Below are 64372 nucleotides of genomic sequence, written 5' to 3'. Positions count from 1 at the left end.
TTTGAAAATTACATTAAATTACATTTTTTTAAGTTTCAGAAGCACTAAGATGATGCTGGATTACATATTTTAAGCTTTTAATTTTCCTAATTTTTTTCCGTAATAAGTATGAATGATGACATATGATCAAATGAGCTATGGATGGATCCTTCCGTATTATTTTCCTATACTATACAGCAGTGATAATGGATGCCATGCTGCGTTTGAGGTGCAATGACTTGACGTGTCTACAAGACGACAACGTGCAGCATCACACTGACACATCTCATTGGTGGGCTGTCTTCTCAAAGAGAAAGAGAACCCCCCCCCCCCCCCCCACTCCCCCCAAGAGGACCGGGAGTTCAAGCTAAATCAACTCAATATTCACTTCCAATTGACTTCAAGTGTGGAGAAGAGAAAAGCAAGCGAAGTCGCCTTTCCTGATTCTGCAACAATCCTGATCATGAACAAATAAGAATAATAATGATTGTATTATCTATATTATTTCAACTTTAGTGACATTTACCATTCACATTCACAGTTGGTGTTTGTCCTATTGCTCCAAACGCAACACAGCGACAAAAACAGCCCTTAAATGAATCAAATAATTCCCAGAAATAGTGATATCAAATTTCAGGCATGGATATAAGGTTATATAAAATGTTGTAGAGATGATATGTGTAGGTCGGAGTGTTGGGGGGGGGGGGGGGGTAGTGTCATTGGAAAGAAAACAAATAGCAGTAAGGAAGGAAGCAGTAATTCACAGTGGGGGCGACTCCTTTGCCACCGCCGTTGACCCGCCACCTCTAATTAGAAGTCATCTTTCACTCCCAATACTTTATTGACATCTACATGCTCACACGCCACACACACCAAAGTGTCATCCTTTGCTATTTTAACACCCCGAATTAAACATGTAATGCACCTATCAATATGAGTCTCTTGTGCAAAAGAAAAATAGGATTTATTCTTGCTATTTTTCCTACCTCATCTCCGCACAGTCTCCTCCTCTTCTTCTTCATCTTGCTCCTTCCCATCCTTCCTTTGCAGGTTAGGAGACAGAGACAAAACATCCTGTCCACGATGGAGGACGTCATGAAGCAAAAAAGAAGCAGAACCTGCAGAGAGAAGTAAACTCGTAGAGAGGGAGAGAGCCATGCACAAACCCTTCCGAGAGATCTGCTGCTGCTGCTGCAGGGAAAAATTAGATTGCACTTGGGGGGCAAATTGTATTAAGGGGGAATAGTTATTGTCTCTTGACAGCTCCTGTCCATTTGGGTAATTAGTCGGAGAGATTGGACCAACAGTCCGAATGTGGTCCCGTCACCAATGATATCTTCTCATTCCATGATCGAACCTGACCCTGTTGGACTACACACGCCGCTAATAGGCTCATTGAGCTCAGATAACAACCACGGTCATGCATCTTGTCAAACACGGCACGGCACGGCACGGAAGCTATTAGTAGTGCTACTATACATCCATACACGTTCTATACCGCTTAACCTCACGAGGGTCGCCGGGGGGATGCTGGAGCCTATCCCAGCTGACTTCAGGCGAGAGGAGTGGTACACCCTGGACTGGTCGCCAGCCAATTATATTATTATTATTATTATTATTATTATTATTATTATTATTATTATTATTATTATTATTATTATTATTATTATTATTATTATTAGTCTTTACATTCTTTAACTACAGTGTGAGGTGATTTGTTGTCTGCTGATATAATAATACATGCAATAATAAAATATATAAGACAATATAATAATACAATAATACATTGCACACATAGAGGCAATATTTACATCTAGTAAACAGGAGTATATTTAGTGTATATATATATATATATATATATATATATATATATATATATATATATATATATATATATATATATATATATATATATATATATATATATGTTTTTTAAGTATACTGCTCGGACACATACAGTCAAAACACACTGGAGGCTCATTTTTATTATTATCATTATTATTATCATTATCTTTTTTTTTCTTTATATAAGGAATATATTTAAGTACATATAATGAAGTATAGCAGCCTAATAATTTTAGTATACATGCATGGAAATATTACATCAAATACAACTACTAATATTAACATTAACTTAAAGAAACATGTGCAAATACTATTACTACCCCTACTAATAATTATTTGTAAATACTACACAATTACTGCTATTACTGTACTGCTACTAATATGCATGTATGTAGTACTGACATGCAGGTTGCATGTTTACAGTGATGGACTCCATGACCTTGAAAGCAAGTACAGTCTATACATGAATTCCAAATATTAATAATCATTTATACTTGTGTTTAAAATTGTCAAGAAACTTTGCACTTTATCACACAAACAAACAACACAACAATATGATCAAATGCAGTGTGTTTTTGTTTTGAAAAAAAAAAACCATCTAAATGCAAATTATAATGAAAAAATATAATGTCACACCATAAAATGTTACATTGTCTCATACCCCCCCCCCATTTATCATATTTCATTACAGTCTACAATGAGTCAGTAAAAGAGCTGTATCCAAAAATGACAAAATGATACAAATAAGGCTCAGTTATGACATACAAAGGCAGAGAAGTAGCAATTTAACAATATGTTTATTATTAGGGTTCCAATTTAGAGTATTAGTGCATTGCATCATAGCGGTTCCTAATATTTTGTTCATCTTATCATTATATGGCTGTATATTATATTATATTATTATATATCATATGGCTGTAGGGTACCACTCTAGTGTTGGATATACCAAATGTACCCGTAAAGGTACCATGATGCAGTATTTCATGGGTGTGCCAGGTCATTGCAGTAAAGTGACCAGCAAGCAACATGTTGATGGGGGGGTATGGGGTTTGGGGGCAGGAATCGTGACGTGGCTAAAAAGAGGGAGGGGGAGGATGGCAGTTAAATGAGATGGATGTGACCCCAGCTGACTCTTGCTTTTAAAAGGCAGAATATTGAAACTGGGGGGGGGTTTGGTGGTAGTGGTGGTGGTGGGGTGTCCGGCTTATATTTGGATGTGATATATACCAATACAATATATTAACCTGCTTTTCTTCATAATTTATTCACCCTCCTCCTCCTTCTTCTCCACTCTGTCCAAAGCAGGAAGCTTTATAGTATTATTAAAGTCAGAAAGAGAGATGAGAGAAAAATGCATCAAGGTTCCCTGCTGCATCCTAATATCAATAGCAGAGAGGGGTAATAAACATGGAGGCAGGGCTCGCGGCGCTGAGGAGCCACTATAAAAGCTTACATCTTCTAATTTATGGAAGACAACAACAGGCCAGCAAGGTGAAGTTGCTACCCTTCAGCCTGAGCTCGGGGGAAATATTTTACAATGTAAAGAAAAGTTTAGCTCTCTAACTTTTTTCCCCATCATGGGTGGCTGTATTATTTTTATTATTATATATCATATGAGATGGAAACATATGGTCCATGGAAACATATGGTCCATCTCAATGTGCACAAATAAGTAGGTAGGATTAAATCTGCTTCTTCCTGTGTCTTTACAGACATACTAAATTGTAAATGTTATGAATGTAAATCCCAGCTATCATTACAATCCAAAGGGCCCATGACTGATAGGGTCTGTTTTTGGTGTGGCCCAAAGTGATAATTATTTTTCAACATCTGGCGGCAACTCTATCGCTCATTAAGAACGTTAATACATATGATCATTATTCAACAGGTCCTTGCTATGCTAAGGCTTGTGGAAATCAATGATGTAGTTTTTGCATATTCCAGCTAGAGCAACTAAGCGGTACATACAATACCTCACAACTTGGCAGAGGCAACTGGAGAGCACTCTACCAAGGCTGTAGAGTCCTAAATATGTCAATTTTATTCAAAATATCGTCAAGTGCAAAGCCATCCTGTAGGTCAACTGCTGGATCTAATAGGTCACCCCTACAGAGCCATAAGACAGTGTCATAATATATATTCATAATAATAAATAACAATATATCATGTCATTTTTCACAATGTAAAGTTGTGGAATTATTGTTTGTGACATCTATTCTCTTACAGGCAATTCATACTGTTTAACTTGTGCAGCATTTCTTGAAATGCTATTTTGACGGGCTTAAAAAGTAGCATTTCTTTTGCAAAGGCTTCCTGTGAACACACACTCTGTATACGCTGTTTTTTTTGTACTCCCTTTGGTGACTAAATGTCTCAGTGGGTGTTGGGATCAGACAATGGCTCTACATCAGGGGTCTCAAACTCAATTTACCTGGGGGCCACTGGAGCTAGGCTCTGGGCAAGGCTGGGCCGCATCAGGTTTTCCAAAAAAAACCAAAACGCATTTATTAAAAACAGAAAAATATACAAACTTTTTCAGTGCTTTGGTTCTGATTTTCTACAATAAAAATTATTTTTTCAGATTAAAATGAACAAAGCATTATTAGAGCCCTGTAGACATGACAAAACAAGACTATAGTCACATTTATACTTTTTGTATTTACAACATTTATTTACAACTGCAGGGTCTTGAGACACATGCTAACTCGCAAACTAGAGAGCTAGCGACCTAAACGGTAGCCTTCAAGTTATTTCCTTTAAACTTAAATAGCCAAAAACTTACCACTTCCACACGGATAGGGAGGATAACTATTAACAGTTATTTAACCTTTAACATGAACATTAACCAAACGTAATAATTTTTTCTGGGTACATGATATACCAAATGTACCCGTAAAGGTACCATGATGCAGTATTTCATGGGTGTGATATGGATATCATCCATATCAAACTTGCGCGGGCCGCACTAACATTAAACTTTCATATCAAGACGGGGGCCTCAAACTGGTGTCCTGCGGGCCACATTTGGCCTGCGGGCCGCGTGTTTGAGACCCCTGCTCTACATGTTGATGTGGAGTTATTTTCCCAAATGGCAAAGTTGTTTTGAGGTGTGAGTTAGTTTAGTTGCCTTTTATGTTGCTATCACTTTCAAATCAATATGGCATATTTCCTCGTTTGTGCTGAAGGGCTAGCCTTTGTCATTATTAATATTCCCACATGGGCATGGTGGCATTTGGCTTTGCAAGCATCTTTTTCCCTCACGTTACCTTGCATTGCTCCTCACACTGCTGCTGTGTGTATGCTGGCAGCTCCGCCTCCGCCCACTGAGACAAAGCCACTGTATGGCTGACAAGAGGTCTCCCTCTGCTTGTTGTGCTGAACCAATGTACGGAGCGATCCCTTTTACTACCTGTTGATGATGAGGAAAATGATAATGTGGAAAACAAACACACATGTACATGGTAATATACGGTGGCAGGCAAAATTTTCAAGTTCATTTTAAAGTTTATTTATTATAGATCTCGTTGCACACTACCTGACCCCAAAGCAAGTGAACTTTAACATTAAAAAGTCAAAATAACCTCAACAAAACTGAATGTTTTACTTGGCACATTTGCCGCCCTTCCACAAAGTTGTCAATAAAGACACTTTGATGTTCCATTTATTTAATCTACTATGCTGTGTTCAAATTCATGTTTAAATATGCAGCAACAGCAACCCTCAAATCTTTCTTATACTTACCTCTTACATGTGAGCAACAACAATTCCGTGGTTTGGATCCGTATGGTGTGTCCTCAGAATGAACCCCCCCCCCCTCAGACTTGGCAGCGCTTCCTGCAGCAAGAACAGCATAAGGCTGCCAGCTCCCTCATCGTTAGTAATCATTAGTTTGCAGCTCAACAAGGCTCGAGTGTCAATCCTGAGACTTGAACAGGTAATGTTTAAACAGATTAACTGATCTCTTGTGCTGGTGAAAAGTGCTTAAGGACAAGCCATGATAGCCTGAGAGAAAGAGCGAGCTCCTTCAATGTTCGTTCTTTAACTCTCATTTGTTAGTGACATAATACGGTCAAATACACAATAGGGATCTTCAGCCAAATGCAGGATCAGGACCTTTGCAATGTTCAGGAATGTACATCTCTGTTGCAGGTAGTGCTAATTATTTCCACCAGGCTGAAGCAGGCCACCAGACTGCACTGTGCGGGGTCAAGGTGAGCTGGAGCCTATCCCAGCGGACTAAATCTCAGACTAAGAAAGAGTCACCCGTCATTCTCCAACTTCAGATGTTGTATCGGATCCGTAACAGAAGCAGGACACGACCAGTCATAGCAAGGTTTTTCCACTTTTTTTCCGTGTAACTCAGATATCACACAGAATAGGAGGCACAAAGTCACAACAAAGTGGCATCCAGGTTAAGCTTGTGTGTCTTTGAGGGTCGGATTCGAAGTGTTTGATTCAACACGTGCATCTTTAAAGTGCTCCTATTAATCAGCCTCTTACTGCTGCTCAAGTCAAGTGGACCGTTCCACCAGCCAAAGTCGCCACGCTGCTCAAGCTGAAGAAGTGGATGAGGAGATGAGAGTGTTTGTGTTTCCACTTCAAGCATAAAGGCAATTCAATCCAATGTTCCAGGAAAACACAAAGCTCAAGATCACAAGGGTTCCCCCCTTCAGATGAGTCTGATGTAATCCCACCAACATCAAGACCGTCATCCATTTATCCCCTTGTGCACTCTTTCATCCACCTCGCCCTTTCCTGGCCGGCCCCAGAGGAGTCCACCTCCAAGTGTGTGTGTGAAGGGAAGAAGGCCCATGAAAGCCGATTGTGTTTTAATAAAGTTTATTATCTGCAGGGAGCTAATCCTCAAGGGTAATCTCTCCCCCTAAAGGAAAGCTGGATTACTCACTTGCTTTAATCCCAATGAAATTGTTAGGATTTAGACTGTGCTGCGCAGCAGATGGCAACAGGCTTTTTCCTTCAACCTTGTCATTATTCAACACCCCCATTTTACTCTCCTTATTTCCACATGGAACACCCCACACACCACAAGCCTGAAAAGTTGTGGAAACACTTTTTAATGTCACATTAGCCAATACAGATGAGCTGCTCTCTTTCTCTGTATATTCTAAAAAAATATAGTCTGACAACCACAACAGTATGTGTGGACCTCAATGATAAAAACAAAATCATTCAGCACTGTGGACAAGCTCACAGCCAAAACCAAATCTAGTCCTAACACCAAAACACATAAGTCACCCTGCACTCTTCTTGAAAGCTGCATCTGTCTTTACGACTCAGCAGTATGATGTAATCGTCTCACAGCACAGGAGCTGCGAGACGAGAAGCCTACCAGTAAACAACACTGTTTAGTGAGAAGAGCTACAAACAGTAAAAACAATCTTCAATTGAAGAACACAAGTTCCGATTGATTGTAATATTCAAGAACACCTCTACAGCCGATGAGCTCCAATACAATAGCTGTATAAAAAAAAACTTTTTGACCGGGGTTCAAAAATGCTGCAAAACTAAAAAAAAAAAAAAAATTAAAAAGTACTTCATAGAAATCACACTAGAGAGGTTCTAGTAATTCCATTCACTGAAATGTCCTTCCTTCATTACAAGGTCAAAGAGAAATAAAAACCTGATTCACCTTCATATATAAAATAAACATCCACCTGCTTCAGTGGGGTGAAAAGCTCTAGAACCAGGTACCAGAACTAGTCTGAGCAGCAGAACCAGACCAGCAGGTGACCAGTGGGAACTCCAGTAGGAAGCAGTTAAGTGGGCCAAGCTAATCCGGAGACATCCGCTTTAACGCTAACCAGAAGACACTTTGGATCAGGGCAGTGATACTTTGGCTCGCCTTAGCCTGACACGTGTCCGAAAGAAAAGATACATGGCCAGGAGGCACATGGAGGACAGGAAGTAGAGAATGACAAACAGGCTGATGTCCACTTTGGAGAAGCCAATGTTCAGCATGGACACCCAGCGGCCTCCTTGGCCCAGCCTGGCATCGTCGCTGCTAAATAGGCGCCCCGTCAGTTCTCGCTTTTGCATGTGCATGTGCTTATTGGGACCAAATTCTGGCTCCAGCGGTTGCAGGCCCACCATGCCGAGCCCAGCGTCCAGTTCCATTCCAAGCCCGAAGGCCGAGTCTTGTTCTTCCCTGTTCCTCTGCAAGGTGCGTTGTTTGACGCGGTTAGAGGTGGCCACCTGCATGGCTTTGGCCTTATAGTGCTCGTTGACAAACGAGTCCAGGTCCACGATGTCCTCCTGCACGTCCCGCATTTTCATCCCAACGATGCTCGGCTTCCTGCTGTTGTGACGCCGATCTGAAGCCAGCTTTGTTTCTTCTCCGGTCCAGGGTGTCGGCTCCAGGGTCTTACCTTCCGTCTCTGCTCCTCCATCCATACCTTCCTCCTCTTCATCCGACACCACCTCAGCTTCCTCTTCTTCTTCTTCTTCTTCTTCCTCCTCCTCCCCCTCCTCTTCTTCTTCCACAGCAGCATGTGCTAGATGAGGAAGAGTCTGAGCAGCAACAGCATCTCTAACTCTCCTTTCAGCATGCTTCTGAGCTTCAAGAATTTGCTGCGGGTTGACATGTTTTTCTTTCTGCTTGGCCAGAACTACATTTTCATCTTCCAGGTAGTCTGATGGGGGACAAAAGAAAAATATCACTGCTTTATCAGTGTTGGTCAAAGGTTTTCCATATGCTCTAACTACCAAAATATTAGATTTATAAATAAGGAATTCTACTTGATGTGGTCAGATCTGGAAGCAATGAACCGCTATAATATGTTGCCATCATCCATCCATTGAATGACATTTAACAATTAACATTTTCATGCATCAATAATGAAGAAATGGGAAGAACACACCCCCAAAAAAGTAGCTAATACTGCACCTGTGAGGATGCGCTCGGCTGAGAAGTACGTCTGGAGGAAGGGTAGCACCTGCTCATTGTTCCACTTGTGTTCTCCGTTGTCCTTGACGGCATGACAGGCTTCACACATGTCTGGTGACGGCCACTGGATCTTTGGGAAGTTGGGGTCCTCACTCAAAGAACCTGAATAAACAAAAAAAAACATTTCTTTTTTATTTTTGAGGTTTGATTAAAGCATGAGTCCATCTGTCACAAAGTCACACAAAGTTGTCGCATGCTCTCATATCATGCTAGGCATGTTGATTTGAGACTGGATACAATCTGGGCTGCAGCCATTTCATCTTGCCACAGCATCCATAAATCTCTTTGCCTATATGCATATGTGCATCTATGTCTTTTAAGAGTGTGTATGTAAATCACCTGTCAGTGTTTGTGTGTATGTAATCTACAGATTGATATTGTGTGTGTGTGTGTGTTAGGGAGTGGGGAAGCTGTCCACTTTGGTCACATCTATTATCTCACCACCCCTCCCGCTGGGACATCCCTGAAGCCCATTGATCATTGTTAGACACACACACACACCCATACACACACTAAGTGTTACGGACCACCTGTCCGGTCCCTTCATAGCCCTGTGAAAGCGAAGTCCAATCATCAAACTGAACATGACAGGGACAGAAAGAATCCCCAGAAGGGAGAGCTGCTCAATTAATGAATTAAAAATATTGTCTCAACATCCTTATATACTGTAGCTGGTAGCCTCATGCAAACAAACAAGGAAACCTTGCAGAAAGTTCAGCATGAAACAAATTGTAGCGCCCCTGAAAACATATTTAATAATATGCTGTATAGGCAGTGATGTGTGGTGAGGGTTGTTCTTAGTTCCATTTATTATTATTCTGTATAACCTGAAGAACATTTGTGGTCTACTTCTATTTGTATATGTAGCTGTTACTTTGTTGTAAAAGTCTGATCACCTTCTGGTGAGCTTGAAATATAGTATATTGTATACTATACATTTATTGGCATAAGCCAATCTCGTGTTTCTTTTTTGGAAGTCGGACGATTGTAATCAGTGGCCGGTGTATCTGCGCATCCCTAATAATAATAATAATGCATAAATATCAGCTTTCCACTTCAAATTAAGTATTGCTTTTCATTAATTCATTCATTCATTCAATTTCTACCGCTTTTCCTCACGAGGGTCGCGGGGGTGCTGGAGCCTATCCCAGCTGTCTTCAGGCGAGAGGCGGGGTACACCCTGGACTGGTCACCAGCCAATCACAGGGCACATATAGACAAACAACCATTCACACTCACATTCATACCTGTGGACAATTTGGAGTCACCAACTAACCTAGCATGTTTTTGGAATGTGGGAGGAAACCGGAGTACCCAGAGAAAACCCACATATGCACGGGGAGAACATGCAAACTCCACACAGAGATGGCCGAGGGTGGAATTGAACCCTGGTCTCCTAGCTGTGAGGTCTGCACACTAACCACTAGACCGCCGTGCCGCCCAGTATTGCTTTTCATTAAAAAAATCCTACTGAATTCTACATTTCCTGTGACAAACACCACATATCCATGTAAGGCAATAAGTGCACATATAAACTTGTGTGCACAAATGCCTACACACACACACACTAGTAATAAATTGCCTGTTGTCACCAACAAGCTATTGTGTGTGTGTGTGTGTGTGTGTCACTTTACAGCACAGTCAATTTACTCCCACCACTTCTCTCCCGGACCTCCTCCTCTCTGCTACTCAGCATGAATCTCAATCATATGCATGTGTGTATCGACTCTGCATACACTGCTTTACATAAAGGACACATTCATTTTATACTCTGTCCTGAATGTGCTGCAGCCTGTGAGGCTATAGAATAGGGAGGGGTGGGGTGGGGCTTTTATACATTTCAGCAGGTACGAGGAAGGGAGGGATGGATGGCGGGCTTGCACACACACATAACATGAGAAGGCTCCCCTCATTCTAATCAGATTGCCAGGTTTGTGTTCCAGGGTGACTTTAGCCTAGCAGCCATATTGAGATTGCCACCATGGCCCCCCGTCACTGGGTTGTCATCACTGCTCACTCATACATATTCATAAAGGTACAAATATGTAGTGTGCAGTCTGTCAAACTAGCTTCCTCAGCACTAACTCGTACACTGCACGCCATACAGCCGTCATGGTGAATACGGCTGATGTAAATTTTTTTTAAGAACAGCAATGAACAATCATGGGACTGTTTACTACAGCTATGAAGCATTTCTTAGGCTGGATCAGGTTGTGTTGCTATTTGGGCAAATGTGAACGCTATCATCGCAACCCTGGTGTGCACCAGCTGTGCAAGCAGACCGAGATCATTTGGGTAAAATATAATACCATATAAAATAACAATACTATGTAACTACATGCATTTCATCACACAATATGTCTAGAGTACCAAACTGCCAAGGGTGAACACACTCCAAGGTTCCTCCACTACAGAGAGCCTATGAATGCACATAAAAGCCAACAGCAAAGTTTGCACAAACATTGCATACAACTCTGAATTATAACACGTGACAAGAGAGTTCATGAAGTGATTCTAAGCTGGTGGGTCAGGACCCAAAATTGTGTATTTAATATATAGAGACTCGTATTTGTATGAAAACTGTATATCCATCTATTTTCTATGCCGCTTATCCTCATTAGGGTTACAGGGGTATGCTGGAGCCTATCCCAGCTGTCTTCGGGTGAGAGGCGGGGTACACCCTGGGCTGGTCGCCAGCCAATCACAGGGACAAACAACCATTCACACTCACATTCATACCTATGGACAATTTGGAGTCGCCAATCAACCTAGCATGTTTTTGGAATGTGGGAGGGAAAATCCAAGCAATGTTGGTCCCCATATAAGACTACGGAGAACCCATGTATTAACATAGAGACCATTAAAGTAGAACTGAATATAAATGCAACCCCCCTTTATTAACACACCTGAATATGGTCAGAAATAAAAGTACAGTATTAGTATAAGTAAGTATGTCAAAATGACATGTTGGTGTGAAAAAGTCATTAAAACAATAAAGCTAATGGTGGCTTCACTCAGTATGATGCAGTAGTTCTACACAAACATGACGACCATAATAATGAACATTGTTAAATTAATAGCTTTCTTATTGTCATGCTCATAGTGAGCAGTATTTAAGGAAGAACCTTCTCATATCACATTCGATTGTTGTGGTGTACCTAATGTTGAGACTGGTGATAATGCATAGAAAAATGTTCAAATGTGGAAGATAAATCAGCAATATAGTCTACAGAAATGTGTCTCACTCTCAGCCTGTTGACAATCAGCAACAGGACGGAGGCGCGGCGGCTTTTAATGCGGCCTGTGCAAGGCGGCGGCAGAGGGCCCTGGGGCCTCTTTGTTGCCAGCTAAATTAATTGTTCAGGCGCTTTACAAATAGCTGCTCTTTCATGCATGGCTGCTCCTGAAAGGAGGAGTGCGGCGGCCTGCAAAACAGTTCCACTTTGGGGCATTAAAAAAAAAAAAAGGATGAGAGAGCGATGGTGTGTACAATGTCAGTCATTGCCAAAAGGCAGACGCTCACATCATGATCCCTAGTGGAAACAACTTACCCTCTACCACCATGGCTGCCCCCTGACACACGCCACAACTGTGTGTGTGTGTTTATGGGACTGGAGGATGGGAGGATTGTGTTGTGGTGTTTGCCACCTGCTGTCGCACAATACCTTGGGAATTGTGTGTGTAGGAAAAGAGAGGGCTGCTTCGGATGGGAGTCGTCCTGCTGGGGCGCTGTGCTATCACTAGTCAAGCCGAGGTTATGAGTCCCAAGGGACAAGCAAGAGAGAGAGGGACAAGACAGAGGCAGAGAGAGAGAGAGAGAGAAGACGGATGGAGCGAGTGTAGGGTGGTCTGAGTGGGGGTCTGAATAGTGTTTAACTGTCTGGGGAGTAGACACACGCAGGAGGCGGGTGTCCCGTTGGCCCCCGCTGTTCAGGACACAATCTGTCCCTGTGATAGAGGAGGTGATGGTGTCCACAAACAAAAGATAGTGATTTAACAAAGTGGGCTGTTAATGACAGTGCTGGGCCTAATAAAATCATTGGAACAAAGATGGAGGAGGAGGGGCTCGCTCTTTTAGGAGTAATATACTTCCTTGATACTGTACAGCCAAAGAGTGGAATATCTATTAATATATATTTTACCTACTCCAGGTTGAAAAGAAAAAAATCATTTGGAAGCCAAAATGTCAAGCCCATGCAAAAGCAACAGGTGTCCATTTTAGGCAAGCAAAAGCTTGAAGAAAGTCACTTCTGGAAAAGACAACAGTCAAGGAAAGGGAGATCGTGTGAATAGTAACACTGAGTTAATTAAACATACAACAAAGCAGAAAAGTTACCAACAGGATGATTCTGAATGTTTGGTCTACCTTACAATTCCCTATGAAGACAAAGTGGAGGACTTTCAAGGTACAAAAGAAAGAGGCTCAACAAATAAACAAGGAGGGGAGACAAATGAGAAGATAGACGGCCATAGTGACGATGTATGAGAAAAAGGATGAGGAATGGTGTAGGGCGGTTGAGAGAAAACGAGGCAAATGACGCAGAGACAGATCATACTCTGGGAAGAGGGGGGGTGGGGGGTGTTCTAAGACATTGTGACAGCTGGTGTCTGATCGGAGGATCCCTCCTTGCACCTCCCAGCACCATCTCTAGACGCATTAACACGACCAACTGATCATGTGAAGTAGCGCTGATGGTCAATGCAGGGAGTGTTTAAACACTACATAACAGGAGTGTAAATCAATCTCTCAATGTTAATAAGAGTGGATGTGGAGTGGTGGTGTACATAGAGAAATGCCTCAACTACAAAGTAAAACAAACAAACAAACAAACATGTAATTTGCACTGGCTTGATTACAAGCAGGCAATCCGAACTAACATGATCGCTAGCAAGAAAACCAAACTCCAGAAATATTAACTCCATCAACAGAATGGCAGAAAAAGGGCTTCCATTGCAGCGAATGCAGAGGAGGAGGACGTGAAAGAAAGCGGGGAACCAGGTAGACTCAAGGAAGTGAAGGATGATACGTCATCACACCGAAGTGGTTAGAGTGAAGATAATGCGGAGCAGCAAATGGATAAAAAGGATCACACTATATTGCAAGTGATGTACAGAATTGATGATTTGGAACAGCACACTTGTGATAGTGACTGGGCTCCACATTACACACAGATCTTACAGTATACCAGGGCGGTTGTTAACAGAGGAAGTGGCTAAGATGATGTTGCTTCTACACAACAACAAGTGACCAACTTCCTGCTTTGATACATGCAGTCCAGTGTCTGGCTGAACAACACCACCACCCGCAAAACGTTCAAAAAATAAACAAGGTGACATTGCTGAGGCAGAGATTCAAGGTGAAATGAACAAATGTGTACATATATGGGCATCTGAAAAAATGCAACACTGTCGAGAAAACAAGTGACTTGAAGACACAGGATAAAATTCAAGGCACTTTGGCGTGCAAACTGTAAAATCTACATCAAATACTGACATCACATCATCTCGACTGAATGACAAAAGACGTCATCATCAACAGACAATAACGACACTACAGTAATAACATAGATTATGCCAAATTCACCAATACTGAAGATGCTATCCCTCCTTGGCTTTTTTTTTTAACCCAAAACATATATCAACATTACCACTGGCGATTTACAGAAAAAATGTCTATTTCTTCACAATTGAATGAACTAAATGAGATTTGTTACTGGGCCCAAAAGGGGGGCCTGGCGTTAACGGCGAACCTCACTAATGGCTAACATGTCAATCACGTGTACACACATACACGCACACATGCACATCACATCACCTTTTCCTGCTTGTGAGTCAAACGTTGGTCCATTTTTTTTTTGACAATGCAATGGTAGCTCTAGCCTTTGGAAGTACTATGTTCCTGCTGAGCCTGCATTAATGTGTATGTGGGCAGCCTATATGCCTATGCATGAGCTGTAAATGAGTGACAGCCATTAACACCATTCCTCCTTTAGGTTTTTTGTATTTCTTAAAAATGTATAGACCTCACAATCAAATTGCTATGATCCCATTCCTTCACAGATCACAATCAATAGAGGGCATGTTAGCTAGCGGTCTCAAGTGCCTGCAGCATAAGAGTAGTAGTAGTGTAAACAATGAATAACAGGAGGTTAAACGTGACTATAGGGGTGTTATATCATGCCTACAGAGCTCTAAAAATGTTAAAAACTGCATTTAGAAAGTCATGAACAGGTTTTCAGTGCTCTAAATACAAAGTATTCCATTTATTAACATAATTTACTGGGCCCTTCCTCCTTATTTGACTGATCAATCATAATAATCTTTCAAAACTGCCCGCTCTTACCTGCTATTCTGTTGTTGACACGATTATGTCTGGTCCAAAGCCAGAGGATGGCAGCAGAGTACGTGTTCACCTCTGTCAGGCTTTCCTTAGCCATGTTCTCAAAGTGTTCGGCACACGCCCTGCAGCCAAAGAAGTGACGGATGTAGCCTCTCATGGCGCTCAGCACCTCCAGGGGATCTGGAGCAGAATGACAAGATGACGTCACATACAACAAGAGACAAGCATTCACAAGAGGGTAACACCATTTATCACTTATTGCACTTAATAGCAACAACATTTCCAACGTAATTCAAACTCACCAGATAACAAAATGTAGTGCTTTGTTTGGGCCGAATGAGCTATTATTAAAAAAAAGCGGTATAAATGCTTTTCTGTTTACAATGTTATACAAATATATTATTTTCCTGCCAAATTCTTTGACCACAACTGTGACACATCATGGGATTGCTATCATATGATCAAAATCCTCTATTATTGGCTTAGGCAAGAGTAATTTTTCAGAATTCGCAAACAATTCAACACTCAGACTTTACGTCAGCTTCTGCTCTCTAAACTGTAAACTTGTGCAGCTTCATGGATTCCCACGCTTATGTGGGCCAGGAGTCACAGAGAGCTGGGTTAACCCCATATTGGGATGAATAATCTATACCGAGGGGATAACCCAATCTGGAGATTAAACAAAGTTAACCCTCTGTGTGAATGCTAGCAAGGTTGTTGTCTCAGGAGCTCCACAGCCCACAACCATATTTTCCTGTGGCAGTTTGCATTTGTTCTTGGCTTAGCGGCCCCATCCGGTGATAAACCGTATGGCCGCTCAGATTGTGTGTGGATGCATTAGGACAATGGCTCAGCGTTCACACCTGTAATACTACATTCAGCATGTGAGTTCATGCATGAACTTTATGTTGTGATCTGTGCAGTGCAGTGTGTGTGTCTGTGTACCCGTCCTCCGAGATCATGGCCTGTGGGGATCCAGATGGACGCCCCTCTTCGGCCGGTCCATCTGCAGGTCACATGATGGTCCATAAACCCTGGGATTAACCCCCGTGTGTGTGTGTGTGTGAGTGTATGTGTGTGCGTTGAAGAGAGGGATTAACATGCCTGCTAGAAGTGGAGCCTCCACTCATCTGCCTTGTTTTATTAACCACTCACATTCCACTAATCCCTTTTCACACAGTCACAATTAGGTTCATTGCATCTTACCAAAAATGTTTGAATGCTCTGAAGTCTAGTTGGAACCATATTTAAGAGATACCTACATTAAATCATGCCACTGTGAAAAGAGGCTAATTTATTTCACATTGTGTGAAAGTTGTGCACACCTGAGCGGTCCGACTTCATGGCCTGGACTGTAAGTAGATGGAACAAAGTCCACACGCCACAAGGATAACGTCGCAGGTGGGGTTGTGACCCTTGGCAACCCACCCACCTCACGCCCTCGGGCAATGCAGTGTCAGGAGCCTGGGAGGGAGGCAAACAACAAAGAATTGCGGCAACTTGACAGACACAAGGGAACGAGAATGAAAAAAAATCAGCATCTTCAAACCTGTTCAACTTAATGAAAGCTGGTCCGTGTAGTTTTCTTGATCAATGAGAAGTCAATCTCAGGTTAATGGCTCGGGCTCACACTAATGAACACGGGCAGTCCAGATATCTAACCGCCAGTCATGGCTGAATCCGACAACATATTTCTTCTGACACAAAGTCGTTTCTCTCGCCGCCCTGTATTGCCTATCGCTGCAGTGATTGACAGGGTTACTCACATGTCAATAGTAAAGATTTTGGGCACAGGCGAGTCCATTTCCTCGGAAGTGAAGTCAATTCATACCTTCACATCGATTCATTGATCCATTGATCGGGCCAGCAAAAAGCTAATGATCTAAGTAAGTGACTATTTCAATTTGTGAGGGGCTGCACACTGAAGGCATGCAGTCTTCATGCCAGATAATAAAGACATGCTTACTGTATATTGAGAAGTCTAATGCTATTTATGTACACCTGCAATAAAATACTCAATACGTTACGTTTCGATATAAACAGTATTGTTGGTCATGCTGTGTAATAAAAAAGGTGAATTCATCATTATTTGTAATGCTTTGAAAAGCTATTTTCATAACCATATTCAATTCACACATTCATGTTTGTGACAAAAGCTTAGTATTATAAGAAAAAAAAGGATCAGATCAGCAATACTACAAAAAAAAAAAAAAAAACGGCTCGGAAGCCAAAAAAATGTGGATCTGGACATCCCTAGTGCAGTGTATGAAAAATGAGTACATGTTGGCAGGTCTGTTTTTAAATACTTTGTAATGGTCATTAGTGCCACCTACAAGACTGTTTCACCTATGTTTCCCCCTTTTGACCTTACAGTTGCATTCAGTGTCATCACTCACCTGTGCTGAATTTTCCAGGATTTCCATGAACGCCTGATAGGAAACCTGGTTACCAGCCTGGTTATGTAGCCACAAATTAAGGGACTTTAACAGGTTCATCAGTATTGGGCGGCCAGGGAAGTACTGCAGAGGACAGCAAAAAATAGAGTAAGTGTTAAATTCAATTTAGGTTAACATGCAAGTTTGATCATTTTGGTTTTCCACAGCAAATAGTGACTCTAATGTTATCACTGTGGCGCTATGTTGCTAGCATTTGTGTCCCCCTGTCCCACTACTATCTGGTATCAGATATATGGGATCTATTTGTTGGACAATTACAGAGAAACGGTTTTGTTTAGTTTCTTTCTTCTTTCAGCTTTTTCCTGATTTCAGAGTCGCCACAGTGGATCTCTTGATTCGCATGCCGATTTCGCTTACTTTATATCCCGGATGCCCTAAATATTATGTCAATTAAAATAAAAGTCAATGAAAGTCGGTAATAGAGTGTTGCCATAGGAATGACAAATGTTCTCCTTATTGGGAGCTGTATAGCGTGCAATTAAAATTACTAGATGTTGTTCCTGTCAGACCATTCAGAAAGCTTGAATAAAACACCATCTCTTCATCTCCTGGCTTGGTCAATACCAAAGCACACAAATTGCACTAAATCAGCAGTGTAATAGCTTGATTAATAGTTGCCTACAAATCCTTGACAATGCTGTTCCCAACATTTGTGAGTGGCGCGTGAATTACGGTTTGAAAGTGTTTTTCCATCTCAGCACCTTCCGAACGAATTCCGCTAAAGTAAGACAAGAGCCAAGAACCTTAAGCCACTTCCTTGGTTAAGCTCCATTCCCTAAGCCACTAACACAACCATGGGGTAACCATGGTACTCAATGGGGGGTCTTTCACCTGAGGCTGTCATGAGCTCTCCTCCCACTACTCCTACCCACAACCCCAGTACAAACCCTGACAGAAGCATGTTTACATGTTTTTAAAACGGTTGCTACCTTGCTACCATGCGATATGTCGATCATTGCAGTAACTAGCAAAAGTGGGAATGTGGTGAGGAGGAGAAACAGAACAGTAACGACAGACTAAATGCAGACACACACTAGCCAATCTTCACACTTAAGATCCTGAGAAATATACGTAAGTGACAGCTAAATGTTCTTCCTGTTTACACAATCAACACAAATGGCTTATGTTGCTCAGCTTTAGAAATACAACACTGCCATGGCAACTTCAGCTTGATTTGGCAGGAATTCATTTAATATATTACAGGTATTTTTAAATCAAAGTTACTATCATGAGAGCTTGCCAACAAGCAAATAGATCCAGCTACGAGTCTCAGAGGAGACAGCGATAGCATCATCCAAAAACCTACTCCTTTTTATTTGCCCCCACCCACCATCTGTTCACCTAAGTGCACCTGCATATGCAGACAATCTTGCACTGGACCTTCTATTCATCACGCTTTAACAGGATCTGGAAGTCACACCACTTAACTATAACCCTCTTGCACTGGTTTGCCTCCTTCCTTTTTGACAGGTTCATATTTACTGCTGAAGAGAAATTTAGGATATTGGTTTGGATAGAACATACACATACAGTAAGTGAATAGTATCAGCAAAGTAATCCAACATCATAAGTTACTGTAGGTTCTATAAAGATACATGGATGATTCAAGGTGGAGTGTGTACAAAGGACACACAAAGGACACTCAATGCTGCTGGGAAAGTGACCTAATGGGTTTAGATGTGGATGGGAAAGTTTGAATAACAACGAGTCAGAAAAGCTTATTAAACAGTCATATGAATTTAAGCAGCAGAAGAAGAGGCAGGTGTTTGCCAGTAATGGGCTTAGCGCAGCATCACTGGAGCAACACTCATGTCGCTGTAGTTCTAGTGATTGCATCAGAGGGTCACTGTGTTTCACTGGGTCGGTCAATGAATGGTGAACCACGCATTTAACTCACTCAGCACCTTTGGGGTACAAAAGCAAAGCTATGTGTTTTTGCGGGAAACGGTTATTTAACTATTATTTATTATTCAACTGAATAAATACAATTGTAAGGCACATGAAATACGGCAATGATGAAATGTAGTATTTTACACTGGTCAACAGGTGTCAGTAATGTAGGATCAGACTTGATCGCCGTGACAACAGCCTTTATTGCAGCTGTTTTTCAATTTAAAAAAGGCCCAATAATCCCTAATAAACAATAATAATCATAATAAAAATAAAAGCACTCCTAAAGAAGAACCCCCGATGACAATCAGAGATACTTTATTGATCTCTAATTATTTTAATCACAAAATAAAATAAAACAACCAAATCGAGACATTGGACAATAGAAAAATAATAAATAGACAAATACATATGGAACAGATTAGAAATAAATGATAATAAGATATAATAATAATAATAGACACAATTTAATAAGTCCAGTCCTATTTGTATCTACTATATTGAATAATACGGGTATAAAGATGAGGTGAGGGGTTTTATTTAATGTATGGGGGTCTATAATAATGTTAAAAACGGTATTTAGAATATTATTTGAAGATAATAAAGTATTTTTTTATGAAAACAGGCAGGTCTGGAACCAATTAACTTCAATAAAAGAGGGATTATTGTACATAATTTTTGAATGTAATGTTAGAATGAATGCAAATTCGCAGCAATCTCTCTAAATGTTATGGCATGGCATATTAACTTTCATCCATAAGTACTTGGACAATGAGTTTTTATGATTTTGCCTTGATACTGTATATTTATTATACATTTATTCCAAGCCCCTAAAATGCAGGTACTAGAATAAAATTGTTGCACTTCCTTAATAGTATTTTTTTGTGTGAAATACTACATTATTGCTGAGAGTCTACATTTAAACAAAATAGTTCATGTTTTAATTATGTACAAAGGCAAAAGTCTTACAAATTGGACCTAACTGTACAACATCAAGTGATACAGCGACTGGATACTAATATGTTCATTAAATGATGTTTTAAATATAAAACAACTGGCTAAAATGTATTCATAGTGCACAATTGTTACACAAGGTAATTCAAAGTGCTTTACAGATATGGCTAAAATCTAAGTTGTCTTTTCGGGCAAGAGGCGGGTTACACCAACCAAGTATTTTGCTATTTTAACAATATACATATTTTAAAGTATTGCTCCAACCAGCCTCTTTTCATACATCTCTTTCAACATTAATATTAATCATAATTTCTTGCAATATTCCCTTGTCTACTCCCACTTTCCTTTAAAAACATGCTACACGGCCTTTTGTTGTTTTATAACAATATCTACTATATATGATTGGAATGTTGATTAATATGAAGAGTAGGTGAATTGTTTGTTCTCAAATCATTTCAGCTTCCTCTTCATGAATCTTTCAGGAAAAACGCGGGTTCCACTTTACTAATAGGCAATGTCATGTATGAACTTGATGTTTAGACCCAGACGCGATAAGCTTGAACCAACTGCATCCCTTTCCAAGTCCTATTTCATTTGTTTCCCCTCTGGGGATCTTTCAAGAAAAACAAGTTGGAAGAGTAATCCCTAAAAAAACCTCGCTTTAATGCTTTCATACATCCCAAGATCCACTTTGTTTAATCCTCATATACATGTAGAAAGGATTCATAAATCCGGCTTCAGCCTGACAAGACAGTAAATCTAGTAATAATATGAGCGTGTGCAAATAGGAGGGGAAAATAAAAAACCCCAACAAGCCAGTGTGAACATGATTGGAAGGAAATGGATTCAAAGGTTTAATGGTGAATAACAAACATTTCATGGAATTCTTGGACAAAGGGAGATTACTACAAGACAGCAACAAATCATTGACAAAGAGTCTTTACTAAAACGTAATAGTATGTCACGGTAAAATAACATGTAAATTATCAGGGCAAACACACACTTCCTGTTATTACATTGAATTGGCAAAAAATAGATCACTTCCTAAAGACAATATGCTCACTTCCTCTTATTATACGTTCAATAAGGACGGACATATTATACGTCCAATTAGCTTTTTGTCAGCACCTCCCTTTCACAATTGTTACTATGACAACCTGGTATCCTGCAAAGGATGGTTAGATTATGGTCGGCAAAATTACATGGTTACATGTAATAATGCTAAAGAGGGAAAAACAAATAGGAATGCAGAAGAACAAGGTCATAATGAAAGAAGAAATGTAAATTATAGATGCCTTGCAATAAATAAAGTGTTCAAAACAATGATGTATGTTATGTTATGTATGTATGTTATGCATTAAGCATGTTCCTTTACATCCAAATTGTGCTCAAATGGTTTAAAAATTATTTTCCTGCAGCAAATATATAAATAAATAAATACAATTTCTAAAAAACTATATGTCAGTAAAATATTGGTCACTTTATATTGATTTTGCAGCTGACAAATGTTAAAAACTTATTATTTTATTAGTGCGTGTGTGTGTGTGTGTATGCAAGGTTGATGTTCCCTTGTGGTACGAACAAAGTTGCCTGGATAAGAATGTGACTGAGCATCACATCACCAGTGTGTGAAGATGACCCCCGCCTCACCGCGATGAGGACGCCCATGAGTCACTTTTAATCTAATCACATGACTCACGCAGTGCGCTCAGGTGTCAGATTTTTTACATATTGTGTCAGCTCTACGTAGGACATTCCTTCACCAACAGATGTCACCTACATGTACATTTTGTAGCATTTTAAATAACATACTCACAACAGTACTCACTTCCTGTGTATCAGTCGAGGAAAAAGGAATGTATAATTGATGAATATAGTAACATTAATAGGTACGGTGTAATGTCTCTTATTACAGTATTTCTGCAGTAATAATGGATATAGTATATATTATTATTATTATAATAGGTTTTCTCAAGGGGGAATACCATAAAAGTGATATAATTTGCAGTAGTCAGAGTACATCTTTTATAGCAGTATAGATTTTAATATCCACTAAAAATAGCCCAAGGAAACGTGAGGGGTGTACTCATTTTTGTGGGATACTGTATGTACCTAAATTAATTAATTAGTCTGTGGTTATTGGTTCTTCAGTGGCACAGACACCGTGCCTGTCGTGCGCCTTTACAAGCTAACTGGATGAATGGATAGTCTTTGTAGTGAGAGCGTTCAGTCAAATGTCAACAAAGGCTGTCACAAGTGGCGGTCAGCGGCGGCCATGACAACCTCCTGAGCCGCACAAAGCCCCGATCACCAGCGGCTGGGCCACCACTCTACTCTATTTGGGGAGAGAGGCGGCAAGCTAAAAGTACCACTGGGACCTGCTGCTATTGACTAAACAAACGGGAGCTAATGGGAGGCCACAACGCATGGCCCACACACACACACAGGAGCTATACAAAGCCTCCCTAGAGAGTGAGATATAATCAGAGAGATTGCTGGCAGTGAGACAGCCTGGTGCACAGCCAATAGGGACGAAGCTAGCGGGTCAGACCTCATCATCGCAACATGTTTGCCTGGCTGGCACACTTCTACGTGAACTCAAGAAGACAGCCATGACCAGAGCGGAAAAGGGGGTTGAAAAAAAGATAAGCACTACTCATGATGTCCCTAAAGAGGATTCCAAAAATAAAGAAATTAAGTGAGGCTGGATATGCAGAGAAAGAGGAAAGTCTGTGGGCAAGTACTACACAATAGTAACAAGTCGGGGTAGGCCTAAGGGGTCCACCTCAACGCAAAGTGTGACGCCCGTGAGAGGGTGGGTGGTGGCCACGCTTCAATACTCCAGGGAGACAAAATCAAGAGGGTCAACGATGCCCAGGAGAGTATTTATGCTCCCCATCTAGTTATTCACTCATGCTTTCAAGAATAACAGTATACAACACTGTCTTCGTCTTTATACTAGTGTACATTTGACCAGTATAATGGATACTCAACACAGCTACGAGAGTTTCATGATGTATTAGATGCACGTCTAATAAGATCCAAATAATATCATATCTTTTCAACTATAACAATGCTCAGTTTTGATTGACACTGTCAGAGAATACCTTATGTACGATGCAGCACTGCAACCACAATATTAAACACAGAGTTCAATTAAAAAACCTCAACAAAGAGCAGAATTACTGATACAGTTCTAGTATTTGATCTCAAGGATTAGGCATGAATGAAGTTTCATTCAGCTGTCTTACCCTCCATCTAGTGGTCATCTACTCTAACTACACTATAGTGAAGTACATGTGCCGAAGTTTTTCTTGCAAATTCCCACAGAAAAAAAGAATAGAGTAGCTATTGGCTAAAAATATAACTGCGTTTTTCAATGAGTTAAAAAGTATATAGGATTATGATCACCTTTCCGAATCTAGGGTTTCATAATATTTCTCAATTAGATTCTCATTTTTTATGTAAAGATTGAAATAATGAGGATGAATCTCTCTGTGTGTGTGTGTGTGTGTGTGGTGCTCTCTCTCTCCCACCTTTGCCAAGACCGAGATGTACTTTCTGAGAGAAGTCAGCGCCTCTCCAGTGATGACGGGATGAGCAGCCAGCTCCACTCGTAGCGAGTAGTGCAGCGTTGACTCCAGGTCAGCCATGTACACACTAGACCTGTGCAGATGTCACAAGTGTATGCAGTTGAAAGAGACACAATAGGCCGGATAGAAAAAAAAAAGGTTTCTAGATCATATTGTACCTGTTGAAGGGTCTCCAGGGATCCTCCGTCTGTTTGTTGACAAGGTCTGTGGTGACCGGTGGGGGTTTCCCTGAACGTACAACACCAGGAAGGCTTTGGAGGGCGAAGGAGTAGAAAGCACGGGCCTCAATGTTGCTGTGGGGAGGGAGGAAGATGTGAGTGACAAATAAAAAGAACCAACGGACAACACATCCTGGTACAGTTCAGTGTACAATACAGTTAGGGAACGCAAACCTTGATTTGGCTTATGTGATCAACCAGGGGCATGGAGGCCATGTGTAAACACACGTGTTCACTCTTTAACTACTGTGGTGCCACTGTGGTTGGTACCCAAACAAATCATTTTGGGGCAGTTGTTTTTACTACTGGACAGTAATAAAAACATTCCAGAATGAACGCATCAGTCGGAACAAGACATGGGACAACCATACAGCCTTCTGTATTTACTTTACAAGAAAACATTGACATGATGAATATACGTAACCAATGAGAGACCAGAACTCGCAGTAGAAAAGGGTCAATGGCAAGACCAGTGTTGGTACTTTGTAGTTGAAAATGATATGACTGTGGTATGGGCCAGTAATTGACTTTCATCTTTGAGAGTGAAAACAGTCAAAAAACAAATTTACACTAGATTGAACCACACAAGATTGGAAGCAATGACCTCATCATGCCACACTACTGCCTGACCTTGTTAAAATCTGGCCAATGAGTTTTTTTGGTAAGCATTGAACAGAAGGGCAGAGACATTAACAAGCGAGACATTTGGCAACGTACAGCTTCTTCTCAGAGCAGGGATTGTTAAACAAAATGCATTGGACTCTTTTTGTTTTCAGGCCTAATGTTATAAAAATGCTTTATCGCCTCTTCTGCTTTTTGTGGCCGCATATTTTACACACTTACTGGAAAACATTTTAGATGGTGCCAAACTATAGTGAGAGACCATCGCTTATGAGGCCACATGCTAAACGCGGCAGCCTCAGCCATTACTGCTCTTTCTCCCTCGCTTCTGCTTCCTTGCACATTCATTTACTTTCTCCACTTGTGCAGGATAGAGAGAAGACAGAGCATCGTAAAACTGGAAGGGGATGGTAATAAGGTGGATGGATGCTAAAAGGGGGGTTAGTTCGCTAACACCAGCCCGGGACTCAATTACACCTGTGGGCCTGGTGGGAATGTTGTACATGTGGAGGGAGGAGAGCCATTCATCCAGTCATCCCCTGGGCTGGTGTCAGCGTGGGCACATTCACCTGGGACTGCTGCACATTACATGCATGACGGATGTGCACGCACACGCATACACACACACACACCCACACTACTGCATTTCTCCCAGGATCAATCAGACATTCAAGCGATGATGGGATGCCATCTGTCGCCATGCAGGTGAAGCCAGAAAAGCAATAGCATTGTTTTCATGCAAGAAATTAAAAAGCCCCCCCACCCTCTCTTGTACAGTGATGGAGATGAGGAAGGGGGCTGGATGGTAGGGAAGCAGGGGGAGGGTGAATAAATAAATCAGCAATAAATCATTTCCTCTTTGCATTTGTCAACTAAAAAGAGTCCTCTTTTGCATGCCAAGTTATTGAGAACGCCAGACAAAGGGGCATGAGCAGCAGATGGATTTGCGAGGTGAGAAACGATCAGCGGCGCTTTATGGTGGTGAATAATGGCAGCAATTTTGATGCTCTGATCCCATTAAGAAGCCAGATGTTTAAAAGTAGTTTCATGAATAGAGTTCAGATAATGACCGTGCAAAGTTGTTGTCGTGCTGAACAATTTAACACACAAAGGGTGCCAACCTGAACTGTGTGGATGGAGGTACATTGCATTTACAGAAAATTGTTTGTGACGTTTAAGTGTGACATATGTGTTAAGAATGCCATTGAGAGATATTGAGAAATATCTTTAAAGTAAATAAATTAAATATAAAAATAAATCCTAGATGGATGTAGAATAATTTCAGAACCCTGAGATGAAACCATCCTCTTGGATTTACTTATTGATTTACTGATTATAAGCCAGGAGTCCTTCTCTCAAGTCAAGTCAAACATCAGGGTCCTCTGACCTCAAAAAAATACTAATTCCAATACTTTTGTCCATGTATGGTATCACAGGACAACTCCCTAATGTATTTTTTTGGTCTTAAAATCAACCTTAAAATGAATTTGGGGTTACACTGACAAATTCCAATAAATATGGGCAAAATTTCAACATCTTAGAAAAGTGTTGGTGCTTTAATGTAACATATTGACCCAAACATACGTCCGTATGCTTTCCCAAGGGCCGTGTGACCAACAAAGCTTTTCTTCTTGTCACTCACACATACCAGAGACCTGGAAATATGCCTATGTGACTGAGAAAAAATATATGAGTTTGTACCTATACGTTTTAGCTTTTTAAACTACACTTTGTATTTTACAATTCTTTTACAGCTGTAGTTTGTTTGTCGGTTGCCAACTTATAATTAATCATGTTAAGTTGGAAACAGGACGTTGCAGATGGAGATGGGCCATACAATATATTACTGCCACATTGATATACAACCAATATTTGTTAAAGAATCGTAGCATCCACTGCATGACAGTCATTCTTTTTTTAGTGCTCACGGTCCCTTCTATCGGTGTTGATCGGTCATGATTTTATCCACTGGATATGGAATATCCAACAGTTTTCAGAGCTTGTATACTGTATACTTTTTGGTTTATGTCAAAAATGTACGCAAATGTACATTTCCTGGTTAGTATGACACACATCTACTGTATATATCTGTTGTTAATACACTACATGAGTCCAACAGTGTTTGTACATATGCAGCATGCAGAGACAGCAGCAAAGCGCAAGTAAAAGAGTCTTTATTGCTACACAAGCAGGTGCAAACAATGACACCAAGCTTTGTTGCTCTGTGGAGCACGGTGCAATTTGATGAGCTCATCTGCGTGCCGATATCATTATGTGCAAATAATATTGGTCAGACGACAGTATCAGACATCCCTATTCACATTTATTGACTATCTACTGCACAAGCCAGCAGGTGCGCAAACAAATTGTGTCGAGATGTACTTCAGTAATGTTTCTTGAAACCACAGCCAGATGAATGTCTGCTACAGATCATTTAACCTTCCCTACACTCTCTTTCATGACTGTTCTTGGGCTATTGAGCATGTAAACAATTCATTTTCTAAAATGCTTTCACATTTCCAGTTTTGATTCCTCTGGGTCTTGTGATGTTGGATGCAATATAATCCTTTCATTCATGGAGAGCCAAAATATTAGAAATACATCTGAATAGAACCCTGTCATAAGAAGGAAGTGTTTAACATTCCAAGATATGATTAACACATTTACAGGTGAAAGTCTAATATCTAAATACCCGAGAATAAAATGACATTTAGCTGAGGTGAAAGTCAAAAAGGGGAGAACACTTACACTTTGAGTCTGGTGAAGTTACCTCCAGGGTAATAAAGGTAGCAGGATGGGAACTCTGTTACAGCCAATTTGGTCACAAGGCCTTCCTCAGTACTCAGGACCCTGCGCACTGCAATATTCTCAAACTGTAGCAAATCCAAGGTCACCTGATGGACATAGGAATTGAAACTGTATTTAACACATTGTGTTCAATTTCACCACAGTGACTCTTTACAGGATAACTGGACTGGAAGGTATGTCAGTCATGAAAAATGTGCTGTTACCTCTCTACCGATGTAGGAGCTGACATCCTCAAAGATCAAGGCGAGGTGTAGGATGTTGTTTGTCTCTAAGAAGATATCAATTTCAGCTTGACTGGGGATAATAAACATAAGACTGGAGTCACATTCAAATTGGATTTTACTTAGGAGGAACAATCTAAAGAGAAAATGCTTCATCAAACTTTCAGTTCCTTTTGTGTCGTCCTCAAAATGTATGCAACAAAAAACGGTTCAACAGAAAATGAATTACCATAAGAAAATTTGGTTATATTTCTAAATGTTCCCACAAGGAAAAGAAAAACGAAATAATCTGTTCCCCGGTCACACTGTTAGCATTGTAAAATCTCTATTAATAGTACAGGCAACTATTTAATTCTCATTTTAACATCCTTACTGTCATACAATCATAAAAAAAGTGAATCATTGTTAAAAGCAAAATATGTCAGTAGAATCTCAATTTTCAACATTCTTAATCCTTTCTAAGGCATTTATTTAATTCATTATTTTTTTAATCGCTTTTGCGGGCGTGCTGGAGTCTATCCCAGCTGTCTTCGGGAGAGAGGCGGGGTACACCCTGGACTGGTCGCCAGCCAATCACAGGGCACATATAGACAAACAACCATTCACACTCACATTCATACCTATGGACAATTTGGAGTCGCCAATTAACCTAACATGTTTTTGGAATGTGGGAGGAAGCCAGAGTACCCGGAGAAAACCCAATATTTAATCTCAGACAATTATTGTTGTAAATGACCAAAGATTTTTACTCAAATAACGTTCACAAAATTGCTTATGATATCTTAACGATAAAAAGTCCCTCAAAGTATGTACTTATATATAACAATATACTGTTTAGTATTGTGTCTTTAGTATTGTGTCATAATCCATTTCCGCCATCCAGTGGAACCAAAACGGACGCTAACTGAATCAACTTTTTGCCATAAGAAGTAATGTAAATGTAATTAATATTGCAAGGATAAAATGAAAAAGTATGCAAACCAAGGCAAAATCATGGCATACATTTTTGCCGTTAAATGAAAAACAGTCTATCCAGGGCAAACGCTAACCAAGGTTCCACTATAGTTCCTTGCCCTAAAAAAAACTTTTTGAAAAAAAACTACTTTTTGCATGTTAAGGAGGAACTAGATCATTTCATCACCCTGTGGGTTTTCCATCAATTTCCCAAGCCTTAAAACAGGCTCTGTGTGTTTTTTATTGTCTACCTGGTGGGCTCCAGTGGGGGGCAGGCTGGAGGCCACGGCTCTTGATGGTTTTCCAGTTGATCAATGATGTGGTGTCGGAGACCTCGGACATCACGAGGGAAACCTAGAGGTCAATGAACATTAGGTGGACATTCGACGCTGCTGTTTCTGCTCTCACGGCAGGGTCGGCACTCGTCCAGAAATAATCACTTTAATATTTAATCTCTGTGTAAACTGAAAGGCCATCACTCAGATAAGAGTTTGGTTACCTACATGCAGTATGATGTAGTTTAGTGCAAAATACAATAATAAACATACTGTTAAATGAAGACCTCTATGACAGTGTCAAACCTTACTGAGCATAATTAAGGTGTTTTTTAAGGCAGCTCAGTATCAGATCACATTAGATTATGTAGGTCTGTCTAATGAAATGGTCAGTGTCTTGTCCCTTTTGTAACAGTGTAAACAAAAAGCTCTTGGCTTGGCAATGATACCTTTAAAAGCCCGTCCAGCAGAATCCTCCTGGCCATAAGCATGGAAGAACTGTGAAGTAAAACAAAACAAGTTAGTTTTGGGTTACAGTGAAAGTGGAAGAAGAGAAGCAAGCAACTCAGGCAGGCCTCACACAGCAATAAAAGAAGCAAAAGCGACGTTGTGTAAAGTACGGTTGGCACACAGCCATCCCCTTGCCCTCTACGATCCCTAAATCCCTGATAGCTAAAATGTCTTGGGTATGTTTAAGTTACTTTGTAAATCGGAAAAGAAAGAGCCCTTTGTTGCATTGACTTTCACCGGTGGGCAGTGGGGGAGGGGGGAGACACGGTCAGGGCATTGATATACAGTATTTCAAAGCTGACTTTTCAAACTGCAAACATCCGTACAGACGTTGCATTTCTAGTATATCAAAATTCATATGTTTGAACCAGCGTCGTTTCAACATGGTACAGGAAGCAGAGTTTTAAGCACACAGTAAAACTAATACTGCTACTGAAACAAGAAGGAAAGCTCCTGGTTCCACTAAATATGTATGTTTCACAAGCTGCTTTTGTTGTCACCTATGTCACCAATCTACTCAGTACAGTTAGCACTGATGCTACTGCCAACTAAAGAGGGATCGTTAAGATCCGATGTGGAATTAATTTTTTAATAAATGTAATTAATTTTTTTAAAGCAATTTTAGTGGACATAACCAGCAGAGATGATGTTACTTAAGTCACTACTAGTTTGCCGTCTAAACAAAGAGAACATTGCAGCAGAAAGTATGGGGGGTGGGTCTATGAAGCCATCCACTATACCAACTGTGGTTCACTGCAATACTCAGGAGTTCAGAACATTCAGTCATGACCAAGTTGCTGTCAACATGACACCACCAGTTACGGCAAGTTAAGTTATATTCACAATCACCTCCGCTATAACACCTAAACAGAATACAGCACTTACATATAGAAACAGGAATTCAGAACATTCTATCATCAATGTATTCACTTTCCATGCCACTTATCCCAACTACGGTCCCGGGGGTATTGGGGAGAACATGCAAATTCCACACAGAGCTGGCCAAACGGAGATTCAAACCCATATCTTTCCAATCTCCGGACTGTGTGGCCAACATGCTAACCTGTAGGCCACTGTGCGGTACCAGTATCATAAGACTCAAATTTGTGATCCTGGGTTGCCATGGTAATTCAAAGAGCTATGAGTGCAAGGGTTTTTCAAAGTGTGTCACAGGGAGTCTCTCTTCAAAGAACATAATATGCCTGGGACCTGAACTCATCCCTGAAAAACAGATTTTCTGGAGTATCTTTTGTGGAATTCCCTGCTGACACCAAACTATTTTCTCTCTTATGTTTGGTATGGGACTCGAGTCAGTAAAAGGCATAATAAAGAAAGAAAATCTTCCCATTATACCCAGAAGTGAAAATGTTAAAATTAAAATGCTTCACGCTTGGGTGTGAATCAAACTGATCATGATCACAGCATCTTGAGAAAAGGGCAAGGCTGCTAACCATGAGATCACTCACTCAAAAACAACTCGTATTTTATAGGATTAGTAGGCTCGAAAAGACAGTCTTGTTTGAGAGTCTTTGGACAACCTCTGCTCATCATGAGGTCCCTTGCAGGTAGTGACTGACCGAGTTACCTTCAAAGTTGGGTATCCTCTGATGCCAAAACCTGTGCAGACCTTCCTGCTGTCTTCATCAGCACAGTCGATAGCTGCAAGGTCCACTGCAGGCTTCCATTCTCAAAAAGAATCAAAACATAACATATAATGCAAGTCAACACAAAGTGAAATTCTCAGTGACATTGTTAAGCCATATGGACAGTTGCAGAGAGATCAGTGTCACAACAGTTAACTGAAAGTAACAAAGTGGCAGGAAAGGGTAGGCATTAAATAGGGAAATTTCTGACTTATTAGTTTTAATAACAGCTTCACCATGTGGCGTATTTTAAATAAATGATAGCCCAAGCACCGTGGATATGAAGTAATGGCAGTAATGCTACTGTAGCCACACTGCTATGACTAGTAAAAACGGTCACTGTAGTGCTGATGTTGTGAAAACACTGTAGGGGAGGTTGTGATTCTTCCGAATCAAAAAGGTCCCGTGGGACATTAAAGGGCCATCTTGACACTTACCTTTAATATCCCTCGCCAGCCGTTTATAAACAGGGGAAAATGCGATGCAGTGTCCACACCACGACGCGTAGAACTCCACCACTAGAGCGGTACTGGAGTTAACTAAAACAGGCTTGACGTTGTCGGGGGAGAGCAGGATGATCTGGTCGGACGCCGTGTACAACCCGGCCACCGCCGTGGAGGATAAAAGATGGAATAAACTTACTAAGAAGACCACGGCGATATTTCGCGGGTATTTCTTCATTTCTCCGCTGAAACGAGACGTGGCACAGTTATAGCGCCGCGTCATCTTTCTCTCTTCGTCTCACTTGGATGCAAAGTTTACCTCCACTGTCGCAAGTTTGAAACACGTCGGTAAATTTCCACAGTTAAGGCGCACCTGATTATTTGGAGTGCGCACCTACTATGGCCTTTATGGTAAATGACCGGAAATAGTAGAGTTGTCACGTACGTCTTTTGGGCAGTTGTTTTTATTATTTATTGTAATTCACCTTGGGTCGCAAATCCATTTGAAGCTACATTTTACCACGAAGACATACTACGAACTCTTGCCATACCATTGCTTTCACGTTTCCCAGAACTACCGGAAATTTAGACGAAGGCATCTCTGGTTTTCAAAACAAGAGGTAGAAAAGTCAGTCGTTTAGAATTACTTTAGCTTAAACTATAGCTATCAAATACGAATTACATTTGGGAGAATTTAATTCTAACGGTGACTCCACCGTTTTTTCATTGAATAAAAAATCCTTCCACGTACAGTCAACGTCGAATAGGTAACTTTTTCTTATGCGATATCAAGTTACTTTTCTCGCCCTGTCCATAGATATTCTAACCGTAGTACAGAGGCTGAACATACGGTGTCGTTGTCTTTATTGCACAAACTTTGCTGCCCCCAAATATAACAGCATGGCCCCACGGTCAGCAATACAGACAGAAGAGCGAGAAACCTCACCTACTGCTAAAACACGGAACTACAGAACACACACTTCCCACAATGCAATTCTTCTTAAAGGGGCAGACGAGGCCCGTACCACAATGTCTAGTGCAGACGAGACAGCCAAACAAGTGGTCTGTAACTTGTTGACAGTTGTGTGTGTTTGAGCCAGCCAGCAGCAACAGCAGCAGCAACTCAGTTGGACTTTTGCCACCATTCATCTACTCGATCGATTTGTTTTTGTGTTGAAAAGCTGATGAAGACACCAACAATTATGCCCCCCCCCCCCCACCACTTGTCATCTCCACCTGAGGTGTGTGTATGCTTGTGTAGATTTAAGACAACATATTCACAGCTATTAATTGGTCAGATTGTGTGCTTGCAAAAAGTTGTGAAAATGTTTAATTTATTTTACTGTAATTTAACTTCACTGCACCGTCCAAACCATAACATCTAATTAAATCATAAATCTATGTTATAATTTCTTACCTATATGCATCACGCTGCAGCTACTTACTGCACTATTATATCATAAAAACTGCAGTTAACTAATATTCATAGAATACCCTCCATCCCCTCAATTTTCTATGCTGCTTATCCTCACTAGGGTCGCGGGTATGCTGGAGCCTATCCCAGCTGTCTTCGGGTGAGAGGCGGGGTACACCCTGGACTGGTCACCAGCCAATCACAGGGCACATATAGACAAACAACCATTCACACTCACATTCATATCTATGGACAATTTGGAGTCACTAGTTAACCTAACATGCATATTTTTGGAATGTTGGAGGAAAAACACACATACACAGGGAGAACATGCAAATCCCACACAGAGATAATTAAATACAAACTAAATCAATTGGAATCACAGACTATTAACACATTATGTACTGTGTTGGTAATTTTAGAACGTGAAATGTGAGCAAACTCCATCTAAAATCTGACAGGCAGTGACCCCTAGCGGTGAAAAATTGGAACAGCAGCAATAACACTATTATACATTTATTTCATTTTGCTGTCTATATCTGAAAATCTGAAATACAAATCCAAAATAATTTACTTGTGCTGCATTTCTTAATATGCTAAGGTTATACACAAAGAAATGGTAGTGAGACAATAACACTAGGAGTAAGCAATTTATCACAAACAAGCATTAAAGCGAAATAGGCTGTACATCAACTTATTATTGTTATTAATTCACACATTGACAACAGTGGATGTGTTATTTTGCAGGCAAAACGATAAATTATCTTGGTGTCCATCAAAAAGCATCCATATCCAAAACCTTGCAAACCTTTTTTTTCCTTTGTAAATCAAAAATGTTGTTTTATGTTTTTCTGTAACAAAAAGCAAATTTTCTTTACAAACAAAGCTTTATTTACAGTTCCAAAGTCTACAAATATGTACATGTTTGCAAAGTAAACAGTTCCATTTTCCAAAGCTCACTGAAAAGTCAGTAAGAGTGGGTCAGGCTACAATAGTACAGTATATTTACACCCGTAAAAGTATTGTACAAGCCAAGTGCACTTGGTGCACACTCACAGCACATTATTATAAATATTCATTACAACATTTCAAACAATAATAAAAAAGAAGGGAAATTGTAGGATTGGGTTCATTTCATAAATCTACTGTATTCTTATTTTAGTTCTGGTATCAAATGACCAAGTTGCGTCATCTCTCATTTCAGAGCATAATGGGCTCTTCTCCACACCAATAAGATGTGGAACAGACTAACAGTCTAAAAACAAGTGTTCATCCGACTACATAAAGCACTGCATAGTTACAACAGAGTGTTACTTTCTCCAATAGACAATCCATTCAATAGGACAAGATAAGAGGGGTTAGGTTGGCATCAAACTTTGTGGTACATTATCTAACCAGTGAGTGTAAAAATGGGTTTAAAATAAGGTCACTTTAGCTTTAAAAAATTATTTGAGAGAAAGCTGGCTTGCCCATAGAAAGAATGAAGAGGACCAAAATATGAGACAACGTGATAATGGAAACACATTGCGTTAAACCAGTCAACTGTGTCTACGTACACATTTTGTCAGGCTGAGGCAAAGAAACATGAAAAAGTTAAAAACTTGACGTTAACAGGAACATGAAGACCCAAGCTGAAGTCATGAGTTGTCTTTTTTTAGGTCAGTGAAGCGAGAAGAATATATAGATTTTTAAAACAGCAGTTTGATAGGAGGTCCAAAAGATAAGCTATCAAATACAGTCTTCCACAACACAAAGAGGCACTTGAAATGAATGTTGAGGATGGTCACCTGGCTAAGCTGGTAACATTCTTTTGGCTGGTTTTGACCCTGCTGATGGCAAAGATTAACGTAATGGCAGCACTTAGGATGAGGAGATGCCGTGCTAACCAAAATGTGTGTGGAGAGAGAGAGGGGGGGGAGGGTGAGGAAAAGGCTCAAATCCAGCATTTCAGTACCGTGCAAAAAACTAATATTCCCCTCTTTGTGCTCCACTTGCATGCTGTATACTAATATGTAGTGCACTGACATCCTAAATCTGCCTATTCAATTGGAAATATCTTAGAATTAACTGAAAATATGTTTCAACCCCCCGAAAAAGTCTTCAGTTTCAGATCAAACATACTGTATGTCATCAGTAGTTATCAATTTAGACGCTGAATGAAGTTAGTGCTAATAACACCCAGCACAAGAGTGTGACAACATCATTAACGGGACTTAAATTCTTTAAAAAAAATCATTTTCATTATCTTAAATCTCTGTCATAATACATATTGCCACGTTCACAATACTTGTGCTTTTACTATTAGAACATCGATTTGCTTTGAATAACATTAAAACTCTCCTTATATAATCTGACAGGATATTATACATTTCCAGCATTCTCTTCATGTTTTTTTACACAATAAATAAACATATTCAAGAGGTTTTACAAAATATCTTTTCCACTATGGATGCCCCAATTTAGGGCAATTTAAATGTTTGAGAACAGTGACACATTGTCATTTCTTGGGACATATGCAATTAAAAAACCCAAAGTGGGTGACGCTAAAGTAAAACAACAAGCGAAGATGGAGAGAAGTCACTTTTGGGGGAGGATGACAGAGTAGGATGAGTTTAAGGCATATGTATCCCTCCCCTGCCAAAAAAAAGTCTATAACTGACATCACTGATTAGTCAAAATGTGTCACTGACCAAACAATTTTCTATAGTCTATATAACAATTCCAAACCATATATTACTAGATTCAAAGTGGATTACATTCACCCATTAATGAGCAGCAGCCCTCTTGGTTACAAGACTCAGCATGTTGGCGGTGTCCTTCAGCAACACGTCAAAGATGCTGTCTGCCAGCTGCATTTTGACTGACAGCTCATCCTCTTCATAGCACACCCATTGAGCCTCCTCCTCGTGGAGCTCCTGTACCTGCAAAATCACATGAACTTTGTTATAGAGCAGTGCTGTGATATGTGTCACAGGTGTAGACAACCACAATGTATCCCAATGAATATAGTTTGGGAATGACTGTAGTGAAAATTTCCTATAGATTAGACATTTCAAAATGTCCTATTTTTTCCAGACTAGGCAAATAGATCAGAGTGTATCATCAGAGCTGCAACAATTACTAAACGAATCAATGACTGATTATCCAATTAATCAGAAAGTTTTTATTTAAAAATTAAATATTCAGCCTCTCAAATGTGAATATTTTGTCATTTCCTTGCACCCATGAAAGCAGACCTATTATCTTTGTGTTTTAGAAAAAACAAAAGGCTGACTTTGGAAAACTGTGATCAACATTTTGCTTTTTCATTGATTTAGTCCATCTTAGAGCCTAACCGATTAGTCGAATAAGCAAAGCAACAAGCTTCAGATTAATCGATGAAGAAAGTAATTGTTAGTGGAAGCTCAAGTAAGATGTGAATAAATGATGGATTTAATCATTCCTTTTCATTGTTATGAATATGTATGCCCTTATGCCACTTTAGCATTTCCAGGAGATAATAGCTAGGTACAATAACAGTCTTGGAAAATGAATATTTTTCCATACTTTAGTTCTATTTTACATAATTTTCCAGACATGGAAATTTACACAAGCAAATTCCATACTTGCATAGGAACTCTGTGTAGCGCCAACTAGTGGAGTGAATTGAATTACAAGGCTTATTCACATAAGAGAGTCTGCAAAATTGGTGTATCAGCATAACAAAGGATTTCACATTTATTATTATATGTGCATTTCACACAGAATCCAAGAAAGCAGGACACTGTCCTAATTGCATGCATTCACACTGCAACACAGCAACAAAGAATCCTCCTATCTGATAATTGGAGACATAAGTGCCAGTGACAGTTTTTTCGACTGTTATCATTTGCAAAAAAAAATAAAAAATCTGTTGTGACTGTGAATGCTTACCAGTATTTGATCAACTCTGTCTCGTTTCTTTTGGCCAAATTTCAGCATCTTCTGCCAGTCTGACTTTTTACTCTCATTCTTGGCCAAACCATAAAGCTTTAGAACTTCTTTTGTGACAAATTCCTGAACAAAACAAGACAAAATCAGGGGTTATACAACAAGGCTACATCTAGTAGCACCGAGGTTGCTAAACAAATCATACCTGAACTTTTGTCATGTCTTCTGGTGTCTTGATTCTGTGGGAAAAGGCAGGCCTGACTCGCTGTGGTTTGACCCACTCAGGCTGATTGGCATTGGGGTTTTCGGCATAGATTTCCTGGAGGATCTCCCACGTCAGGTCATACACAGCCTGTGGGAATACAGGCATGTTAATACCTACGTCAAAAAGGTATTTAGTCAAATTCAGTCAAGCCGGATTTTTCATGAAGTCCTGTAATGTCACCTTTTTGTAGCTTCGGATGCAGAGGGCCTCCTGGTCTACTGTGCTGTCCTCAACACCCAAATACTCTTGTGAAGGTTTGGGACAGTTCACATCTGAAAGCAAAGGGCTTCCTTCCTTTGTAAGGGTACAACTCTCCCAAATCTCCTGAATGGCAGCATAGACCAACTTCTCCACTTCTCCAACTGAGTGTGGTACCACCATGGCAGGTTGTTCTGGCAGTTTAGGTGGCAGGGGAAGAGGAAGGGCAGGTCTCGGTGGAGTCTTCGCAGGCTGGTCCCCATCTGAGGGCGAGACCAGCCCCCTGAGGGGGACTTCGTCTGAGGAACCAGAGCTTCTTAGTCCTGCTCCCAGTTTTGTCACCTCTTCTCTCTGCTTCTGTTGGAGCCTCTGTTGTTCTCTACGTGAGCTGAGGCCAAAGTCCTCATCAAACCAGTCCTGATCCTCACCCAGGTCATCCAGCAGATCGCGGTTAAGTTCCAGCTCGGCGAGTCGCTTGGCAAGCTCTTCTTGGCCACTCGCCCCCAAAATTGGACTCTCCTTTTGTGATAGAAAGAAGGAAAGGGAACTTTATGTTTTTCTACTATTACCTGTTCTTCCTCTGATCGATTAGACTGTCAAAATAACATTGGACTTTGCTTGGGAAACTCCTTTCAAAAGGGCAAATCAACAAGTACTATTTGTCAGTTGTAACATTTCATTTTCATTTCAAGTTCTCTGAAACTCAAAATGCCGTAGTTAAAGCGCCTTCACAACTAAGGCAGCTTTCAGAGCTTAGATGTAAATCAATCATTTCAGCTGTGCTGGGCTCCACAGATTATGCTTTGTGGAGCTCACTTGTCAAGTGTCCCTACACTCACTGCTTGGTACCTATTCACACTCTGATAAGCTCCATTCCATCTTCACCAAAATTCTTAGTATTTCATTGTACAATATTATGAATACGCTAAATCAGGGGTCATCTCCGTGGTGTCCGTGGGCACCAGGTAGCCCCCACAACCACCTGAAGCCCCCGTAAGCCTGCTTTTCATTCAGGTTTTCAGTTTATAATGTGTTGAACACTAGAAAGAAATGCATTGTGAAGCGCCAAAACACTGGCAATAACAGCTGTGTTCATTGGGAAATTAAAGTCCACAGCTTTATATACTTCTGCATGTACTTTAAATTGATGGTTGTGCTACTCAGCTATTGCTGTGAAACATACGCATGTTACACTGTACTGTTTATTATAAACTCATCAGTGGTTTTAAATCTGGCTAAGTCATTTGAGCCTTTCTGATACTACAACATTGGTTCTGTTGCTGCTGGTGCAATATACTTAATATGTGTGATCAAAAAGAACTAGATTAACTGCGTTACCCTCGAATATCCAGGTAATGACCCAAACACATTCAGTCACTTTCCACATAATCAAGGAAGCCGACTTTTCCTGTTAATTTTTCCATTAAAAATAATATAAAAAAAATTAAATATGCATTTTGATTTACTGTGTTAACATGAAAAATCAAGACTCACCGGCCGGTTAAACAGCTCTGGAGAAGATGGCTCCTCTTCAGGTAAGAAGGAAGACAAACCATCTTGATGTCCAAATGTAGAATCTTGATATCCCAATGTAGAAATCAACCCTTGCTCATCAAGCTCCAAGACGCATGTGTTGATCTGGTTGGAAGCTTCAATTTTCTTCTCTTTAACCCTTTTGATCTGAACCAAGTGGTGAATTGTGTCCTTTATAAAGTTACTCAGCAGTTTGTCTGCTAATGTGTCTGGAGATACCAGGTGCCTGGGCTCTACTTTTTCCTCCTCAACTTTGTCAGGAACTTCAGAAGAAATCAGGTGGTGTTTGGAGTGTACATCTTCCTTGTCGTCTATGGCTGCACCCTCCTGATCATTTGGTAGTAAGGACTGGTTTAGAATGTCATCCTTCTCAACATAGGCTGTTAATTCTTGATCATCAGGTAGTATGGCCTTGTTTGTGTCGTCTTCATCCACTAAGGAAGTTACCTCCTGGCCATCTGGTAGAATAGAGTGGTCACTTTGAGAATCAAGGTATGTTTCGGTTTTTGGTGGCTCCTGGCTCTTGAGGCTTTGCGCTGCTACATCTAGAAACTCTTGGTTTTCAAATACATTTTTATGAGACAATTCTTCACTCTTCTCCAGGGCGCTTAGATTTTGAGATGTATCCACTTGACTCTTTTGCTCATCCTCACACTGATCTGACACATTCTCTGTGTATGAGTCCTCCTGTCCTGCAACATCAGTGTAGATGTCAAACTTGTCTGGTAGATGAGTGATCTTGGCAGGAGGAGCAAAAATCCCATGATGTTCAAGACACTCAAAGTATACCACTCCATCATAAATGCCACAGTTGCTCCCCTCAGCATTGTCAAGCTCCACACCAGCCCAAAAGCCACTGGCAAATTTGGTTGGACCTTTAAATCTTAAAGTGCCGGGTTGGACATTACTTACAAGAACTCGATCCCCAATGTTGAAGTTAGGCATTTCATCTACAAGTAGCGGGGGAGGGCTTTGCAAATGGCTCGGATCAATGCTGTGACTATCATTCTTAAAGTCACCTTGAGATTTCTGATGAAGATCCAACAGTCCACCTGATTCATGGCTTGCACCACTAGCAACTGAAAACTGACTTAGTTCTTCTGCTATGTCCTCCTCCATCTCTTCATCTTGACTACCAGACCTGATTTCAGTATGGGGAACAGAGTCTGGCTTAGGTATAGGCTGCTCCTTCCTTGGTGAAGAAGGTCCTGATGACTCAAAGTCATCTTGGTAATCTGTCAGGGGACACGATGGCTCTCTATCCTTTATATGTGCCTCCTTCACTGAGGAGATGACATCCAAGTCAGGCCTATAGGAATCCTCACAGGATGGGGGATTGCCATTAAGATCTGAAATGTTCTCCACTACAGGAGAATGAGACTCCGACACAGCATTATCCTTCTCAGACTCAATTATCTGAACATGTTCAGCAGATGTGGTTAAAGAAGTGTCTGGTAATTGACATCTCTTAAGTTCCGAGGTGAGGAAATCTGGACTGCCATGTACAGGGGTTGGGGATGCAGCTTCATCAGAGAGGTCTTCAGATGCTGAGGTAGATCTGTTCAGGTCTGAACAAGGAAAAATATTAGTAATAACTTAAGTAAATTACGTGCTAAATGAAAAAGCCATGATAGGAATAAAATAACTTACTTTGGTGGAGTGTTGAATTAATTGGTGTTCCTACAGCTGATATTTTATCGTTTTCAGACCTAAAAAAAGAGGTGATGCTTTTAGTTGATTTTCTTCTGTGTTAATATATTTGCCTCAAATGTACCTTTGAATAGGAGATATGAGCTTGCATCGGTCTGCATCTAAGGTGGAGTCTTTCTTCTGAGACTTGCAATTTGATGTTGGCTCAGGTTTTTTGTTCAGTTCTGCCTTAGTTTTTCCGATATAGTTGTCATAGCTCTGGAAATGAAATTGAAAAAAAAAACAGTTTTGTTGAAGCTGTGATAAAAGGACACAAACAATTGCACATTATGGAGGAAAATCATATTTACCTCCAGTTGCTTCAGTAGGCTGGCTTCCTGTGCCTTTAGCCGCTCTTTGTGTCTCATCTTTTGCTCCCTTTTGAGCTGATGGGCCATAGACTTTCGTTTTCTCAGCTCCTCTTTCAGAGCCTTGATTCGGCCCTCAATGTCACTCTGCTCTGAAATGGGTTCTGAAAACGAAATGTAGATGCATCACAGAATGTGAGAGCAGAGTCAGACCTCTGTGATTAGCCACGGGTAATCCAACTTGCACCCAGTGGAATTTAAACTAATTCTTTAGGGATTAGTGTATGTTTTCTTTACCAATGATGTTCAGTTTAGGTTCACAAACAATGCCCATTAGTAATATTACAATAACAGAAATATTTGGGATGGGAAAGTTTATTGTGTAATTATTTTCAAACTGTGGTACACGTAGTACTGGTAGTACGTGGTCTCCATCTACTGGTACACAAGAACATCAGACATAATTATATGTGAAATAGATTCATAAATATAAATTTCTTAACCAAAGATTTGCTAAAATGAAATTGAAAAGTATTTTCCTTCTGGAAATAGTATTAACCATTTTGCGTCATGCTTCAAAATTCACATGTTTGAAGCATGATGGCAAGCGGAGGTAGAAAAAAAACTGTATTTGTATAGCAAAATATTTTTCAGATAGTCCTTCAAAAGTTTGAGAACCACTGGCTTAAATCACAAGGTGATTTGGTGCTTTGGTTGATAATGTGTGTTTTTTTTAGTGCAGAGTTTGGGAGAAGCCACCTGTTGATTACCGATGTGACAATGCTTGACCGGATTGCGCTGCGCTGACAAGGGCCTGTCAAAGCTGCCCTTGTGGGTCAACACATTCGTCTGCTAACAAAGCAGCAGTAGCAACATGAGCAGCTTTTTGCTCATTGATATAGGTCACTCTCAGTGCAGTACAATGGCTGCACGGTGAAAATAGCTTGCAGGATCCCATTGCCACTGACAACACAGCAAGTTATGCAGGTTCTTTACGTTCAACTACTCTGCTTGCCCTCTTACAATGTCTCTGGAACAATAAAGCTATCATACAGGGCTCAGGTTGCAATGTACATGCATTAGTTATGTATTTAGAAACTCACCAGTCTGTGATGTTGTCGGTGTATCTCTGGGATGAATTGGGGCTTGCTTTGATATTTGGAATGAGGAGGGAAGCTTCATCTTGCTTGTGATGCCGCTATTGGAGATAGGTGCCACACGATTGTGGCTGTCTTTGACTGGAGAAGACTGGAAATAAGATGGATGGTACAGATATACGACTTAATTATATTAGAGCTCAGCAACTGGGTAATTTCGGTACACACATTTTAAGATAAAGCAATTTGTGCAGACCTGCTTGCTGAGTGCGAGTGAAGCAAAATCTTCAGTGTAATTTGGAGGGCTGCTTAGGTTGGAGGCCAAAGTTTCAGCAACTGATGCAGGTGGTGCTGAGGATAGATTTATCTGCTGCTGGGAGGGTCCTTCTGTGTGTATGCTGCACTCTGATGCTGCCGAAGAGTAATCATCTTCAGTCACATACTCTGAAAATAAACCCACACACAAAATTTGTCAGTGTAGGTGTGATACATGTTTTACACTAATCAAAAGTCACTTTTTCCCCTAATTAAATAATTCAGTACTTCACCTTTGTCACTGATTGATTGTTGCTCTAAGATTTGATGGTGACTGGGATCAGGATTAAGTTCAGAGATCTCCTTGCTGTGACTTTCTGAACCCTCGCCCCAACCAGCCAAGGCCTCCTTCTCTATCCTCCGGACTTCTGCTTCCTCTTGATCAAGACGCTGTTTCCACTGTAGCAGCTCTTCGGCATGATGACGCCTTTGCATTAGCTGTTGCTCCCGCTTAGTCAGGAATCTAATAAGTGAACGGGAGGAATAATGGCAAAGAAAAATGCACAGATGAAAAGCGTGTGTGAGGTGGGAGAAAAGAAGAAAATTAAGATGCCGTTAAAGACAGAAGGAAAATGGGTGGTGGCAGTTGTTGCAAACCAGGAAAAATGGTAATGATCAGGACAAAAAAAAAGTAGGAGAATTTGGTTTAGCATTGTAAAAAAAAAAAAAAAAGGTCAGAAGCAGGCAGACCCAAATCACCTAGACAAACCAGTTTCACAGCACACCCACTTCAAACATGCTTGTTCACTATTTCTTTCCCTACAATAACCAACATCCATTAAATAAAGGCAATGAATAATAAATCCCATTCAGGATAGTTAATTTAAAGGCCTATTATGCAAAAGTAACTTTTTAAATATAACAGTAACACAGTATGTGTCCCTAGAGCTGGTTTATGACCATCAAATGTGAGAAAAATCTATTATCCCCCTGACTTGTGTATTTCACTTTTGAGAAAAGAACGTTCATGAGGTCATGACGGAAAAACCTCTGACCCTAGCAAGATGAGCCTGGCTTACCATTTCATAGAGAGCAGCTTTGTAAAAAAAAAAAAACAACTAAAGTCAGTCAGCGATGGACATGCCAGCTGAACTTTTGATCATTTTGTTTTTCCTTCAGCGAACATGTTAACCTAACCTAACCATTAAAATGAGTGTGAATACTATAGGTCACATAGCTATGCTTGTGTTGTTGTTTGTGTCCTCCCCCACTCCAGCTTCCTTATAATGTGGTGTCTCACTGCCACAAATGCCATTACATTGGAGCATTATTTAGACTAATTTAAAGGCTTCTCTAGCTTCTTAATTCAAACTGATGACAGATCAGATACTGAAGAATTGTCTACCTATTAGATAAAATGGATATCTGCATTAGCCAATTTGGTGCAAGCGTTTTCCCAATAACAGAGGAACAATTAGGATTTACTGAGCTTACAAGAGACATACCACTACCTATTAACTGCATTAAAATTGCATTTTAATTGAATTTAATAGTGTGGCTTAATCTAAAACCTCTTGTATCAAGTACTGTGCTGGGGTTGAACAGCCAAACTGACTATAAGGTTGCAAGTAAATGTGTCATTTGAGAGGTAAGGAAAACAGTGTAAGAATGTAACACCACAGAAATTGCCACCGCAGAAAATGCTGAATGAAGTCAAGACTTCACCTTCAACGAGGAAAGTTGTGATCAAAATAAGACTAATCTTTGACCTTCACCGCCAATCACAAGAATCTCTTTAGGAAATACTGTTGATAAACAGTGTCACTACATTAAGTGTTTGTAAGGTGTCAAAAGGTTTTCTTATTTCAACAACACAACTTTGCTCGAGCACTTAAAAATTCCCCTCTCCACAAATTCCATCCTGAAAAAAAACAAACAAACCAACATCATTCATCACTGACCAGCAAACCCTTGTGAGGGCCCAGTACCAGTGTTTGAACACAAGCATGTTCCATTAAGAGGAGGAGAGGGTGAGTTTGGAGTGTGGAGGCCCAGGCTAGATGCAAGTGCGGCGAAAAAGAGGTAAGGGAGAACTGTACAGTACCTGACCAACTGGTTGTAGATAAAGAGCTGGAATTTAGGATGAAGGTTGGGAAGACAGATACTAAGGGAAGCCCAGTGTTGGGCCGTGAACACAGAGAAGAAGCAGTGGACAGGGGAACAGTGTCTACAACACACAAACGTGCAAACAGCCAGCCATCCAGTCACACACACACACACACACACACACACACACACACACACACACACACAGACACGGTAGAAGAAATGTAGAAGAAAAGGAACGTGGAAGGAAGGAAACAAGTAGCGAGAAAGAGAGAGAAAAGAACGATATGAGCAATTGTGAGTGTGCTTCAACACCCTTGGTGGAATGAGTCTGTCAGGTATCACCTTAGTGGAAAACTGCAACTTTTTTTTATTCATCCATGATCCTCGTGAGACTTGAATACACATCTGTGTAGCTACATCAACTAGCACGATGCAAGGGCTTCACCTATTTCAACTATAAAGTCCCCTAAAAATCGCCAGCAATGTTCCATTTACATAACATGACCTGCATAATAACAAAGCTACAGTGATATGTCTCACATACGGATTGTGGATTTTTTTAAAAAGGTACATTTGGAGCATGCATTACTCATAACTGTTATTGAACATTTAAAACAGTATGGGGTTATTATATGAATAGGAAGAGAATAAGGGCCACCATGCCTATTTTCAGGTACTTTATCGTTAACATGATAAAATAACTGATGTAAAAATAATCGTTAGTGTGTTACTTGAAAATCAATGCACAATATGGACTATTAATCAAAAACGGAAAAGTGGTGATGAATACTGGGGGGGGATTATGTGAAACAAGCAACAAATACATTATAAACATCAAAAATCTGTCTATTGTTAGATTACTTAATTTCTATTTACTTTGCAAAATCCTAACATAATTGCTAGTAAAATAAAATCAAATTCTTTTACCTACTCAGATTAGAGAGGCTGTGCAATCACATGATTCAAGCTTGTAGCCAAGACAAAAATCCACACTAACTCCAATCACATGCAGCGACTGGTCAACACAAACAAGTAGCAATAAAAATAATAAATAAATAAATTTTCTCACAGTTCGATTCCACTATTCCAGTACATCTTTACACATTACAAACCTGTACTCCCACATTTTTCTACACTATATCCCCTTTGGGGTGGTTAGTTGGGACAATGTCATGCTTTTAATACAGTATATGAATGCTGACAGGCCATGTCTAGAAGGGGATCATGGAGCATGCTTATCTTCACATCCACAGCACTTGAGGGGCCAAAAACAAAACTGAAGGTGAAAACAAGCTTGAAGGAAACTCTCATGAAGCAAAGAAAAATACTATTAGCACCTAATATTAATAACATTAATGAAGAAGAAGTGCATTTACTTTTCATCCATGTGGGAGCGCATCTTCTTGAGCTTCTGCATGATGCTGCTGGTCTCACTTCCAGAGATGGAGGGTGAGGGCGAAGGGGTGCGGCTGTCATCAGCATGCCTTATGTTGGGAGACGCTGCCTCTGACAACGGCACTTCGGACACAGGAGTCTCCTAGGGAACAGAAAAAAAAGAAACATGTACAGTAGAAAATGCCAGGACATTCAAGTTGAAAACACTAAAGTAATAAAGTTTGGAAGGTGCTTAAATCCTTCTTATTTGCATAATTAGTAACAGTTTGCATAGAAAATGGTTGGATGTATAATTACTTACAGGCGGTACTTCACAGCCAGCAGACTTGAGACGCTCTTTCAGTCTCAATGTTGAACTCCTCATCTGCTCAATCTCTTCCTGCTGTTTCAACAACAGCTGTTTTTCTTTCCTTGCTGCTTTGTTAGCCTCCTGAAGACGCTTGATCTCAGCCTGGCAAAATAAGCATATAAAAAATGGTCTGTAATTTTAAAGTCAGTGACAGCAACCACTGTGCCGATCATCAGGTGTGCCACGGGAAATTATGCAATTTCTCTCAGGGAAATGGTTATTTATTATACGGTAAAATCTATCAATATCTATGCCAGTGAAGCACAGGTACATGCAAAACAATTAAATGTTTTTCCACTAGACAGCAGAAAGTGTGTAATTACTCTGTGTAGCCACCTGGTGCCATTCATACAACAGAATAAGTCTGGTCCCACTTGATGGTGTGCCGTGAGATTTTCCTAATGTACAGTAAGTGCCTTGGCTCAGGAAACAATGTAAACAATGGTCGATGGTATCAATAGGCCGTTAACGGGTGAAGTACCTGCTCCTCCTGGAGTCTCAATAAAAGACTTTTCTGCTTCTTCCTAATAGGTGGTAGTTTGTCATCCTCGCCTTTGTTCCTCAGCTGTTTTTTCTGGTGTTCCAGCCACGCGAGCTCGGTTCTGATTTTTTCTTTGACGGCTTTCTGGCGCAGATGCAGCAGAGCGTTTTGATGCTGCAGCCTCAGGTCTTCGTCTTTCATGTACTGACGCACCATGTCCATGGTGAACCGGGAAAAGCTGTCCTGTCCGCCAGAAAAGGCCAAGTTTGCGTTCTGAGACTATGGGAGAGAGGGGGAAAAGTAAGAAGAAAAGTAACAATAAAAAAGCTTTACATTTAATTGGGTCTCACAGTGATATTACAAAGACTTATAAAATACATGCAAGTTAAAAATGCAGCGGACAAACCACAATACAGTCGTGCCTCATTTATATTAGACAATTGCTTCCACACTCGACCACAATAAGTGAATTCCTGTGAAGTAGGATTTAATATCAATACATTGAATATTTTCATAGAGCATAAAAAAACAGTTTGACTTCTAAATACATTTTTACCGTTATTAGAGCCCTTGAGACACGAAATAACACCCCTATCATCATCTTTACCTTCATCTAGAGCATTTTCTATTTAGACTCCCACACTGTGGAATGCCCTTAAGACTTATACATTTTAGAATTTCATTAACAGTATTTCTGGTCCGTGTGACAGCCGCTCCTTCTTTTGACTAACAATAGGTCAAAGTTAACCACGAAACAGCGACCATTTATTAATAAACTTTTGAAAAGCTGTGACAGATTGAGCAAGTGGTTACTCACACCTCCACCAAACAAGCCTCTCACCTTTGTAATGGTATGGGACTCTGAGACAGACGTGTTGTGATTTGCAGTTTCATCGTCCGATTCCTCGTGATAGTCTGGCCTCTTCTCCAAAGAACTCAGACGGTGCACTTTAGACGGCAGCAGAGAGGTGAAGGAATGGTCCTCAGGTACATCCTCTGTCCTGGATGTGTCAAACTTGAGAGAGTACTCTGCGAAACCAGATGTACATAAGTACTTTCTTTAGCCATTCATTCACCTGGCAAGCTTAGAGCTGGAAAATATAGAACAGACTGAATTTAATGGCGTGCATGTCATGCGGTACCTTTGTCATCAGCTACGGAGGGGATGCTTTCGCTACAGAGTGATTCATTATCCGCTGTGGGACCTTCCTCCTCTATTGAGCTGCAGCCTGCTTCTCTCTTCGCCTGCTTTTCATTGTTCTTCCATTCTAATTCAGTTTCTTCTTTGTTTACTGGCTTGATATGGTCTGTTGATGCGTGTGAGGGGCTACTGGTGGAGCTGGAGTCTGCACCACTGAGGAAAAAAGGAGTAAAATACAATTAAAATGAGCCCCTGACACCCACTAAGTGGTGTAAAGAAGATTGGTCAATACATGAGGTTCGGTCTTTGCACAGGCCGTGAGTCGGTGTGACTGGGACTTCGACTTGACGCCTCTCTGTGGAAGCTGGAAGCCAAAAAGATAGCTATCACTTTGGGTACTTTGCATAATTTATTATGCATTTAGGACAGGAACTGGCAGCACAAGTGAAGGCTGGGACTTTACCTGCCAGAATCAGGCCTATTCTGTTTCTTCTCCCGCTGCTGCTTACTTTGCATGGGTGGCTCAGTAGCAACAACAGAGACTGTAAGAGCACCTTCAATCTGAGACCTGGCCAGATCTGTCAACTAAAGACAAAAAGCCATCTTTATGACATAAAAAGCTTTGTGTTTATCAATCCATCAATTTTATCAAAGACCTGCTCACCTCCTTGATGTGACGGGCCGCTTCTGCAGTTTCTTTTTGAGTTAGCACTAACTTTTCCAGCAACTCCTCGTGGGCCTAAACAAAAACATAGCAGAAAGATCATACATAAATTATCTTATTACAGTTTATGAATACATATTTTGATGAAGCAACATAAATTCTGTAAGAGTGTTAAAATGTGTATTTGTACCCTGGATGTTCTCTGCCTGTCTTCCTCCCGCTGCAGCTGGGCCTCCAGAGCTTTTCTTTCTGCCTGGATCTTCTGCTCATAAAGGTCATTCTCATATTTCTGCTGCTTGGTCTGCAAAGAGAGCAAAACACTGTCTCAGTATATTTGAGGTACACCACAGCAAATTGGGAAAATAATTAGCATACAAGTCCCTTATGTGAAATTATTACATGTAGAAAAAAAATTATGCTTCGCTTTACCTTCAGTATTTGCGCCAATGAAGCACTCTCCTGCTGGGCCATAGACACACCCATTAGCCTCTCCACATCCCCTAAATGTCTCAATGACTCCTCTATGGACTCTTGGTATTGGAGCTCTGCTGCCATTTGCTGATGCAGGACAGCAGGAGGGTATTGGAGATTACCTGGGAAAAGGGAAAAAGGAAAACTTTAGATATGGAGAGTATAGTTTTACTTCCAGTGTTAAGCGCCACAATGCTTACAACACCAATTATTACAAACCTGTTGCTCTGTTTTCAACTCTGCCACAATGAATTGCGGTGGCTGTGTTCATGTTGTTGGTAGCCCCGACCATAAAGCCATTTCTGGGAGGCTCACATGCTGGAAAAGAGTCTGGAAAACCAGAAGGTGAAGTCATCCTTGCTCTTGAAGGTGGAGATTTTTGCTGTTTGGTCTGAAAAGTTTTGAGAGTAGTTTGTTGACAATATTAGTAAACATATCTTATTATGATTAAGTCACTATATTAATGGTGTAAAGGCATACATAAGTAGCAACAGCATAATTAAAACCACATCCATTAATGCTGTGTGTAAATGCATAAAGGTGGGATTTAATAATGATAGCACTGCCCTGAGTGTCAGAGTGCCGATTAGCTTGGAGCATAATCTCATGCTATTTGTGCACATATGTCTATTAGCTTGGAAATAAGCCTTGTATTCAGTTCACGTTGCCTTTGTTATCACAATTGCTTATAATTACTATGTTTGTGTGTAACATGAGTTGCATTGTTTTTCCGATTATTCTTTGTATGCCATGTTGTTGAAGACCACAGCATAAAGATCATCTTGACAAGACTTGTTCGAAGTAATATGCTTTATAACACCTACTACAGCGCATACGAGCCAATGCATTGGCATTGGCACACCAACCAGGTACATGCGCGGACATTCAAGTAGGTACAGTTAAGGAAGACATGTTCTTCTGTAAAAACTTCAAATTCTAGAAATCATTTAATTGATTTAAAAGATTAAACTTAATTTTTTTATTGTGGGCTTATGTGGTGTAAGTGTGCTCCTCCAGTACGGCATACAAGGCTTCAAGTCATGTACCTGAAGGGGCACGGGATTGTGAAGTTTTGGACCCACCTTAGCAAAAATAAGAATTCAGCATTTAGGCAGATGTTGCACTAACCTGCTGAGCCACAGGTACACCCATCAGCCTCTCAACTTCGCCAAGTTGCCTCAAAGACTCTTCTATCGACTCCTGGTACTTGAGCTCTGCTGCCATATACTGCTGTAGGGCACTTGGTGAATACTGGAGTTTACCTAAGGAAAATCAATTTAACTTAAATATATCATTTGTTAAGAAGCACTGGTTGTTTGTCACACAAAGTTCACCTGTGCTTCGGTTCTCAACTCTGCCATTTCTTGTAGGTTCATTCTTAAGAAACTCGACTGCTGGAGACACACTACATTCTGGGAAGATGGTAGAAGCCTGTCTTGCTCTGGTTGGTGGGGACTTTTTACTTTCAGGTCCAAAACTATGAGTGTAATAAACAAACAAAGACCATTAATTCGTATATTACGACTAGTGATATCAACAATAAAAAAAAGCTTCTATAACTTCAACAGTTGTAATTCCCATGATGGGAAGTGTGGCTCACTAATGAACAGAGGCCATTGATGGAGTCTAAAAATAAATCTTTATTTTATACACAAAGCACACAGTCATAATGTTTATAATTAAAGTGGATACTCTTGTACTGCAGAGGACAGGAAAATATAGTACTAATACTTGGATTTCCCCATCTGTGTGATACGACTGCCATCTAGTGGTCTACTTCACAAGCATAAAGACATTGACGTAATCACCTGTGTGAGCTGGAATCTTTTTTCAACTGTTGGCTAGCCCCACTGCTATGAAACGACACAAAGTCATCATCATAGACTGCTGCATCTCTGGAGGAATCCCCAGAATGAAAAGAGCGAGCAGGCGAAGACTTCCTCTCATTTACTGTGGGAGAAAAAACAAGGTTTAAGATCTAAATTGTATGAAGGAATATCTTTGCACCAGACAGTGTCATGCAGGGTCATGAGTTCACCAACCTTTAACATTGAGGTTCTTTAAGTAAATGTTGATTACACTGAATGGGTCTCCTTTGTTCAACTCTTCCCAGGGTATTTGACTACTGTCCTGCTGAGTAAATGGCAAAGTGACAGGCGAGCACTTGCCAGCCTCCTGGAAGTCAGGCAGGCTCTGCATTTCCCTTTGTTGGCCAGAAGTGTCCGCTGATCTTGCAAGACGAGTGTTGGAAGGCTGAGGAGGGCTGACTTCATCCTTACAGATGCTCTCCTCACTCATGATGGTGCCCTCACTGATGGAACCTCCACTTGAGTCATGTGGATCTACCTTATTCTCCCCAGCTTCTCCAGGTGCTTTACTATGTAGGTTATTAGGTCTCTCTAAGTCATTGGCTTTGTGCATTCTTTGTAGTCTATAATTGCTAGGAACGTTATCAGTTAGGTCAGCAGAAATTTGCTGCGCTTGTCCCGAGAACGTGTGCAAATTTCCAGCTCCCGGAAGAGAGGCGCCATCATATGAGCTAAGACCTGTGCCCACTAAAAGTCTCTGGATCCTTGATGTTAAGTTGCCATTTTCTAATGTGCCATGACCAGCTGCCAAGCCTCTCTCATTAAGATTAGCAGGAGTGGACCCCGGGGCCAAAATATCCACGTGCAATGAAGTTGCTTCGCTGTAGTTGATCCCCACCCGAGCAATCTGCCGGGCTTCAGACTCTATGCGGTGAGACAGAGAGATGGCTGTAGCTTTGAGGGCATCAATGCGGGACCTCCTTGACTGAAAGCTGTTGATGGGCGGTGCTGGGTGTAGCCCTTGTGTGGGTTTGATGTCACCAGCTGCCGCCGTGTTCTCCAGCCTCAGAGGCCGAGAAAGAAGAGGGTCATAGCTAGTACACTGTAGTGCATCATTGCTGGAACCAGCGTGGGATTGAAAATTTGGGCTCAGAAGGTCTGGATTAAGTCTAGGATTAACTCCAACATCTAAATCACTCCTATGACAAAGGGAACAAAAACAACAGAATGAATGTTATAGACTTGACAGACCTTGGAATGATAAAAATACATTTGATCTATGATACTATTGCTACTGTGTTACTTATATAGTACAATATTGTAAATGTGTCCCTTGTGCTGTGCCAACTGTCAGTCAGCTGCATGTACAGTCATATAGGCTAACCTAGCATGATAAAGATGCTGCTTTTACAATTTGACTGTAATATGAGCACTCTAGCTCGCACACTATGGCTAAGACAGTGCTACTAACGTTTATGTCTGCAAATAAACTCCATTTCTTACATCATCACTGGAGAATGAGGAATGGCTATACACACACAGACACACACACACATACCAAGCAAAAGAGAGCAGAAGGAGATAAAATAGCATCATACGGGGCCTTTACGTACAGTAGACATGAAGTGTGTTTATCTACCTTTCTAATGGAGGAGATAGCTGATCACTCAAAGACCTGTCACTGCTCGAAGGGCTTTGCGGCAGTTCCATTTTCTTGTTCTCTTTATCAGACTCTCCAGAGGGCTGATACATTGGTCTCTGCGGTACAAGGATACACAAGCAATCTTTTAATCTTGTTTTATCCAATGCACAGAATGTGAGAAGAAAATCCGTTGAGGACGGAACTAATAGGTGTAAAGCTTGTAATAAATACCGCTTGATTCGAGGGAACAGAAGGTTGCATCTGTGTGACTTCCTCCAGAGTTAAAAGGTACGTGTCATATCTGTCTTGTTTTGACAGAGGTACTACATTAGCCTCAGTAGGAGTGACCACGGCCTTAGCCATTTCCTTTTGCCTCCTGTAGAGCTCCTGGAGCCTTTGATTTCTTTTCTCCGTCTCCGCCATCAATGACTTCTTCTCTTCCACTTGACGTCTCTTTCGCTCCTCTTTCTGCTTGACAATGTACTGGCGTATTTTATCTGCATCATAGTGGCGCTTTTTCTCCTTAGGTTCAGCCACATTACAGGACTCTGGTCGGTTTGGAGAGGGGTTGGCACTACGACAGCCTCTTGAGGGGATAAGTGTTGGCACTGTCTTTCCCCAGAAGGAGAGGGGAGTCCGGGTTTGAGACAATGACCTTGCTTTGCCCCTCTGACCACCCTTAACTCCCTCAGATCTTTGCAGAGCCCCCTCCTCCTCCTCAGCTGCTTTGCACTCAAGCTGTGGGTCATCAAGTATGGCTTTGATATCTGCTGACAACAAGTCTTTGCCTGCAGCCGCTCTGTATTTGTCTTGACTTGCAGACGAGGGGCTCGCAGTTGATGTAGAGTGGCTTTTAGATTGACCGTGAAATGCATTGCCAGTCCTGTCTGTGCTTTGAGGCCGAGGGTGGTGCTTTGCTTTTGAGCCTTGCTCAGACTCGGAGCGGCGATGGGAAGCTGTGAACATTAAGACAATATCAAAACAATTACAGACAGCGAGAAAGCACAGTTATAGTTGATCACAATGTTTCCCACTGGACATCACGCAATAGCAAGCAACAGCAGGAATGTGAAAAACTGACCCGTTTTCTTATTGATATTTTATCCACAATAGGCATAATGTAGTGAGGCTCGGGGTGCTCGATGAAGCTTTGAAACCCAACATTACTAACCTCTGACAGGGGCTTGCTCTTTTCGGTTATATATTACTTTTTGCCATCCTGTGAGAGTTTCTCAGTCTTTGCAACAATGTCACACAGCGGTGGTTTAATCAAATGCATAATAAGTTTTATCGTATTAAAGCGCCCCAGTTCTGTGCTACCACGAGTAACTGCATAATAAGTTTTTAACTCGGCTGTAACGTCTTTTTCACAACTCCTACTCTTTGCTAAACATAAAGTGTCAAAATGAAAATTGCAGTTTAGATTCTGTAGCATCGTCACCCGACAGTCTGAGCTGAACTTTACTCTGATGCCAATGCCTACTCTGCCACTCTCCAGGGTCCATGTTGCCTGTTGTGGGGCCAATCTCATCATCAAATTAGGTCATAACTCCTGTGCACCCAACCAGAACAGTCAGTCGATCTCAATTCCTTCCGGTCAATGGTAGCCAGTAGACATACAGATAGACAACACAGAAGTAGCATGAGATACTGTGCAAAGCATTATATGAGGGAGATGATGTCGACTGCTGTATAGCAACAGTCCTAGGGGATATTCTGCAAAGCCAGCTTAGTGGGTTCACGAGATGTATTGGCTATTTGTTAATAAAGACACCAAGGCCCATAAAGCTGAGTGCAAAGAGAATTCGCCAGACACACTATGGAATGTAAATAATGCAAAGACCATACGTATGACATCAAAGTGACACATTCCGAGTGGCTGCTCAAAGCATTCCACCATTTATCACCTTTTAATTGCTGCATTCTTTTTGCTTCTTGAGAGGCTCAGGTACGATATGAAGGCAGCAAGGCCAAGTTATCGGTCTAATTCTATACAGTCATTCCTCGTCGCATTGCGGTTCAAATTGTGCGGCTTCACTCTACCACGGTTTTCAAACATATATTAATAAACATGCCATTTCAGGGTTCAATATAGCCTATCAGTAAAAAAAAAAAACATTCTTCATTATTAAAGCCTTCTAGACATGAAATAACACCCATAGACACCTTTACATTCATATTACTAGTATGTATTATCAGAGAAGATAAGCCATTCAAGACATGTGTGTCGCAGTAAATGTGTTCCAGTGCTAGTAGGGGACCACAATGGGTGGCGGAGTTGAGTTTTAGCTTGTCATGGCTTAAGCCATGAATGTAGTATGTTACATTGGTCACAAGGTGTCAGTAATTGTTTAGTGAGACAAGCACCAGATGAGCTTGCCGGAAGAACAAACTTTTGTTTTATTGCAGGTTTAAATAATCTCACATCAGGCATGATAAGTCATCATTGTAATCATAACAGTGGTAAGAGGCGGGTAATGTAAATGTCAAGGTGATATACGGGTGTTGTCACATCTAGAGGGCACTAATAATGTTAAAAAACATACTTAGAAGATTGCAAACAGGTTTTCTATACCTTGACTATGAGACAATACCCTGTTTATAAGGAAGGAGTGGAAATTCACTTATCACTAGTTAACTGCAACTGTATTGCAATGAGCAGGCAGTCACACAGTCATGACAAAACAGGGTTATTGTGACATAATTTACAGAAGAGTGCACTAGCCCCCACCTGTTTGGCACGGTCTGTCATCGAGATGAAACTTGTTCTCCCTGGGTCGCTTGGGAGCCGTACCAAGTACCTTGTTTACCAACTTCAAGCCCTCCCGCCAGGAAGCAGGTGTAATCACTACGGAGAAACACACACATATACAAATATTGGTACCAAAGTTATATTTGTCTGTCTAGTGAAGTACATTCGTAATATTCATAAGCTTTCATTATAAAAAAAATGTTCAAGTAGTTCCTAGATACACACTTCTACAAACAAGCTTCTGCTTGAATAGAGATAAAGAGTCACATGATCTTGGCTACAGATTTCAGAGCTATTTATGGAACCATGAATGAGCTTAAACAGGCCAGAAGGAAGAGTTGACCAAAAGTTCTTTTGTCAGGTGACTACAGCACAAACACAAAAAACAAGTGAGCATTGACTGATTCTGGAACATTATGTGAAATTTAAAAAGCCACAGTCAACTGACAACTACTGGAAGTGTAAACTCATTTCAAAAGATCACATCATTTTAGATTTATTATCTGACCTTGTAACAGCAAACTTCATGGCCAGGTCAATAATTCTGGAGCTTGTGAAACTTGTGTCATAACGAAACAAGACCAAATTTCATCCAAAATAGGATAGTGTGTAGTATGAAGTGTGTTGTGTGTGTGTTGAGAAGGTCTATAGACAGTTCCTAATGAGATGAGCTGTGTACATGAATAAAAGGTGCCCCCTCCAGCCACTGCAGTCATCCTTTATTTAAACCAAACCTCCACAACATCAGCAAGCATCCTGGAATCCTCAGTAACTTTGCTGTTTTCACAGCCCATGAACACAAAAACTTGGCCGCTGACTGGCTCTAGCTTTAGCTTTAAGCTTGATTGCTAGCAGTCAGTCTGGCAGAGCGAAAGAGGACAGTCATATGGAAGAATTGGCTGATCACCAATACCCCAAAATTAAGGAAATCAGCGCCCATCAATCGGTACATGCTTATTTAAAATGCTTAGCATTTGGTCAGTTAAACAGTTTATTATGAGTTCCGCACTTAGCTATGAGATAATGATGGATGAGTTTGCTTTATGCTGTATTTAAATCTCAGTTCATTAATGTACAACTAACAAGTTAATGGAATATACAGCTTTCTATCCAAAGTGGCATAGCCATCCACTATGTTTAGTCTTTATCAGAAATAATAGCCAGTGAGGTAGAGAACAGATGTATATGACACCATCCATTTAATGCCTGCACTCAAGACCTACTGTGATTGTCAAGCACTATTTTAATTAGATGACTCAATCATGAGGTTGTATCCATTCATCTGATTGATTATGTAATGCAAAGTATTATTATTGAAATCTCAATGCATTTGTCAAATGTAAAATATGCAACACACACCAAACAAACCCACCTGTTTTTGCATTTTGGCCGGGAGCAACTTTGTGGATCTTCCTAGTTGGTTTGGGAGCTTCTCTCTCAAAAGAACGATGCCTTCCCCGTTGATGCCTTACTGTTGTTCCTTCTATAATGTAAACAAGAATATGTAAGGCCTGCCTAAGTAAGTGCATTACTCCTTACCTTGATTGTTTGCGTTATGTGTCTTACCAGCAAGCTGCCTTGACAGGTCTGTGCATATGTCACTGTTTAAGCCACGGAAATCCTCCTCTTTTAAAGCGTTCCCATGTAGAGTACGGGACTCTGTTTTGCTGAAGCCTGAGAATAAAGCAAAACAAGTGTAAGCAAAAACCAAGCTTACTTGCATAAATAAGAATTAAAGTGACATTAGAGAGGTCAGTGATACCTTTGTAAGAAGGCGCTTGTGGTGCAGCTGCTACTTTCCTTATTTTGGCTGTGGGCTCAGTGATACCATTTTTATTCCAGGCAGGTAGAATGGGCTGGTCAAGACAGCTCCCCTTCTCCCTCTCTGCAGACTCCTCCTGATTTTTCACCTGCTTTCGAATTCGATCTTTGAGCTTTTCCAGCTTATCATCATGTTGATGTCGCCTAAGGTTCTCCAAGCGCTGGGAATCGGAGCCTGGACTGGTGGAAGGGTTGCTCTCTGGTCTACATATGCAGTCAGAGGGTGGAGGTAGAGATGGGCTACATTCTTGAATATCCATTCTCTGGGTGATTTGTGTCCCTGGCGTGACTTCCTCCATTGCAAGGCCTGTTGAAGGGTTTGCATAAGTCTGCACGGTGTCCACAGTGGGCGGGTCATTGAGGTAGTGGACCTCTGAGGCGGCTCTAGAGTGTGCGGCGTCCTGGTGACCGTCTGTCTCCTTGCCTCGAGTGTCTCTCTGGTACACAGGCTTGTTCCGCAGAGAGCGGGGCTGTGTGGACGAGGACAACGGCCCTGACACTGACTGCAGTCTATAAGCTTGCAGCTGGGATGAGGGTTGTGATGGAGGGGCGGTCTCGCTGGACAGAAACCAGATTACATTGGATCAGCAGGAGGATCAAGATTAGTCTTAATTCAAAATCCACTCTACATATGGGGGAGCTCTTGTATGGATGGTCACATTTAGAAATGTTTATAGTCAAGCATTCTTCTCTATGTAACTGTTGGATCAGGGTTCTGTAACCAATGGCTTTTGGTGTCTGCATTCGGCTGTCACACTTTTTACTTTCAGAGCTACTGTCCAGAATGCAAGCTGGTCAGCAACTCTGTGCATGGAGCTGACAAGCTGACTGGTCTTCTTTAGCATTAGTGAGGACCGGCTCGCCAGTCAGAGATGGCGAAAAATGCCAACACATTCATGCTTGATATGGTGAATGAACCCTTTGATGACTTTTTGGGCAAAGTCAATCAATAATCAAATAAATAAAAGGCCTGCCTCTGTCAGCAAAAAGTGTTCACGATTGTACCATCATGATGGCTGATCAGGTGGAGGAAACAATTGAATGACATGAAATTAACCTCACCACATAACCATCTATAAAGCCATTAGTAATACCATCACTAGAGTCACATTAAGTCAAAAACGTACCCAACCAGAGTTAGATTTTTTTTTCTGCAAGAACATTAAAGACGAGAAAAGAAGTAATGTGGCAAGGACATAGTGTTGCCAGAGACTTACTAAGCACCCATTCAAATTGCTCTGTTGTCATTTTCAAACATGCTCACACAATCTTGGGGACAGGTTTGCAATGTATCTATATAATCACTGTTTTAGCTCTGGAATTTTATTCGTTTGTAATTTAAGTTCAGTGACAATAGCGCTCAGCGTTTGCACATAGTTGATGAGAACAAAGCCATTATTCACATCATCTCAAATGAGACAAAAACTATAAAGACAGATTACATAAAACTGGTATTTTATATGATGAGAATGAGTGACAATGACAATATTCACAGGCCTATATGACAGAGCAGATTTGTAAATACCAACCTGTACAAAGCCAGTGCTTCCCTGAGCGCCATGCTGTTGTGCTTGTCGACGTTGCTGTCTTGCGTGGCATTTCTTAGCGGGCTGCGTGAGCGTCTCTTTTTGGAACTTGACCGACGATGCTCAGTGGACTTTGAAGATGTCGTCTCATCTGTGATAATGACAGTGTAACCTTAATATTGCATAACACAACTGTGCACCGTCATTTGGCAAATTGTTTTATTCTGTACATAACATGATTTAACAACATAAAAAAAACAACAACTGACCTCTGCTGCGGACAGTCACTGATTGTTTTTTCTTGGGTGGATCCACGACAGACAAGAGGAGCGCTGTTGTCCCAGGAACTGCCTCCACATGATTTTCTATACGGCGCAACTACACAGACAGTATATAAACATCATTCTCCATAAGTTATGCCTACAAGGGTCCACTAAATCAAGTCTTCGTGTTGTGCTCCAAGTATCGTCTTTGTTCTATTTTTGTTACAATCAATAAATCAGGTCTTAAAGCGAATTTCGCAGCTTCTCTATCACAGTTTTTGGTTGCTACATTAACTACAACACAAATGTAAGGCTATTGTAAACCAGGAACTACTGTAAACACTTCATTTCAGAAAAAACGTAGAATAAAATAATTCCACAAAGATTAAAAGTGTAAAAAAGTAGAAAAAAAATAAATAATTGTAACTAATAATTGCAGCTCACAAAACAAGACGATACATGATATTGGGTTCACAAGAACGAGTTAACACATTCATTCATTCTCAAGATTTTGCGTCGATCTTGTGACACCCCTAATGGCAACCCAAGGCTGACAACATCATCATGAAATTGTTCCTTGTGTACTTACAGCAGCTTTGGACTGAGGCAAACCCTTCCATGCAGTTGCTAAATCTGATTAAAAAAAAAAAAAAAGAGACAATTATGAGAGTTAAGTGAAGAATATAAAACACAATGTGACAAACTTTCCAAGGCTTTTATACTGGTACCCCAAACCACATTATATAGGGACCCCCGAGTAGGTCATGTTTATTGAATTTTCATGTAGCACCAGATCATAACATAAGTAATTTAACGATACTGTAACAGTCTGGTTGTGTTGATGTTCGGAGTTCCTGTGTTTCTAAATGCACCTTGGCCTGAGTGCAATTGGTGAATGAGGGGGTACTGCAAATGGTCAGGGGCTGGTCATCTTTTCCGTTATACTGTAGCTAATGACTTCTTGCCATCCTGTGAGAGTTTCCAGTGCCATGCTGCTTCGAATGCGCGATGAGTTTGGCTGTACTAAATTTCCCCGGTTCTTTGTCACCACGGGAAACTTGTTTTGCTATGTCAAAGCTGCAATGTCTTTTTAGGATTTTAACAAAAAATACACATGCTTCTCTGTTAACAGGTAAGCACATGCCGGATTGGCTGCTTGTATAGACGTCAACATCTGAGATTTTAGATACATAATACTCAATTTAATGCTGATATCAATATCAGATCAGGACATCCCTACTTTTTCTTACTTAAGTTTGTGAAATGTCACTGTGCCCAAGGGAACCTTGGGGAAACACTGATTCTATTAATTGAAAATGTATTATTTTGTTACAAACCTGTATCATGGTTGTTGTCCGAGTGCTGATGAACAGCAATGCCAAAGGACAGAGGAGCCCTTTTACTACTCTTCATCTCACCCATTCACCTGCAGCCAAGTTCACACTTTGGCAAGGATAATGGGGTTATCTGAAATAGAGAAAGGAGAAAGTTGAGCATCACCTTATGTGTGTACTCCAATGAAGAATATACAGCAAATGCTCCAATGAATGCCTCGTCTGTGATCCACCAAGTGTACTATATAGTATTGGTTGCACTACTCAGCTCACTCTGCTCCTTATCGATATTACATCGGCTTAGAGCTGTGTGATATAGAGACTTTTAAATTATTGATATTTATTTAAAATTACGATATTTATTTATAAAACAAGCATATCGTTCATATCGATATAGACTGGTTTTGATGCTCGTGTTTCAAGATGGTGCCACCCGAGTGCAAGCTAGTTACAGCAGCTCTGTGTCTCCTGCAACGTTTTTAGTATTTAATAGTGCTTTATTTATTACTTCCTTTTTGTTTTTGTCCCGTACCGACCCCTTAAGCAAGTGTGCAGCTATGGATGTTCATCTTGTTACGTTTGTAGCTTGCCGCTTGCTCCATTGTTTACACTCAGGAACAGCTGTTAGCTTTCAGTACCCCTTCCCTACGCCAAGCAATCGGATATCCTCCCCACTGACATGTAGAGGTGGAGAGGCTGCATAGCAGGAGTGGACATCGAAAAAGACAGTATACAGACAGTATAAACCATGTTTAACGTCTGTTGTCATGGGGAGATGGAAGAGCTAACCCAGCTGCAGAGACTACCGTGAGCGCAGCATGATTGCACTGAAGATTGAACATTATATTGATCATTTTCTATATTAATTTAAAAAAGAGAATAAACTATTTTATTTCAGTGGCTTTTTTCCTATAAGATTGTTGACATTTTAATAAAACTTTGCACTCATACTTGGCTTTGACTTTTGTCTAAATTCAGTTTATGGAAAAAATATGGGGATATATATCGTATATCAATATTCTACCTAAATATATCTGGATATGACTTTTGGGCCATATCGGCCAGCCCTGCATTGGAGCTGTTGCTGCTGTGTTGTAACATATTGAGTCCTTATTAATCTTTAAAAAATATTAATAGGTCAGACAAAAAACAAAACATACGATAACTGGAGCGATTTTCTGTAAATCCAATTAATCTGTTCCAGACACCCGAAAATATAAACACAAAACATATTTTGCGCAGAATAATGATAGTTTTTCTTACCAAAAACAATGTGAAATACATATAAATGAATGAAATTTAGGAATGGACATTTAACAACACACAGAAATGAGCGGAGGGAACGGGGAGCGGGGATGGAAGAGCCACTTGGACGCCGCTTTATGCAAGTCTGTTACAAATGTAACTTTTAAGAATAGACGGTTAGAGCTGTATATTTGCTCACTCAAGCTTTATTGTAAACTTCAGGAGGAGGAAGAAAAAAATCATCACACACACTTGCCCGCTCGCTTTCTGTCCCTCTGCAACCTGGGTTTTCACATTATAATACTATTATAACAGCCATCACCGTTGTACTTTGTTGAATTAATAGTGTTGAACCATCAGTGCAGGGCCGATGATAGATGGTTAAGCAACATATATAATCAAATTAGTTGTGGAATGTCTGACTGACCAAAACGGACCCTAACTGAACAACTTATCAAAAGATATAACGTAAATCCACAAAGCCAAACATTTGTCCCTTTGTGCGACCTCTGTGCATCTGTGTGAAAGAGGCTTAAACTACAGTCACAGCTTGTAATTCTAAATCCAATGTGGTGATTTACAGAGGCAAAATGCTGGAAATTGTGTTATTGTCCAAATAATTACAGCCCTAACAGCATGTTCTGATACTGGACAAGCTCTTGTTACTACCAAAACAATAGTCTTGTAAAGACCATTAGGTCAAATGAAAGCCAAAACAAAGACCAACACAGACGAAGAGGGGAAAAAAAACTGCCAGCCCTTTCAGAAAAGGAAATGCTTAAGACAATTGTGCAGTACATCAAACAGTCCTAGATGACAATACATACAAACAAGCAATCAAGTTGTATAATGGCTAAGTTCATTATGAATTTACTAGTACCAGTCTGTTACAAGACCTTGTTTCACAGACAGGAGTGCTATGTCAACTTGTCATTTAAAACTGGTTTAACAACAGTGTGTTCCTCAGCAGGTTTCCATGAGGGAGGGTGAAACTAAAAATGGTCATGAATGTGATGTTTACCTAAAAAGACCTGTAATACCAGAGTACAGTACATACAATCCAGGTTGGTCTTTAAAAAAAAAAGACTCAGGACTCTCTCTGCCTCATGTTGTAGGATGTCTTCTTGCCAAGTTTGCACAGATATGCAGTTTGCTCATATGAATCACATGACATTGCCCTGACGTGAATGCAGTCTCATTGACAGAGCAAACAGGAAGCAGCCGGTGCTGGTTACATTTCGAGCTTAGTCAGCTTAGTCATGTATGATGTGTATTCTTAAGCCTCAAACCAAGTCCTTCCAGAATACTGAAAAGAACACCCTTTGAGAATAGTGACCCCTGAAGTCATTTCATTCAATTAAACTTGTATTTAATATTTCTGTGCATGGCATCATGGTGGCATAGAGGGTCACAGTCTGTGTGCAGCAACTCCAACTCGCCCTTATTTGGACAATCATTATAGAATATGGATGATGTACAGACTTTTGACCTTAATTAGGACAATCAAAATCGTGTGAAATCATTCAATGCATATATACACAACATTATACTAGTGCAGCATAGCCAAGATGATAATGGCAACTTCAGGTGAAAATATCAAAGGTAACTTCAAGGTTAACCACCTTTCCATTGCTGCACGCAGTATTGGTTATTTTTGAGAATGGACGTTTTAGCGCACAGATCTCAATCGGCCATTTAAGAGCTCACAGTAGTGGTTTGGTAAGTTGCTTAGTTACACACACGAGACAACAGGAAAGAATGACCCTTTAGTGGGACTTACAATGTTGACTTATTGATTGACTTTCACGATCATTTAACAGTTAGTAGTCTTGTTGAACTCTTCACTAAGCAATCTTAGGCTGTTGTAGATAAGCTTCTTAGGGCGTGAACGAACGGTGGGATATGATCCGGAGCAAAGACAAGTCAACGATAAGCGTTTAAGATTTTTTAAAGTAAAAAATAAGTCACGATTTTCTTTACTTTTACTTCTTCGGCCCAGAAAAATCACCGGTGAAGCAAAACTCGGGAGTTCACATCCAAGCTAACGGACAAAGTCATGACTGAACTCCGAATAACATTATTAAAAAATAACCACAATGCTTACCTTTTTAAGATAGTGATCGGAAACATTTAGATGCCTTATCGTGGTAGAATCATGATGAAAAAATGTCCTTACATCATCAAAAATCTTCAGATTGCTTCAGCGGTCTGTTTGCTAACGTTAGCTTCAAGCAGCTAGCCACTGCCACTTGTGCTAACGAGCTAGCAACTTTTTCAGTGTCACGCACCCATTGTTGGACTCCAGTTCTCTCCGAGGTAGTGTAAAAATATTTCGCACAGATAATTTGTGTCACAGATCCAAAAGTGGCTACCCGCTTCTGAGTTTGTCTTTGCCGGGTTTCGACACGGACCTTTCGGAACCACTGAAACAAGAGTATCCAAGATGGGTCGCTTTGTGACGGACGACTCATTAAAATATCGCGAGATTTTGAAGACGACAGCGCCCACCGGTCACCAACACGATAGAAAAAAAACGTATGAGTTCATTTAACCTGATTTTGTCTTAATGCATGTATAGGCATGAATTTTAGTTAGTTTTAAGTACTTCAGTTCCCTAATTACATGTGGAGTAATGCAAGATCCCCAACTGAAAGAGAAAAGCGAACACAAGAGACTTGTGAATGTTTACTATTTAATTAAATTATTTTTCCCCCTTGGCAGTCGTCACAACATTGCCCGCTTCCACTTATGATGATAAAGATCATTTGAAGTCAATATCCAGTGTAAATTCTTCATTAGTTTTTATAATAAAATGAAGCAATTTAATCCTGAATAAAGCAAAACATGTACTGGAGTGCAAATTACTCCACACTGTCTACCTTCACTGCTGCTAATGGTCATCACTAGGGTCGTGGGAGTATGCTTGAGCCTATCCCAGCTGTCTTTGGGCAAGAGGCAGGGTACACCCTAGACTGGTCACCAGCCAATT

The 64372-nt window shown here is 40.6% G+C and overlaps 2 protein-coding genes across 5 annotated transcripts; both read right to left on the bottom strand.

The window, feature by feature from the left end:
• Positions 1-6883: 6883 nt before the first annotated feature.
• qsox1 (quiescin Q6 sulfhydryl oxidase 1) lies at positions 6884-32652 on the bottom strand. Of its 3 annotated transcripts, XM_058073752.1 has the most exons (14): positions 32034-32652; positions 31709-31959; positions 31214-31314; positions 29568-29616; positions 29095-29197; positions 27872-27962; positions 27609-27754; positions 24180-24314; positions 23965-24094; positions 17525-17647; positions 16454-16592; positions 15132-15308; positions 8729-8890; positions 6884-8474 (listed from the first exon to the last, which is right to left on the bottom strand). In XM_058073752.1, the coding sequence occupies exons 2-14, from the start codon at positions 31950-31952 to the stop codon at positions 7663-7665; spliced, it is 2412 nt and encodes an 803-aa protein (XP_057929735.1). In that variant the 5' UTR covers positions 31953-31959; positions 32034-32652; the 3' UTR covers positions 6884-7662. The 3 variants fall into 3 exon arrangements, with proteins under 3 accessions (XP_057929735.1, XP_057929733.1, XP_057929736.1); XM_058073750.1 differs by having other exon boundaries at positions 31709-32652; XM_058073753.1 differs by lacking the exons at positions 31214-31314; positions 31709-31959; positions 32034-32652 and adding an exon at positions 29699-30024.
• A 1133-nt stretch (positions 32653-33785) lies between these two features.
• cep350 (centrosomal protein 350) lies at positions 33786-63854 on the bottom strand. 2 transcript variants are annotated; one of them, XM_058074398.1, is made up of 38 exons: positions 63488-63854; positions 60142-60271; positions 59394-59437; positions 58811-58919; positions 58545-58692; positions 56957-57573; positions 56761-56868; positions 56567-56677; positions 55174-55290; positions 52674-53398; positions 52440-52558; positions 51035-51999; positions 50801-50942; positions 50327-50469; positions 50121-50254; positions 49212-49383; positions 48951-49114; positions 48712-48822; positions 48522-48596; positions 48321-48442; positions 48150-48221; positions 47859-48070; positions 47558-47745; positions 46717-46995; positions 46188-46337; positions 45868-46028; positions 44487-44609; positions 42676-42905; positions 42384-42571; positions 42134-42278; positions 41034-41194; positions 40808-40941; positions 40684-40742; positions 38995-40601; positions 37483-38019; positions 37243-37389; positions 37041-37163; positions 33786-36049 (listed from the first exon to the last, which is right to left on the bottom strand). In XM_058074398.1, the coding sequence occupies exons 2-38, from the start codon at positions 60224-60226 to the stop codon at positions 35894-35896; spliced, it is 8883 nt and encodes a 2960-aa protein (XP_057930381.1). In that variant the 5' UTR covers positions 60227-60271; positions 63488-63854; the 3' UTR covers positions 33786-35893. The 2 variants fall into 2 exon arrangements, with proteins under 2 accessions (XP_057930381.1, XP_057930382.1); XM_058074399.1 differs by lacking the exon at positions 44487-44609.
• Positions 63855-64372: the final 518 nt, after the last annotated feature.

This window comes from Doryrhamphus excisus, chromosome 5 (genome assembly GCF_030265055.1).
Source record: "Doryrhamphus excisus isolate RoL2022-K1 chromosome 5, RoL_Dexc_1.0, whole genome shotgun sequence".
Classification (NCBI taxonomy): domain Eukaryota; kingdom Metazoa; phylum Chordata; class Actinopteri; order Syngnathiformes; family Syngnathidae; genus Doryrhamphus; species Doryrhamphus excisus.
This window is presented reverse-complemented; position numbering and strand designations above follow the sequence as displayed.

Bases quoted from the DNA above. Each gene is read 5' to 3' on its own strand.
- qsox1 (XM_058073750.1), bottom strand. From the start codon at position 31,997: ATGACGCGGCGCTATAACTGTGCCACGTCTCGTTTCAGCGGAGAAATG. The intron at 31,315-31,708 runs GTAAGTGTCAAG...ATTCTTTTTGAG, and splicing joins GCTGGCGAGGGATATTAAAG to AATGGAAGCCTGCAGTGGAC. The intron at 27,963-29,094 runs GTAGACAATAAA...TATTATCCCCAG, and splicing joins CCCCCACTGGAGCCCACCAG to TCAAGCTGAAATTGATATCT.
- cep350 (XM_058074398.1), bottom strand. From the start codon at position 60,226: ATGGGTGAGATGAAGAGTAGTAAAAGGGCTCCTCTGTCCTTTGGCATT. The intron at 52,559-52,673 runs GTATTTATTACA...CTTGTACCGCAG, and splicing joins CTGTTCCCTCGAATCAAGCG to AGACCAATGTATCAGCCCTC. The intron at 50,943-51,034 runs GTTGGTGAACTC...TTTCTCCCACAG, and splicing joins AAAGAACCTCAATGTTAAAG to TAAATGAGAGGAAGTCTTCG.